Source organism: Coturnix japonica, chromosome 1 (assembly GCF_054131305.1).
Source record: "Coturnix japonica strain WE chromosome 1, WE-NBRP24, whole genome shotgun sequence".
Taxonomy (NCBI): Eukaryota; Metazoa; Chordata; class Aves; order Galliformes; family Phasianidae; genus Coturnix; species Coturnix japonica.
Window position 1 is genome coordinate 107031810 of NC_140663.1, and position 72089 is coordinate 107103898.

A 72089-nucleotide genomic window follows, 5' to 3' on the forward strand; every position below is an offset into this window, starting at 1 on the left:
GAACAAATGTCTGTGTAAAATTCACATGGCATTATGAAGGCCTTCAAAAAATGTTTCAAAATATTAGCTATCAATATAAAGTGGAGAGGCACGATTCCCACTCTGTGCCCCACAGATAGATTTTGCCTCAGGCTGTGCCAGACAGACTATATTCATTCTTGTCTGATGGTGAAAACTGACATTTTGTAAAGACTTAGGTGGTAGACCAGCTGAGAATACCGATACCACAGATGTTAAAAATACAGTATTTATACAGTATTATGCTGCCTGTATCTGATCTGTGTTGCACCTTCCTATCTTATGCTTTCCAGATACTAGCGTTAAGAAGAACAATGCAGCATTTACTAATGACAGAGAAAGGAATGAATAAGGTCAAAAAATAAATGTAAATCATATTTTTTCTGCAGGTTAATGGAGTAAAGCATAATTCAAAAGCATTTCTGTAAAACTGCACACTGTGTTACAAAAATTATTAAAAGCATTTTCTTAGCATTATTTGGATCAAAACATTTTTTCCCTTTAACTTAATACTAAATGAAATGTGAAATTACTCCATTTTAAATTGAAGTAGCTAATGCTTAAAACTAAAACAGAGTTAATTTCAAATCCCAGTCTTTTTTTTTATTGAAGAAAAAATGATGTTTATAAAGAATGTCTGAGTTATATATATAAAAAATTATATCTGTTTCATCTATTATTAAATTATGCAAAACAATTTGTCAATAACACAGAAACAACAAATATAAGTAAGACATCATGCCATATAAATTCTATTTCTTGTTAGGAATTATTCATGAATTTTGGCACTGCAGAAGCAGTAGAGATTTACTTTTTTCACCTAACTGACTTACACAAGAAGAAAAATACTGAGATGCAGAAGCTTTTCAACCAAGATTCCTGAACTTGTTTCTTCCATATAATTTCCACAAAATTAGTGTCATTAGCAGTATTTCTGACCTCCTTTATGGGATATGACTCATGCTTCATCAAGACCCAAATTCATCCTGTGAAGCTACTTATTAGATTTGAAATTAGTCCACCTCTGATTTGAAGTACAATGGGTGGAGAAAGACCTCCTCTTCTGGCTGCAGCTGTGCTGACTGAAGTGGAGCCATGCCATCTCACTCTCAGCTGATTTTCCCCACCTCCCTGGCTGAAGTAATCACCTTTTCTCTTCCAGTGTGTCAGATGAGCGCTCCTTGCTCTATTTCCAACAAAATTATCTGGGGGTTGGTCAAGCACTTTTAATAGTGGAGGAGAGTAGCAGACTTGGGGGTGAAGAGGGCTGTCTCTGCTGCAGGACTGTGACTGCAGTAGCAAGCCACATAGCAGAAATGTGCGGTACTGTCATGTACATTCCACCATGACAGACTAGGCTTGGGAATTACCCCACCCTGCACATAAACTTCTCATCTCACAGTGCCCTTTATCAGCCCTTTGCTGTGGAACTGCTCTGATTTCTGGACTGATAGCCAAATGTCCTCTGAGGATAGTGTGAGTAAAATTTCCTCAAGCTTACACTAGTCTCAAGTTTGCAGCAGGACTTGACTAAAAGCAGTAATCTTTCCCTTTTAGACTCTGCAACACTGTTATGAATACTCAGTCAGCTATCGGATGAGCCAACTAATCTGATGAACTGTGACTTTAAAAACAAATCTCTCTCTCTCTCTCTCTCTCTCTGTTCCACTCTCCCCCCCAACTGTCCTCAGCTCAACAGTTTTGTGGAGCTGATCCTACATGCTGAATGCTACACTGGAGAACATTCACAGACTAAAAACATGTGGCAGGGATGAAAGCAAGCAAGTGTCCCTTTCAATCACAGGCTGATCTTAGATCTGCTTGTACTGACTGTGTTGCTACACTCCAGTTTAGCATTTGAAGGATTATGATTAACCCAGCTCATTTAATGTGGGAATAAAGGTTTTGAAAGCCCTGCTCTCTGAATCACTCCTGCCAAAGCAGTTACCATTAAGATCTAAAAAATGGTCAGCAGGAAGCTTTCTTGCCCATAATAATAAAAAAATGGTTTGATTAGGACCAAGCACAGAAACAGAAATTTCAATAGAGACCTGCTGTGTGAATGAATCAGAAAAGTGAAGCAAAACATTCTCAGACCTTTAACAGATATGTTAGGCAGAGAACTCTAATGTGAAAGGCAGAACAAATTTATATGACAAAGGACAGCCTCCAAACAGAAAGCAAGAGCATCTGCTTTCAGTAGTAAAACCTGTGTAATGATAATGATTATCCTTGCTCAAAATGCCTGAATAAGTATAAGATAAGTGACATTAGAAGTATTTCTCGTTTACATTACAATCAATGGCAGATCTTGTTCAGAGGCATCTTACTCAAATGACTGCAATTATAAAAGTTGTCATACTTGTGGCACACTGATTTGTAGTACTGATATTCATTACTACAGGCCCTAAAAGAATCCAGCTATCAGGTCTCATTATCAATCAGCGTCTAAAACTGCATTTCTGAGTATCAAGAAATTATACTGATAAGTTTTTTGAAAAAATATGGGAAATATATGTTTTGTAAAATACAGATTACTGGTCAGATGAGATATTTCCAGAACACCTGTTTATCCACTGCAGTGTATGAAGCCATCTGGGAATGCTGAAAGGCTGACAAGGGAAGGAAAATGTTTCTTCTAGAGATTTTCGTGTCATGAGTCTGGACCATGGATTCATGTGTATAAAATGGAAGTCTGTATAGTATCTTTGCTTAAAAGAACACTTCAGATAAATGGGAGTTTGAATTTTCAGTATTTTTCCTCAGTGATTCAAATAACAATGCAAGTCTGATATGAATCATGCTGTATCATATCGAGCAACCACGGCTTAAAACTCTTCAAACATGAGAATATTTTGGAGTAAAAATACAATGGGATACCTTCAGTTTTATCCCTTAATTTTTAAGTAATCTGATTATTTTTAGGTTGCAAATCTAATTTTCATATTCACACCTTACAGAAGGTAATTTTTTAACTACCTTGAACAAGTTTTTCCATAAGCCCTGCAAAGCGATATGGAATAACTATCTACATTTGTTTGCTTCGTGCAATCTATTTAGAGTCTATGCATATATTTTATACATATTTATTTCATATACATTTGTACAATCATTTATTACTAGCAACACTGAGAACCTAATGTAACTTTATATTTTACAAGAAGAGATAAAGAATATGGATTTCTAACACTGTTGCAGGAGATATTTTTGTTATTATTACTGGTAATTAGGTTGATGAAAATTGTTATAATGGAGTTTAATTTTTTATATTTCTAAAAGTCAATCTGTTATCTCCTCTGCTTGTTGCCAGAACCAAGCTGGAAGATGTAGCACTATCAGTCCAAGCCCAACATACTAATAAGGTTACATGGGTTATAGAGTAAAACAGAAACGAGCACTTTAGATTAAGTACAAGGCAATCTTCTAGCTAATTTGTGGTAGCTTGCTTCATTAAATCAACTTTCTCCACCTTTCTCCCTTGCCACTCAACCCTGCTCACAAGAGAACTGTTAAATTTAAGTATTGCTGACACTTATCCACAACTCATCACGAGTCACACCACAGAACAGAACTTGATTGCCCAGAATAATCCAGTATCTTTTCTTTGGAAACATGGAGTGAATAATAAAGCTCTATCTACTGAAAGAGATAGAGCTAACCACAACTTGCTGGAAGAACTAAAAATGATCAGACCAACATACTGGATAAGATTAAACTGCTGTTAAAAGCAGAAACATTTATTTACTTACTATCAGTCTGAAAAGATTTCAGCTCTGCTTCCTTTCAGTTTACCTTGAGCAGCTTTTGTATGATCTGTGAGTTCAAGATGTATAAAATATTTCAAGACTATGCAATGAAAAATTGAATGTTTTTTCCAGAGTGACCCAAAGAATGGATGTGAAAATGGGTACCTGAAGCATCAGCAATTCTTCTCTGCATTTATGCTTATAACATACTGTCACTTGTAGGTACATAATTTGTAGACATTAAACTAGATTATCTTAATGATTAATCTACTGATGAAGGGGATTTTCCCAATCAACAAGTATTTGGAAGTGCTATTAATACCATGCACTGTAAATCAGATATCTAAATATCAGATATCTAAAAATACATATTATGACAGTATATATTTTTTTAATTCACTGGGTATATATATATATATATAGTATTGTAAACAAGGAATTTACAGGCAAAATAATATTGGCTTTTCTTATCTCCTCAGAGGTTGATGTCAGAATGATTACAAAACTGGAATATAAATGTCTTTTTTTTTTTTTTTTTTTTTTTTTTAACAATAAAATGTGAACATGGAATATATGTTGTAGGAAAACAAACAAAGAAAGAAAACAAAAAAACAACACACACACCAACAACACCTGGAAATGGGTAAAGTACCACTGACATAAGACCACCACCTTCTCAAAGTGCTACTTCTATCTTCTGTGTCCTCCTCACTTCCAAATTTTCTGTGAAAACTATTGCCATTTTTCTAAGGGTATGTTCTGGTTTAACCCTGGCAGGCAGCACAGCCACTTACTCTCTCACTTTCCCCAGGTGGGAAAAGAATAAGGAAGGTAGAAGTGTGAGAAAGCGTGGATTTGGATAAAGACAGTTTATTAGGTAAAGCAAAAACTGTGTACACATGCAAAGCAGAAGGCATTTGTCCCTTACTTCCCATCAGCAGGTACATGTCCAGACACTTCTAACACAGGTCCCGTTACAAGTTATCAGTTTCTTTGGAATACAAACAACATAATTCCCCTTTCCTCAAACTAGCTTTTCTAGCCAGGCATGATGTCATATAGCATGGGACAGCTCTTCAGTCAGTTGGAGTCAGCTGTCCTGGCTGCGTATCCTCAGTTCTTGTGAGGACTCTTCATTGGCAGGGCAGCACAAGAAGTAACTTTGAGTAGGCACTGCTCTACAACAGCTAAAACCATCACTGTGCTATCACCACATTTTCATCAAGAAATCCAAAACACAGCATCATACAAATCTTTATGAAGAAGATTATCTCAGACAAAACCATGACAGGATGCCGACATTTACACAGTGTCTTTACTTTTATACTACCACATTATACTTTAATGAAAGTTTACTTTTCCATTTTTTTTTTTTTCATAATCTCAGTTGCAAAGCTTAGAGTGAAAGATGTTGTGTCAGCTCTTTGATTTTTAGTACACTTCTTTATAAATGAAATTGTCAGCTTTTCAGGTGATAGCTTCTTGAATCTTAATGTCACCATCAAATTAAAATAAAGAAAAATGGAATGCAGATAAGACAATTTGGAACCATTATGTGCTCAGCAAGTTTGCATCAAACACAGAATAAAGGCTATCATAAAACTAAAGCTGTTATCTTTTGGTAATGAGACCTTGCATTTGACCTGGGTTCCACCTGTCATTAAAAGCTGTGAACAGAATGTTAATAAAGGGAACATAATGGCAACTTTTCTAATAAAATAAATTCTGAAGGAGGCAAGAGTCTGCCTAATGTCATTGGAAGGAACTTACCTGTACTCAGAAATGGTGAACCTTCTGTAAATTAAGAAAGCAAGCAAAACTTGATGCTACTTCAACTTCTATTTCACTGTTCCAAATATTAATGCACAAGATGACTAAGCAAGTGAAACATCTGAAAGCAAAGTGAGTAATTACAGGTCATTCCTCTTATTTTTATTGATTCTCATGATAGTCAATATTTTTATGAAGCTTCATCTGCTCAAAATTAACTTACTGTCTCTGTTTTCATTAAAACTGAAACAAGTAATAAAGTCTCTCTGGTTTTGATCATTAGAATATTTGTAGTAATCATGATGTTAAGGTGTGTAACAGCTAAAAAAACCAAACAATAATGTAAATGGAAATAACAAAATATCATTTTTCCTTTTAAAGTATATGATAAGTAAAGAGAAGTACACCACACACAAGAATAGAGAAAGAAAATGAGGAATATACAAATTATAGTTCTTTCATTTTATTTTTATAGTTGGCAGTGATATATTCTCATGAATACACAGGCAGTCTCTGTTTAAAGAAATAAGTGATACATACAATATACTCTTGCTAAGACTTCATCCTAATTCACTGGCATGAATTCAATGTCTTTTTAAACACTTGAGTTTTTTCACATCAGGATACATTTTCTCCCTGAGAATAAATACATCAGGTCTACCTATGCTTTTTCCTCTCTCCTGTGTTCACCTATTAGTTTCCTTTAATCTAAACTGCATTAGGCAGAAGAATTAAATGTAAGAAATTTCTTACTGCAGCATGTAGGATGAGCCATTATTAATAATGTATTTGCTGACTGATCAACAGCCAAATTTGGCAGCATCTGTATAAAGAATCTTGAAATCTCTATAAAGGTGATGAGATAGGGAAATGCCAGCAATTTTACAATGGCTGTATCTTGGAGAGCTCTCCCATGTGAGGAGGTGTTAGTCATGTAGAAAATGATCCCTGGAACTTGCATAATTCTGTATATCCCAAAGGAGAATATAAAATTATATTTGGTGGTAATTTTGCTTACACAATAGGGGTAAGAGTGAGCCACTGTTGTTCCAAACACATTATGAGCTCTGCTTGTTAATTCAGTTCTTGAAGAAATAGAAGCAGCACTACTCAGCTGCTAATAGCTAAGCATTTGTATGGTTATTTTTTTTATATTCACCCTTTCAAATTTAAATCTGCATTATGAATAAAAGTTCTAGTTGAAATGGTGTAACTCAATGGAAATTTATTTGAAAACATTAAGATTCTCAAAGATATTTCACTTCAAAAATCTATCCAAATTCATAACCAATATCTATATTGTTTTTCAGACCATTACAAACACCTTGATTTTCGTGCTTCCTTCCCTCCTTCCTCCCTCCCACCTTTTCCCCTTCCTCCCTTCTTTTTCCCTCCTTCCTTCCTCAACATCCCTTTATCTCCTCTACACAACACAGCCATGAAAACAAAAAAAATATTATGAAAAATTATACTGCACTTTCTCTTCTCCATTCCAGAAACATAAATACAACTGGACTACTAACTAGTTGCCTTGGAGATAGCAATTGGATTGCCAACACAGTGTGCCACATATTAAGTATACTGAAAGTATAGTAAAAGAATAAAAAATAAAAAAGCAGGACTAGAATAAAAGTTACCCACCTACTTTCTTCAGAGGATTAGGAAAGCAGGGTACATACATAAGATAAAATATATATATATATCAAATTGAAGTTTGTACAGTATGTATATATAATTATCAGAAAATTGAAATTTTGGATGTGAGTATCTACTTCACAGGTAGATTTGGCTGCTGGAAATACTTAATCTCGTATTTACTCACTCTAAAAGTATTTTTTTTAATATTAAATCCAAAAAGTGAGGAAAACCTCACCAGTCCTGAACAAAATTATTGTACATTAGTTACAACTTAACGACAGTGTTATTTTGACCTATAAATAGCAATTTAAATTTTTTTTAGAAAAAGAAGAAATTGTTGTTTCTTCACTCTCTAAAATTTAATTTAGGGGGAAAAAAGAAAAAAAGAAAAAAAGAAAAAAGAAGAAAAAAAAAAGCCAACCATGTGAAATGCTACTACAGCTGATATTCTCACTAAGATTGCATGGAAAAACACTATTTTAAGCTTCTTTACCAGTACTCCATGGCTAGGTGAAGGACCATTGCTCTTACAGGAGCAAACCACAAGGAGAAAAAGACCAGGTGCATACTTTCATTATGGATTTATCACTGGATTATCTTTTCATCTTTTACTTTTTTAATTGTTTGCTTGTTTGCTCATTTTGACTGTGGAATTCTAGCTATAAGCATGTCATAAACCCTAATGTAACTAATATATACTATTTATTTATTTATTTATTTATTTATTTTTAGGTGGGGCAAAGAGAGGGCAGGGTACAGCTATGTGTCTTATGCAAGACATAGGAATACACTTTTTCCAGCATTGTTGGTGAGAAGTCCTACTTTGTCTGTTTGAATCTCTACCAAAACAACGTAAATAAATAATTTATCAGTTTAAAGAAGTAAAATGCTAGGAGGTAGAGTTATTTTAATATAAGACTCTAGTAAAAATAAAACTTTATGGTTATGGTTACTCAAACACACGTATATACATATTTTATGATAAGGAAATGGTAACTCATATTAGTGGAATATCAATCTGGTGCTGCATCCTCATGTAGTCATTCTCACCTCCTACCTTCTGTCATCCTCTTTTAATCTCACATTCAAGGAAAAGATTATATAAAAGAAGTTTATTATAAAATAAGATAGAATGAGTCACCAAAGGATACTTAAAATCATCCTGCCCAAGACAGTGATGATGTATTCCTACTTAATTTGCCTGTTTATGAATTATATGTCTATGTTGCTAAAAGGACAGGCATAATACAGTTTCAGCTTTATGTAAGTGAGCCAATCTGCACTCACACGTGCAGATAACATTGGATGCTCATTACAGGTTTATAGGAGTTTTATAGGATTAAAGCTTAAAAAATAATGGTTTTACAATGACACTGCACTCTAGCAAAGCTGAAATTTTTCTTTGGAGATTACTTAAATATTTCAAGTTAGGAACACTAAACATTATTCTTAGATCAAGGTCTAAGACATTACTTTTCCTTCCCCCCCCCTTTCTCTTTTATAAGTGCAAACTGTGCAATAAAAATAAACGTGAAATACAACACTTGCTTCATACACAGTGTACAAAACTCCGTACAAGCTAGGTGTGGGAAAGGAATGTCAGCTAGGAACCAAATGATGTATAAGAGATCAGGCTTTCTGGGATAAAGGACATAACATGCCTGCCTAGAACCAAGGCAAATACTCTTCACTGGAAAGGGGAAATCATATGCAGTTGACATGCAATTAAAATTTTATAAGCACTAAAATATACTTGCAGTAAGTCAGAGGAACAGCTGATATGACTTTCAGTTACTCCGATAGTTCTCTAACACTTGATTCTTGCTAAATATGATTTTGTTAGGAAAAAAATCACCCTGGCACTATGCTAGTCTAGATTCCAACTTTAGAAAGATTAAATTGTAGCTGCTAATTAAACTGTAAATAATCTTGAGTTAGACATACTGTAGTATGTATACTTGTTATAGGTTTACCCTGTTATTCTTCATAGTCCTTGCTTTTTGATCTACTCTTGTATCAAGTCAAGTAAGAGAATATTGTAAAGGAAGTCACAAATAGCATATTTTTAGAACTTTCCTTCTCTGCGGTGAACAGCTCATATAGGTATTAATATTTAAGTACAGAGACAAACTCTTACCCACAGTGTTACTCTGCTTTGAAAAAGGGTCCGCATCTCAAATATGGATGTTACCAGATCCTGTACAGAAAACATTTAGCCATAGAAAACTGATAAAATGCATAGTCGTTTATATAGGCTGGCATTTATGAAAAATAATATGCATCTGCATGAATTATATTCATGCAAAATTTAAACTGTACTTCTATTATTATTCTAAGCTATTTTCTTTTTCTTCCTCTTAAAAATATCCTCTGTTCTCAGATCCCATGAAAGAAAACAGGCTTCAAGATATCAAAGAACAGCTCTGAATATGTTGGGGGAGCTGTTTTTTCCTTCAGATAACTTTCAGTTACAAGAATAAAGCTACTCCAGACTAATACACTTTGATCTGAATTTCAGGCTGAAAATAAAGCTGGAGCAGAAACACTTCGAAGTTTTCCCTTCTCTTTTGTTTTATTTTGGTCAAACATGGTAGCAGAATCCAAATGTGTGCATTCTACGAAAGAAAACAGCTGCTATAACCAGCAGAGAACTTGTGCCTCTTCATTTTGCCTAGCTCCCCTACAACTTAGGTGATCAAATACCATGATCAAGTGCCATCTGCTGTTTCAGGAAGACACAGACTGTACTCTATTGACTTTACACTCATAAAGGTTTCCTGGGTGCCTTAAGAGTTGTATTTTGATATAGTTACAGAAGTGTTTGGGATAACAATTTTGCACACAAAATCTTTAAGAAATACAAACTAGGTATCTCCCATTTCACCTCAGATCCCAAATTTTACCATACAAATAATAAAATTAGGCTTGAGGCAAAAGCAAACAAGTAAACAGAAACATTAACAGCATTGTACAAACAAAACTACTGTGGTGGATGGAATTCAAACTCTTAATCTTAAATAATAGGAAAATGTTCTACATTGTATTTCCAAGAATTTTATATAACCATTTTCTCAGTCTTATATTGCAATTTTTCCATTTTATATAATAAAATGAGCACTGTTTAGAAGAGATAGAAGAAGAAATCTCATGTACAAATGACTAAGTCTCATTCATTTCTGCTTTAATTGATGAATAGAAGAGTTGATGAATGTGCTTTGAAATAGAGGGAAACATAAAATGGTAAATTTTAATGATAGTTCTTAATAGCACTCCTAAAGACACCTGTATAGTATTATAGTATAATTTAATTCTCAGGAAATAAAGGCACTGCCAAAAAGAGTTTGCAAAATAAGTTTTCTATGTAAGGAATCTGTATGTGTTAAAAATAACCTTCTGGGGAAACTCAAATTTACTGTATGGAAAAAATATCCACAAGTTGGTACTACAATACTTCATTTTCACTGACATGCTTACACCAGTTTACTGTTTACTCAGAGAGAGTACATAAAAGATCAAAATTTACATTTAAATAAAGGTATAACATGTATTATGTGCTCAAGAAGAAAGAATACCAAAATCATTCGAGGCTATAAATTCTTTGAGAAGTAAATAACTTTGTTTAGAATTTAGAAGAAGGACTTTTTATAATTAAAAAATATTTAAGAAATTGAATATTCAGAAACTAAATCTTCCTTTTCATAATTTACAATTGTAATTAAGTAATTCCTTTTTTTGTTTTTCTCCTCTCGCTAAAATACAATCATGGACAGAGACCAATTACTCTGTCTGGCCTTTCAGATACAGCTAGTAGTAAGAAATACTAAAGACAGAGCTAGGTGAAGTTAATAAAAACCAAAATCAAGTTGTACTAACAAACAATTTGTATAGGAAGTTAAAAGATTTTAATATTGAGACACTTCAGTTATAATAAACAAACTGAACATTTTTGTATTAAAATATAAGAAATTGATAAGTAAATATAGTAGGTTTTGATTTTGGTCTGTTAGTTAAAAGGTACGTAGCATCTTAGATCTCACAATCACTGTTGTGAAGCCCAACTTGCTGCTTTCCAAGGAATCTTTCACTTCATATTTTCATTTATATTTTGATTACCTAATCCTGCAAGATCAGATGGGCTTGACTGACAGACCTGGTGCTTCAAGGATGCCAGTCTGGAAAGCATAATTAAGTAAAAGCCATAGTAAATGACAATACAGAGCTGCACCACTTATAAGAATAATAAAAGTAGAATGGTGAGATCATTTTGTGTTCCAGTCAGACTGATTCTTTTTGTTTCTCCCTTTTCTTTCCTTTTCTATTTTCATTTTCCTTTTCATTTCCACTTCCATTTCCATTTCATTTTCATTTACTATCTATTTCTATTTTTATTTCTCCTCATGCTTCAGTTACAACTGTCCTTTTGTTTTTCTTTCTTCTTTTTCTTTTCTGAGTGAGGGACCCTTTCCAAAGAGGCAGAACAAGAAGAAATCAATGTTAAATGGCATCAAGAATATTCAAAGATCCACATTATTTCCTTGAAAAAATACTTGAATCTGAACAAGTGCAAGTAATTATTTCTATCATATCTTTATTAGCATTATCTTAATTGTTTTATATCATAGAGAATTCTTTCCAGAAATACTTTTCCTTTCCTCGATCCAGAAAAAGAGTATTGACCCCAAAAGTTATCAGTGCTTGAGTAGATCCAAAACCAGTTTTGTTGCATGCTTTCAACTCATTTAATAAGTTATTTCAAACCTTCACAGAAAAATAAATCCTAAACATTACTACTATGAAGAGTTAATTATAAATAATCAAAGGTGGTGTATATTCTGAACACTTCTGTAGGAAATATTGCAACTGCATTAGATAGCTAACCATTTGAAAATGAAAATTTCCCATTTTAAGCAAGTGTACCAATAGTGAGACATGAGACGCACTGCTAATAGTGATTACCACATATTAATCAACTGGATCATGGAGGAGGCAAAGAGAGACTCTTTATGTAAAACTTATTAAAACATAGAAATATATGTGATTATAGTTAGTCTAAGAAAGTAATGTGTAAGAAAAGAAAAAAAAAAAAAAAAAAAGGTATAGATAAATACTGAGGGGGAAAGGAAGATGGGAAGGAAATGAGAGAATAAAATTGACCTGAAGTCCTCACTAAGTATCCTGTAAATGCCTCTCCGGGAGACATACTTGCAAGATATGGAAATGTAATTTAAAATAGGGAACTAGGATGGTATAAGGTTCAAGTTCATCTCAATCATGAAATATGTGAGAACAAGAATTTGGAACTGTAATACATTATTAGACATACTCTAGTTAAAGAGTTAGAAAACTTAATCTGTTTACTTCATTTATACTCTCTGTTTTGAATACTGTAAGATGACAAGTATATCTAAGAACAGGAAATAAAAGGAAAAATAAAAAATAAAAAAAAGGAAAAAGGAAAAATAAAGAATATGATAATAATCACATCAGACCATTTACAAAGGAAGTGATTTGACTGAGCTAGTCCAACACATCTGCTAAAGCAGGTTCTCTATAGCAGGTTGCACAGTGAAGCCTCAAGGCAAGTATAAAATATCCCCAGAGGAGAAGACTCCACAACCACTCCACAACCACTCTGGGCAGCCTACACCACTATTCTGTCACCCTCATTTTTTTTTTTTTTTCTCATTTTCATATGGAACTTCTAGTGTCCCCCTCATTCTGTCACTGGGCACCACTGAAAAGAGCCTGGCCCCATCCACTTGACACAGTCGTTTCAGGTATTAATAAGTACTGGTATGATACTGTCTCAGTCTTCTCCAAAGCTAAACAGGTTTCTCATCCTTTCCTCATTTGGGAGATGCTTCACACACCTGATCATCTCTGTAGCTCTCCGCTGGATACTGTCCAGTCAAAATGGAGTGAGCATTGCCACTCTGGACTATGCTCCTCTGATCCTTAAGTATAAAGGCTACCCTTCTAAGTTAGCCTACCTGCTGACAAAGATTGCCTTGCCTCTTCCTGACAGGTGGATTCCATCCCTCCCTAACAGGTTGTAATCTCATCATAAAATGCTCTGGAATTGACCATGTAACCAGGAGTTGATATTCATTATACATCTACTTCTGCATTATACAGCTACTTTGGAGCCAGGAGTTGGACTTGATGACCCTTATGGGTCCCTTCCAACAAAGGATACTCTATGATACTGGCTTCTCTCTTTCCTCCAGCTGGCAAAAATGAGGGGAAGATAACTTGGGAACTGGTGTTCCTCACTTGCTTTCCCCGAGTTTTATAGCCTTCCTTGATACTCTTGTTCTGGCTTCACGTGTCATTCACTCCTACATGAAAGAGCAACAGCAAATATTAGCAGTCTGTGCTCTAGACAGGCTGTGGCACCCTCTTTCTGCGCATTCTTAATCTTGGCTCCCAGGAGACAGCAAAGCTCTCAAGACTCTCTGTCAGGCCTCCGAGCCTTTTAACACAGAGTCTTCCACTACAAGCATGCAGCGTTTCTTTTCACAGTACTCACTGCGGGCTGCTGGTACAGTTTCATCTTTCAGATCTTGGGTATGGGTGTCTATAATTCTTAAGAGCTCCATTTCTCTTTTTGTAGTGAAGCTGGAGGGTGGGTGCTGAAGTGGAACACTGCTTTTGTGGGTCATCAGGGAACAGGGTGCCTCCTTCTCAGTGTTGTCTGCTGCTGGAATATGATTACTGAACAACCTGTCTATCAGTCTCTCAGCACCTCTAATGCTATGCAGCCTTTTAACTGCTTCTTGCAGCTCAGCCACTTGTTGGAAAAGATCATCTGCCTGTGCTCACCCTGCGTAGATACTTACCTTATCACTAGGAGAAGGTTCAGAGCTATCAGTGCAGTCAACTGCCTGAAGTCTCTTTTCTTATTCTGTCTGGGGGTATGCATCAATTATCCCTGGAGATTTCCCTACAGGAGAACTGGTTTTGGCCCTCAGGTGAGTGCCCAGCACCATACTGGAGCAGATCAAAAGTTCTTAGCCTAGTTGTCATCCTTTAAGCAAAGTATGGCACCCTGCCTACACAGACTACTGTGACAGTGTGTTGCAACCAGCAGAGACAAAGTGGGCTGTCTGCCACCCTCCATGTATACCCTCCTGTGCAAATTCCTGCTCCAACTGCCATGCCATGCCCTCACTGCTGTGCCATGCCCTTACTGACTGTAACCAGTACTCTGACTTTAAAAAATCACAGTATCTATTCTGATTTTTATTTTTATTTTATAAATTCCCATCTACACCTGACATGATTGGTTGTAATTAGGTCTTCACTAAGGTGATAGATATGAAGATAGTTTGTTGAGGTGGGTGGTTTTTTTTTTTGTCTTTTCCTGCAACCAAAAGTGTGTGGATACAGCACTCAAATACTGTAGTGTTATGTACATTTAATAATAGAACGAAGCAGAACAAAACCACACTTGTACACTGTAAGCTAATATTTCTTTGCGTATTCTTAGATTTTCCTGTACACAAATGGTAATGCAGATGCCATTCATTTATCCCCGTGCTCTCTTGATTTGATTAGCTTCTTTAGTAAGACTCCATACAGGTTTTCCCTATTTTAACAATTTGCATTAAAAACTATAGAAATAAAAGCTTTTTTTTTTTTTTTCTCTCTCTCTGTTTTCACAGAGAGGTGCTCCTATAAGCTCTGCAGCTCCATTCCATGACAAATGAAGGAAAGAGGAAAACATAAAGATTAGGCAGAAAGCTGTAAGTTGGATATATTAGAAATTATGTGAACAAAAATCATTAGAGTGGTCATTTTTGGAATGCTCAGGCAGAGGAAATGATATATTTTTTCTCTGTGTTCAAGCTAAGGTACCTTTATTCTGCAACAGAAGAGGAGAAAAATAACTGTTGTATGAATTAATATCACTCAGAAAGTTTGTTAGCTGAGGAGAGGATTTGGCAGTGCAAATTATAGTAAACAACAGAATGCAAGAATATTTACAGACTTTTTATATTTGGCTAGGTAGCACAGCTTCTTCTGGAAGCTCCTTTTCAGAGTATAACTGAAGTTATATAGAAAGCCCATACCTCATGTATGAAATAGGAAAGCCTGAAGATGCCTGAGGAAACTGCTATTCACAAGCTGACAAAACCTTTTCTCCAGTTTTAAAGAACCATGATGAAACACGTTCACTAGAGCACTCAAGTAAACAAGTAACAGCAAGAAAGGAAATCTAGCAAGGAATCTGTCTCTTCACTTTTTCATTCTTTGCTCACAAGTATTTTGTTTAACTTGCAAAGTTAAGATATAATGAGTATTTTAAGATGATACTCTGTGTGATTCTGTGATATGTATGCGTTTTGCAACATTGCTTTAGAAGGCATTCTGAAGGGGAGTAGGAAAATTATACTAAATCAGAAAAAAAGCAGAAAAAGAGGAATTGATAAATGCAAACTCTGGCAAAGAATAACATGTTGAAAAGGACAACATAGAGAATGCAGGGATAAATTTGTATCTGTGCAATTTCTATTAGTTTTTCCTAGCCTTTGATAATAAATGTAGTAGGAAAAATAAATAAATAACTAAATAAATAAATAAATAAATAAATAGATGTGAATACTACAAAGGCAGTTTGTCCTTTATGTAATAAATCCTGCAGTTAAAGAATCATCTGAAAAGGCAGCTCAGACCGCCTACAGTACACAAGTTCAATGTTTAATTGCCTGAAACTGAGTTTTTTTTTTGCAAGCACATTTTATCAAGCAGTAATTGGTTAAAAAAACCCCCTCAGTTTTCTCAGATCTGAACTTCTCAGTTGAGTGTTTTGATTTCAAGTGTGTTCTCATTGGGAAAGTACTCTGACAATTTGTTTCAGTAGCCCTTTTATTATCTTTATGTTGTATTTCAACTTTATATTTAATTATTAGTTTGAAACAATTATCAACAGATAACATTTGGGTAATTTCTAACAGCATTTATAGATGTGTTTGACTTTTGAGAAATGTTAAAATTCTGGCTTTCATCCAAACTGTAACAAAATTTATTTTGAAATGAAAAGATTAGGGAGAGTAATAAATAAAAAATATGCCCCCCCACCCCACCCCCCAAACCTTTCTATGTCTTATTCTGAAGCTTCCAAAGGTGTTTATAGAGCCTCAGAGCAGGAGACTGTGACTAAGACTAGAGCATATTAAAGTACAGAAAAAGAAAATAGTTATCTTATGTGCTTCGAGATGAACTAAATTCTAACTTTTCCAGACCCTTCCCAACAAGGGCAAAAATAGTTACTTAAGCCTAAGTCAATAGTCCTATTTGAACAGAATGATTAATTTTACATATTAAACATGCAAATGCTCTTTTGGAAGACAAAGTAGTAGGAAAGTGTGATATTGTATGGAGAAAATAAGTAGGTTCAAGAATGTGTTGAAGTTTTTATGTATTTGTTTGTTTGCTTGTTTGTTTCAATATACTTTGAAAGGTAGGCAGTTAAATGTTCTGTTCTAGCAAAAATACTAATTGATTTACTTATTGTGTTTTATGGGTATCTGTAGTCATTTGGGCTCTAAATCTCTTTATTATCATAACTTAAATAGCTCAGTCACAATGCCTTCAGAGCATAGAAAAAATCATTATCTTTCTTTTCCAGAAGGTTTAATTAACTGAAGTGATTTGTCAAAAACACCTGTGAATTTGCTCTCAGAAATGAGTTTATACTTATAGGAGTACATGATTTTCAGCACATTCAGATTAAGTTTGTTGTTCCCCTCTTTACAAGTTTTCATTTGGATTATTAGGTTTTCTATTCCCTGAAAACCACTAATTCTGACTAGCCATTTTAAAATCTGTTTGTATGCTCACTCAAGATCTAACCTTGTATTCCTTCCTTCCTTGCTGTAGGCAAGTTCACCTACTTAGGTAAATGAACACAAAAGAATAATTGCAATTGATGAGAACATACTGGGCCCAGTAGGTGTATTAAGCTAATTTCAGCTCTGTAGCTACTCTCTGAACCCCATATTGGTTATTAACATCAACCAAAAAATAATTAAAGTGATGAAAAATCTGGCTTTTTTGCAATCTCTAGTGAGAAATTGTCACCACTATTTCCACCTCACATTCAGATTTTTACAGAAATGTGTTAGTAGACTTATGTGTGCAACACTTTTCAGTCAATATTTTTAGTGCAGTTGTATTGTCCTTAAATAATTACTATTCCTTTAAGCTGCAGCACTCGCAACCATCAAATTGTATTTATTTATTGAATTTCTGATTGACTGATGTGTAAATTGCTTTAATTGACTCATCTACATACCTCTGAGGCACTTTCCTGTGATAACTTCATCAAAGTTCTGAAAATGTTACTGGTATATTTTCTATTCAAAATATTTATTTTTACATTTTTAATGTATATATCAGGGTTCCCCATCTTGAATGAAAAATATTCAAGAAAGAAAGGATGAATTAGGAAGAGGCACTAAGGGTAAGTCATGAAAGTTAATTAATTAATTAAGGAAGAAATTAATACATAGCAATGGATTTATTTTTTATGCAGTGGCTAACTATGAAGGAATAACCATGCAATATGTATTATATATAATACACCTACATTAATATAAAGATGTATGTATGAATATGTACAATACAAACTAGAATAAATCTGAGTTAAGGAATCATTTATAACTTTTATTTCCTTTCAGTAGTTTTTAATCCAAAACAGAATAGCAGATAGAGAATCCCCTGCTCACTACATATGGAAGTGTTACACTTCTTTATTATTCTTCTTTCCCTAATCTACTTTGTACCATTGTGTGCAATAAAATGAGCTGCTGATTTTTGTCTAAAAGAAAAGAACACAATAAAAAATAAAAAATTAAAATAAAATAAAATAATAAAAAGAAGCTCAGTAGATCCTTACTTCTGCTAACTCTTAGAAGTGAGTTTTTCTTTACTGTGGAAATGGAAATGTTTTGGCATCTCTTACAGGTCAGTGCAATAAATTACTGTAGAGGGAATGTTACTGTTCTTCATATCATATTAAAGGTATAATCTGTCACATTTCAATAAAATTCTCTAAAAGAACTAGGTGTAATACATGCAAATCTTTAACAGCAGCAGTTCTTTTCATGCTTCTCAACAAGTTTAAGAATGACAAAAGGAATAGCTCTTAAAAAAAAACATAACAAAGAATGTCATTGGATGGTAGTATTTAATTTAATAAAAGTATTTGAAATATGATTTAATTTAATGAAAATTTTACAGACTGAAATTGTAATAAAAGTTGCATGAATACTTGAAAGGAATTACATTGATTTAGAAAGCCTGTTTTACATAGTATTTCTACTGCATGAATAACTTTAAACATCTGCTTTACCTCACTGAAACCTTATGAACTGAAGTGTAATTTTAAGTATGTGTTTAAGAGCTATACTAAATATACATATAAGTATATCTAAATTTATAAGTATTTTCTGAACTTAGGACTGCAATGTGGTGATTTTAGTTATGTTGATTTATAGAAATTCCAGTAAGAGATTGGTCATTATCATTTTAATATCTTGCTAATAACATAAAACAGTGGTCATATCTCAAAAAACATTGTTTTTGCCTGAGCAGCTGGTAAAGTGTTTAGCAACTCCAACTGCTCATCTCACAGTCACATGGCTAGAAATAATGTGTGAAATCAAGAAAATGGATATTTTGAGTGAAATCCAAGTGGAAACTTCAACAGTAAATAATCAAAACTATGCTACATAATAGGGATAAATAGGGTAGAAAATCCATCACTTTGAAGTTCTAAAGTTTGTAGCTTTTATTACATATTTTCAAAGCATTTGACCATATTTTTCTTTTTTATTTCCTATAAAAGTTCTCATCTTTTGAAATTATAGCAGCACTATGAAGCCCTCCTGGTTCTAAATTACAAGAACATAAATAGGACATAAATTCTTTTATAATTCCCACTTCACTTGGAAATGAATATTGTGTTTTTAAAAATACCCATACTTGCTGAAATATTAATATATTTTTCCTCATTAAATGGATGAGAATGAAAGCAGATTACTGTAAAAATGATTATAAGGAAGTATATTAATTATTTAATGAAAATATACTTACAAAGATACTCTTTTTATCTATTTGTTAGATATCTGTATCCCAAAATTTCCCATGAATGGAAAACTAACATCCTGGAGTTTTTTGAGAACTATCCAATATGTTAACTAGAAGATTTTGTTCTGATGTAGAATTTGAAATAATTCACTATTAGAGAAAATAAAACAAAACAAAAATCTAAAACCAAAACCAACCAAACAAATCCATAGAAAATATAGCAGGTTATTATATTTTCAAATGCTCACACAAATAAGTTTTCTTTTGATTTACATTTATGAGACTCTTCCATAACAGCAAACTGCTAATTAAGATACTATATCTGTCACTTTGTAATCTGTTACTAAACCATTACACTTTTGTCTTCCTGTAAACTAGCTTAATCAATCCCAATAGGAGTGCATTAATCCTAGTACTTCTATGCAGAAAACATTATGTTTCCTTAGTCCTAGTTTCAATGCACTTTCTTAAGTAACAGGAAGTGGGTGGAGACAGGCATTGTTCAAACATAACAGTTGTGTGCTTGATCAGTTTAGATACATCAAAATATAGTGAGAAAAAAATAAAAAGGATGTACTGTATTTAGTAAAGCAAGTAGTTTCTCTATAAACAGGATAAGCAAACCTGTATGAATTGATCCTAAACAGGTGTGAGATCTTGAAAAATGCCTTTCGTCATGGGAGATATGTTGATTTATATTAATTAAACTAATTAAATTAAACTAAATAAACTAAATTAAAAGACCATCTTAAGTGTCCTGAAGGTTGCATAGTTCTCGCTGTTTATGTGTTAGCTAATGTATATTTACACACTTGAAATACAGTTTCCTAAAACCTGACCTATCCATACTGAGTCATCTCATTTACTTTGTTTTAGACCTTTGCAAAGGAAACATATTTTACTGTTATTTCTTAAGCAAACAATGGAAAAAGACTTAACTCTTTAGTAGGTTACTCTTATGACGTTTATATGTTGTTTTGAAATCTTTCATCATTTCTGATATATTCAAAACTGTTATATTCTGAATGTTTTCACTAATGTTCTGGATTTGGTAAAGGCAATACCACTATAGAGTGGATGAGGCTAGACTCACAAATTATCAAAATGAAGCCTTTTATAGAATATCAATATTTTGGACATCTTGCTTCATTTTAGGACTCCGTATTCTATAAAGTTTCATTTACAGTTAGGTGTATTTTATAGCGCATTCAAAAGTGCATTGTATTCTGGTAGTTTACTAGTTGTGGCGTGTGGAAATCAGACTCTGTAACTACAAAGTAGTAATAAAGCAGGTATGTTTAATCAGTGGTGAGCATATGCCCTGGTGCAAGCTGGATCACTCCACCTAACTTGCACACTGCAGGGCAAAATCTTGGTACAAATGTAAGCAGAACTAATACATAATCATTGATTTTCCCAGAATTAACATACATATTCACTATACTTTCGAGAATCCATTAGCATACGGACTTTCTCCCTTGTGCATATGTCATGAGCTGTGGTCACTCCTGGTAGTCCTGGGATGAAGGCTCATTGTCTTCCTCACTGTAAACTTTCAACCTTGTGGGAGGGGTAGTCCCCAAAACAGTTGTAACTTGCTCTGTGAACATCTTATCACATCCTCTCCATGTGTCCCCGAGCTGTTCTCAAACCCTTGTCTTTACCTCTCCTGTCCCCCACACTGTCCTAATCCTACCTTGTTACTCTTCCATTCTTCTAGTGGCCCCTACATATTTGCTTCTGTAAATTATCTCTAACTCCCTTCTACCCTCAGTTTTTGTGGACTTTTAATTACCCTCCAATTTCCTAGCTTCTGTGAATCCTTTCTTACTCTTCAGTTGTACTCCATGTATACTTAAGTTTATTTTTGACTTGCTGGAAAAATGGGATGATTTGCTTTTTTGTTCTCAGCCGTCCTCAAATATTCTGACAATTGTCTTACTGGATGCCCAACAGCAAAAAGGGAGGTATCTATCTCAAACACTGTATGATGAACTGAATGTAAATCCCAGGATTCGTGATACCATTTACTTCTAACATATGTCCTCCAGAAAAGTTTAAACCAGTAGTATTGTCATTAAATTCAAATGAAGAGATAAATGCCAGAGGCTTTCATTGTCATTGCCTCAGAAAAACAGAAGAGCTCTTTCTACTGTGAATATTAATTGACCCACTCTTAAAATTAATTCATTTGCATTTCTCTTTTTTTTTTTTTTTTTCACAGCACAGAATACTGTGACTCTTTTGGCTATCTTGTGATCATAAAATTCTACTAGAGTGAGGCTGAGAGTAAAGTTTGGGGTCAAATTAGCATTGCAAATTCAAAAAAGATAAAAGATTATTGTTTTTGCAAAGGATATTGTTAGGCAACTTGACAACTGCCCTCAGGTGTTTCTTTTATGTAAACTATAATATCTACACTGGGATTAAAATAATAATTAAAAAAAAAAAAAAGTGAAGGAAGTGTAGTTGTATCCTGGTTTCAGCTAAGGCAGTGTTAATAGCATATCAATATTTTAGAATCATAGAATGGTTTGGGTTGGAAGTAACATTTAAGATCACCTAGTTCCAACTCCCCTGCAATAGGAAGGGACACCTCCCTCTTGACCAGGTTGCTCAAAGCTCCATCCAGCCTGGTCATGAATGCTTCCAGGGAGAGAACATCCACAACCTCACTGGGTAGCCTGTGCCAGAATTTCTTCCTAATATCTAGTATAAATCTATCCTCTTCCAGCTTAAAATTGTATTTCCCTTCGCCCTGTTGTTTGTCCCTCCCCAGCTTTCCTGTAGGACCATTTCAGATACTGGAATGCCACTGTAAAGGTCCCCCTGGAGCCTTCTTTTCCGTAGCCTGAAAAACCCCAGATGTGTGTGTGTGTTGCTGCTGGAGCATCAGTCAGCAGGTGACTGTATTGGTCACTCAATGTCAGTCACTGGACAGTGAGTAGTTGTGTTGTGGAAATGCATTGTTATGCTGCTGCTAGGCTTAACATCAATAAGCAAGAAGAAAACCTTGAGACCATTCACTTTTTCAATTAAATGTAAGGCAAGGGGCTTTATTTACTTCAATTAACATATTTTTAAATCAACTTTTTATTGTCTTCTGTTGACCATTTAAAAAAAATAGATTTTCTTATGTGTGATTATGTTTACAAGAGATCCTTTTTACAAATTAACCATTCACAGGAGACCAGTGTACTAAAAGAGAAAATAGGGGTCAGCATCAACTGATATCATAAGCAACTAATAACTGTATGGAAGACATTATGCATTCATTATATTAGAAAATCTCTTCTATTAGACTGTCTTTAAATATCATCAATGGTTTTGAATATCTCTCTAAGGTGGACTTCTTTTATTGAAACTCATGATCAATCAACCATACTGAGGATTTTGTTCAAGCTAACTGAATCTTAGAGCTGCTGAATATTTCAGACTTAAGAAAATTAGGTGTTTAAATGATAAAAGAAAAAACACTCATGAGGTACACTTATCCTCTAAAATTGAAAACAGTGCATTACACTTGCTCTACTTGGAAGTTTACAGGCTGATGGGATGAAACTTTTCTTTGTAAAGATACTTACTGAATCTTTTAACAAACCTAAAACACTGTGAAAATATTTTGTAATTTTTGACACATTCCATCTCCTCTGGGTTGTTTTCTGTAGCTGAACTGGGATACTATAGGAAGAAGTTACCTTATCCTCCAAAGGAACTGCCATAATATTTTATGATTAATTGAAGAATCCATCTTAATCATTTAATTAACTTGTTATGCTCACAAACAATACTGAAGTCATTTTCTCATCTAATGCATCCTGATCTATTTCAACCCAGTTAAGATTTCTTTTTATCCCTCTGATTCTTCATCTCACTCTTAGTAAAAATAAGGAACTGCCTTCTAATTCTAATTATGACTGGATTTTAATCCTCTGTTCTTTAGTCATTTTTTAAAAACTTATTTATTTTTTTAATTTTAACTCTGTCACTGGTGTTTGTAGCATGTCTAAGATGTATGACACGCATCTCAGACAGCAGCAGTTCCATGCATTCATCTGATTTGGCAAACAAAATTCCCAGCCAATGCAGCACAAGTTTGAAGAGGAGGCTCACATACACTCACGCATCCACATCCCTTAGTGCAGCCCTGTGCACACACACACAGACACATGTCTAACCCCTTCCTTTAACTCCTAAAGTGTACGCACACACCGGTACCACAATGTCCTTGCGCAACTCGCAACTCCAACACTCTGCACACCCCTGTGCACACACATATATGTGCATGCTCGTCCTTGCACACATACTCACTGACCTACACACACCTGAGCAACCCCACTGGTTTGGGCAAAGGACGTCTGAAAATCAAGACAGTAGTTTCGGTCTCTGAGTTTGCACTTAGAGAAGTCTAATCTGGGTCAATGCAAGTCAGTGAATATTGGGCCAAATCCTTCTGTACTTAATTTTCTTCATCATCATTGTGAAGACGAATAAAACAATAGCATGTTTTCTTATTGTTTTTAACGTTCTTTTATATATACTGTACAATAACATTTACATATAAATATATTCAATATAAATTTATTTTTCCTATGAAACATCTAGACATTTTATAGTTTGAATATGAACCATGTCTGCTTTGTGTTTCTTTCCCATTTACAAAACTCAGTGCTTTTAGGTTTATGCAAAATTGTGGAGGATGAGATCACATTAATCTGCTTGGTTCATGCAATCTAACTTGGATACATATGACCTAGGAACGTGGTCATCCAAGAAATTCTCAGGAATCAATGGAAGTAAGATTTAGGGTGATTGGGCCCTGGAACAGCCTCCCCAGATTAAGTAGTCACAGCACTGAGCTTGCCAGATTTCAAGAAGTATTTTGGACAGTGCTCTCAGACATAGGGTCTGATTTTTGGGTAGTCCTGTGTGGATCTGTTACACGGTGCTGTGCGTCCTGTTCGTGCCCGGGTATTCGCGGCTGGACCAGATGCCAACACAACAAGGGAGTGCGTGGCAAAAGGCATTTTATTAAAACAAACAGACAGGAAGGCTGTATCTCTTAGCAAGGGAGAACCCGACGTGAGCATTCCGCAGCCCTGAGCCGGACCCAGCGGTGCGATACGGCTCCCCCCCAGGCCCAGGCATCGCACGGCTCCCCCCGGTGCCTCCCCAGGCCTCATCCTCCACTGCCCCCATGGCTGCTGGCCCACAGCGCAGCGCAGCACCCGGCCCGGCCTCCCCCGCCCTTGCCCAATCGGTGAATGTGGATGGGCCCCGTCGAGTAGGGCCAGCCCCTTTTCCCGGATCGGCAGACAAGGCGAGCTCGCTGATCGCCTGTGTGGGCGGGTCCAAACTAACTGGTAACATTACAAAACCACGCCCCTGCTCTGGCTCCGGGGCCGCTTGTCCGAGTAATAAGGCGGGTCGGTGATACACCCCCCCCGCGCTTCCCCCCAGGCACCCCGCGCTTCCCCCCAGGTTCTTTTCAATGTCCCCGCCTCCCCCACCGGCGTCTTGTAGGGAAGGATATAGGGTATGGGCTGGATAAGGGGGTGGAGGGTGGTTAACAGTCCGGGACAGAAGTGGCGGTGAAGGCTGGTCCTGCACGAGGGGTCGAGCAACTTCTGTGGACGTGCCGCTTCTCGAAGTAGAGGGCGGAGCCGATGGAGTCGACGCCGTCCCCTCCACAGTTGAGCCTGCAGAGAGAACAGAGCCGCCCCCCCCGGGCCCCGATCCCAAGGAACTGCCCCCCCCGGGCCCCGACCCCAAGGAACTGCCCTCCCCCGGATCAATCCCCAAAAGATCCCTAGGCCGCTAGTTAGCCAGTTTTTCATCGCGGGCAGCCCCCAGCGCCCCCAGCACCAACCCCCAAGCCCCAAATCCCGAGGCTCCCCGGGTAGCGAGGACCCGGTGGGACAGCGCCGAGGTAATGCCCTCCCAGCTATCCCGCTCATAAATATCGGAGGGTGTCGCCAGCAACCCCTCCCTCTCCAATAAAACAAGAAGGGAAGTAAGCTCCTTCTTAGAAGGGGCATGTTTAGGGAAGAGAGAAGGACAGAAGGAAAAGAGTACCTTTATCACAGCTTTCATTGCACCACCGACTCAGTCGGCACCCGGCGATATAGTCCCAACGGAGGGGAATGGCCACTTCCCCCCCCGACCCGGGCTTCTGCCACTCCGGGACGAAAAGGGAAAGGGGGTGTCGCACCGCAGCAGGAACAAGCTGGCGGGGCAGCCGCACCCGGGACGTCGAGGGTCACCACTTGTTACACGGTGCCGTGCGTCCTGTTCGTGCCCGGGTATCCGCGGCTGGACCAAATGCCAACACAACAAGGGAGTGCGTGGCAAAAGGCATTTTATTAAAACAAACAGACCCTTATATAACTTTTGGTATAGAACATGCTAGAAAGTGGGCGGGGCTAATCCCACCCATCATGAATATTAACTAAGGAGGAGGGACCTGTCCCGTCACATCCCGTGACCCCGCCTACCGCCTAATACACTACATGGATCCAGGAGTTGTACTTGATGATCTTTTTTGGTTCCTTCCAAACTGGGATATTCTATGGTTCTATGATGCTAAAAGTATGTTTAGTCAACAATGCAAACCATCTCTCATACTCTAATAACAGAGCATAAGATGATTCTGTCTGTATTAGGTGGGATGAACTCAGGATATATTCTGAAGTAGGAGAAGTGTTTGGTCATATGTATATTTCACTTGGAAAATCTGGTAAGACCATACACGCCCTTCCAAAATGTGGGAACTTGTAGTGTTACTTTTGTCGTGTTATTTGCACTGGAAAACAATTGGTGACACCCACATTCTGAACAGCGTGCTTACAAATACAAATAAGCCCAACAATTTTTCTTGAAAGAAACACTCTGCTCTTTCAACCTTCAAGCAGCAACACTGAAGACTGTCAGCAGGATGACGATAATTCTGCTGCTGTTCTTTGTAACTGAACACTGGAAAATTTCTGTTCTAAGTGTTTCTTCTTCCAACACCCCATCCCATTGATTGACCATGAGCATGCCTTTAGTCACTCGGAAAAAGGAGGATGTGAGAGGTCCATGGGAAAGACGGGACTCATCCTCTGTTGTTGAGGAGAGAGTGGCTCGGAGCTCATGCTGCTGTCGGGAGCCTGGGACTGGAGGCCTGACTCCAAGTCCCCCTCCAAGAGGCTCAGCTTCTCCTCAGTGACAGTGACTTCGTCCTGCTTGTAGGTGCCACTGTCGGGGCACTCGGGTTGTGTTTGGGCTGGCCTGCACTGCAAAGGTACCTGGCCACAGTCCAAGTTGGTGACTGTGGTTTCTGTCAGGCTCAGATCAGCCCCTTCAGCAGAGCTGGGAGAAATGAGTTCCTGAACAACGATGACCTCCTTCTCTCTGTCACTGCTGTCACAGGGCAGGCTGTCATTTGAATTGCAGCGACTTGTGCTTCCCATGAGCTCTCCGTTGAGTGAGAGCTCTCCGCTCTCACTCTCTGAGCCATCAGCACTTGACCTGGCTCTTCTGGGTTCACAAGGGCTCGATTCACCTAGGAAGGAGTGGGTACACAGGGGTTAGCGTCCAACTTTCTCTGCCCGTGAAGGCAAAGGCTTGGTGCTGCCTGTCAAGTAGGCTTCAAACAGCTTGAAAGACTCCTTTGGGAAAACAGGGGTCAGCTGAAGATGTCAGTCACGGGCCTGAATGCCAGAAGGAGGTACAAGCCCACTGAAAGCATGCATTCTACCTGTGCTGCTGACAAGCAGTGTTTTGAAAGCTGGATTTGCACCCTTACCTGCCAGGACCACGAGTTCTGCTTCGGAAGGCTCCCTGGAGCCTTTGGCCACAGGGGATGGTCTGCGCAGGCAGAGGCAGGAACAACAACTGCCAGATGGTGATTCCTTCCTCTTTCTGGGAGAACTTGGTCTGGAGAGAAAACAGAGCATGCTGTCAGTCGTGGTGCAGTGTGAAGGAAGAGTTGCACTGAGCCCTTGCCAATAGTTGCCCGTTCCTGGCACTGCCTGGTTTCTGCTGAAACACGGCTTAGAAACGCACTCTGTTTCAAACAGCAGAGGACGCTTCCATTCCTACAGCTCAGCCCTGAAGTCCTGCTGGCTACATTCCTCTCAACGATGCAAGATGCAGAGCATGTGAGCAAAGGCTCCGTAGCCGGACAGGACAGGAGCTGGCAGGCATAACTGCTTTCCTTGAGGAACTGTGCAGCCATAAGGGAGGCTCAAAAGCATCTCTGACTCTTATGCTAACACCACTTTGGGCTCAGCTCACTGCCATCTTTAATTTCTAGTGCCAGCAAGTCCGACCAACAGCTCTGCTTAGAGGATAACCAGAACTGGTTTCAGGCATGTGGCCCTGAAATCTGGAAAACCCCAACGTTTCCAGGTACAGCCAGCACAGGCCAATATAGACGTCAGCGTGGCTTTCTGCATCCCGTGACTGCCTGCCCAACCAGGAAGGAAAGGAACCCTTGTGTGGCTCCACTGAGCCCGTCGGGCAACTGTATGTTAGTTGAATCCTTGGAGATATAATGGACAAAAAGTAAACCAATAAAGCCCACCTGACCAATGATGATAGGGGCTGGGTAGGGAAGTCTTCTTTACCTTTCAGAAGGAAAATCAATGATTGTGTGGAATCTCCCTGGTACAGCTGCAGGGCCTTCCTCTACTTCAATCTCACTGCTTCGTGTCACAGCAGGAGAGCAGCTCTGGCCTCTTTGCAGAGCCTGTGCCTCCTGCAGGGTGAGCAGCTTTCTGGCAGGAGGAGACTCGCACACAGACTTGGGCCCAGGTAGACAACTGTGCCCTGCAAGGGAAAACCACAGGTAAGAGGGAGGATCAGAAAGCAGCAGTACAGCCATCCCAGTTCTGCATTTTTCTCAGATTTGCTTATCCAAGCCACTGGAAGAAGAGGAGCTCAAAGTAACCGGTTGCTCAGAGGTATGCTTGTGGCAAAGGACACAGTCATAATTAAGAGCTGCTCACTGTATCAAAATTGGCATTAAAAAAAAAAACAATAAAAAAACCTAGAAAATGGGTCTGGGAACTCAGAAAGCTTTGCTGCCACACTTCAATCATGCTTCACCCCCATTCAAAACATCATAAAGGCAGGGATGGTTTTCTCCATGTAAAGTCTGGCCTCGGACATTCTCAGGATCCAGCAACAGGGTGCCATATTCTCATCTAAGCCCAGAAGCCTTCTGTCCCATTGAGAGTCAAAGCGTATTTGAAAGATCTTGGAGAAGACCTGGATTGGATCAAGATCAAGCTAATGGAGGAAAACGCTCACCTGCTCCCTCTCCCATGGATGACGTGGATTTGGAGACAAAGAGGCCGTCTGTGTGGCTAATAAGGAATTCCACCATAGCTGTCTGCGTCTGCACTTCCAAGCAGGCAGCTCCTCCGTTGGTGCAGGCAGACAGGCTCTGCTGGGATCTGAAGAAAAGGCAGATTTTACAAGTCATTCCTCCAAGACTGTTTCCCCAGGTCTGAATTTTTGCAGCCCAAAGCAGTCAAACTGGGCTCTGGAGACTTCCGCAGTGGGCAATCAGCAATGCCACTGACGAAATTCTCCTGGATGATCAAGGACACAGCAGTCCCAGCTAAACAAGAGAGCAGAAACTGTCATCTAGAAATTGTGCCCCTGGGGTTGGGGGAGAGCAGTTCAGGCTCCTCCTCTGCTGCCAGCCACTTCTGACAGCTTTTACAGGAGAAGAGCACATTAGATGAAGAAGAAGGGAGGATTGCTTTCTTTCTGGAGAGCAGAACTAAGCGTTGTGCTTAAACAGAAAAAGAAGTTTACCTTAAGAGGTTTGGAGCCCACACTATTGCTAAATTCTGAGCGTCCATGTTGGTGACCGAGCTGTTCCCAGCGAGAGATGCCAAATGACGCATCAGGTACTCCAGCGTCCTGGAAAACAAGAGGGGCAGATGTTCAGCACCAAAAAGCAAGCCGTGCTGCAGTGCACAAAACAAACCTCACTTCATGCTAGTTGATGCCATTGCTACCGTCCCTGAATATGAAGTAGATAAAACGTTCCCAGTGCCACCACGCTGCAGCACCAAGCCCTGCAAATCACAGCCGCAGTCATCGGCTGCATGAAACGTGCCCCCGTGCCTAGCCACTGACCCAATCAATTGACCCGATGCAGCCTTCAGCCGCTTCAGCGTGCAGACACATGATGTTGCAGGTGTGAGGCAACACCTGGAATCGCCTTATCACCCTCTGAAAGACAGCAGGGCTGAGCTCAGCAGACCGAGCGCAGCACTGACCTGTAGTGAGGAGCGGGCAGCTGCTGGATGGCGTCCTTCATTCTCAGCAACCGCTCCTCCTCTGTAGCAGCTCCGGCAGCGTCCTGGAAAAAAGCAGGAAGGGAGTCAGACACCAGTCAGCCTAGATAGCTGCCACAGGTTTGTGAACCATGAGGACAGCACGCTGGTGGTCAGCACCGAGGCAGACTTGATGCCTTCCATGAGCATCAAGGGAACACCGTGGCACGCAGCCTGTGTCATCAAGGCCAAGCAGTGCAAGCTCTGGGTGGCTTTACTGCCTGACTGAGCAGCGCAGCAGGCATTCATCTCTAAGTCCTCTTTGCTATTAGCCCCATTTTACCAATAGTTGGGGAACAGCAAAGGAAAGGGAATTCTCGCAAGCATGGTGAATAACTTAAATAAGCACCTCCTTGCACCACCAAAAGCGGCATCAGTGAGAGGTAGGATGTGGCAAAAACATGCCCCACGGGGCTAACAGAAATAAGACCTCAGAGCTGGGGCACTGCTGCAACCATCAGCCAGGACGCCCAGGGAAGAGGTACATATCTTTTGCAAGACACTGTGCTTACCAAGAACTTGGCATACAGCTGGTCAGTCAGGAGAGGGTTCGGGAGCTCCCTGAAGTACATCTTACACAGGGAGCTCACACTGTGAATGTCACGAACGCTAAGCTCGGGAAGCTGCTCTGAATCAAATTCATGGCTGCAGAGATAGACACAGAATTGGGCAGAGGGCTTTGAGAAAGACAAAAACAAGTCCAAAGCCACACAAAATACAGTCAAGAAAAGGAAGGGGTTCCTCTGAATGCCCGCAGCATGGCACACGCCCCTACTGACAGCTGTGTCAGTCGCAGCACTCTTACCGTAGTCGCTGGATCTTGGACGTGACACCAGACAAGCGGTATATCCCCCGCACCACGCCATGCTGCTCGATGAATTCAGAGCAGCTCTGGAGGACCTGGGGGACTACAGAACAAGAGCCAGCGGTTAGCTGAGCTTCTTACTCAAGTCCTGGTTCAGGCCGTGCTCTTCCCACATCCCACCCACTAAGCCCAGCAGGGCTACCGCTTGCTTCCTCCTTAGAGGAGAAAGCTGGCAGAGACAGCTGTGAGGAAACTGCACAGAGATGTGTTCTTGGCTTTCCAGAAATGCCACGACCTATCAACAGCCTGAAGAAAATAATTCTGGCATAGCCACAGACACTGCAAGTCCCATCATATCTCCCTCGGGAATGGACGAATCCAATCTCATGACCAGAAAGAGCTAGGAAAAGGATGCAGGATGCTCTCTGTGGCCAGAAGGCTTCCTATGTTTTCAGGATGAAACAATTGCTGGATATGATCTCCCTTTCATCTTTAGATGCCCAACAGAGGAAGATCTCAGGAATGGGCTGTTCCGTTTCTTACCATCACGGCCAGAGCGGAGAAGGTGCTCCCCCAGGTCACACCCAAACACCCCTTCCTTCTCCGGCTCCGGCTGCTTCGTTCTCTGGGGGCGGGCCTTCACCAAGGAGCGAAGGAAGGGGAGGAGCTTGCCCCCTTTCTTTGGCACTGCACAACAAAACAAAGAAGCCAGTTCATTTCAGGCTTGGATCGGTTGGACGAGGCCAAGTGTAATGCATTCAACAGAGCATGGAACAATGGGAAGAACATTCCCAACAAGGACACCCAAGAACGGATTTTCCCCATTCCTACAAGTGCCCAAGGACAGGTCGGAAGGGGCCCTGGACAGCCTGCTCTCGTCTCCTGCTAAATGCGCAGGCTGGCAACCCAGACTGAGGCAGGGGCCTTGGAGCCTGAGAATCATTTAGGCCCCTTCCAATCCCAAGCCATTCAAGGAGGATTCTGTGACTTCCTCAAGCCCAGTAATAAACACAGTGGGATTGGGCCAGATCTCTGCGTGTTCCGATGGAGCTTAATGCAGTCCTCTTGCTAATCTTGCTCAACTCGGGCATTAACGAAACCCCTGAAAGCCACGCTCTGACCCCATTTTACTAACCCACATTATCAAATGTAACATGTGTACCTGGCTTTTGCAATGAATTGACCAGGAACTCAGGAACTTTTCCGCTAATGAGTTCCACGCACTCACTAGGGAAAGATCCAGCCTGTAACAAGAACAAAAAGACAGGTGGGCATTAGCCCGAGCCCAGAGGCAAAGGGGAGGTCCTCTGACACTGACACAGGGCAACCGTTTGCATCCAGATGCCCTCCTGTGCAGGCAGAGCAGCTCCAATCTGAGATTCCTGACTGTACTGAAGTTGCGCTCTCTAGTTGGAAGCATGTGCATACCTGAAAGCCACGCTTGCCTCTCCACCAGGGGCTCAGCTCCTTTGGTGGCATATCAGTAATGCACACCACGTTTCCCACCTGCAAGAGATTGAAACGTCAACCCCAGATTCAGCACAGCTGTGAGGAAAACACTGCTAAAGCTTGACAGCAATTGCACCAATGCAACCCCCAAGGCATTTTCCCTTCTTAAACTGAACTTGGAGGTACAGGAGTTACACAACATACACAATACAGCTGTGCAGTTGGAAACGGGTCTCAAAAGCAGCAGGCTCTCTGCCAAAGGCTATGGAAGAGCTCTAGTTTAACCACAGGCATCAGTTAGCAGGGCTTTCTGAACACATCTGCACACTTCACACCCGGTCTGCTCTTGCTCAGAGACCAGGCTCCCATACTGGGCGGGATCTGCTTGATCAAAAGGTTCAAATGCCCAATCCAACCATACTGGAGAGATGGCTGAACTCCTCCCAACTCAGCACAAGTCTAAGCTGGTACCAAACCCTCGAAGCTTCACCTCACGAGACATTCTGAAGGTGTCTGAGACTATTCCTGAGGCATTCACACCCTGTACTCTCCCGTGCATGACAACAAGGAATGCCTGTAACTGCTTACCTCCAGGGAGACTTCATCCGGTGCCTGGGCGACGTAGCTCTTAATAACATGGGCCGCCGCAATCGCTGGAACGTTGAGAGATGACTCTGCACGCACCAGCTGCGGCTTCCAAATGTTATCAGCCTGAAAAACAGAGCACAGGCCGTGGTCAGGAGATGAGGACAAACAAGGAGGATTTCAAGGTGAAAAGCACATCTGCAGAGAAAGCTGCAGGAAATGCATCTCTCACTACACAGACTAATCAGCAATGGCACTGGTGCAGACAGGTGGCCTGGCCCCCTTTGGCCCACTCTTTCCTGCAGGAGAGTACATCTGCGGCTCCCTCTGCTGGCTCAACACAGGGAACAAAGACAAGCCAGAGCTTCATACTGTACCTCCGTCGCCGCCACGTCAGGCCCACGGCTGATCTCGCTGCACGCGACGCCCATCACAGCAGGTGTGACCAGCTGGAACAGAACAAAATCACACTTCTGTTTTCTCTATTCACGCAGCAAAGTATGGAGAGACTTCTTCAGAACTACCCTTGCATACCCTGTGGCATAGGCAGGTGTTCAAGAAACTACCCCTTGCTTCAGTCTACTTCAACGTGACAGTCTATTAGGCAGTGTTATACCATGTTGCTATCCCTCTGCCAGAAGATGGGGACTCTGGCACAGAGCAGCAGATGCATTCGCCCAGAGCGCTCTGACAGTGTGATAGCAGGGCATTAGACAGCACCCTTCTGAGGGCTGAGCTGGAGGGCAGTGAAGAAACCCATGCCATGCAAAACGATGTGGGGGGACAAAACATGGCACGTACCTGGCAATGAGATCACCTCAAGCTATCTGCAGCAGTTCCTTGTCACTTTGCTCAGATGTTCTGAGAGCAAAAGCTGCACCGAGGCAGTGGGCGGGGGGTGGGCAGAGGAAAGAGAAAGAGCAGGTCAGTGAGCAGGGCTAAGACAGCCATGGAATAATGCATACAGCACAACCGTCCAACCCACATGATGAGTCTCAGGCTACGTGATGCCTGTCTGCCCAGCAACTTTACGATGCTTTCACAATTGAGCAAAGAAGATGACAGAAGAAGCATGGGACGGGTGCCACCTTTACAGACACCCTCTTTGCAACGTGTGTACCGGGGGAAAACTACGTCTGGTGGTCAAGAGTAAGCAATACGGTGCTGTGAGCCCCGACAGCCACCAGTTCTCAATACCTCACTGCCCACCCGTCCATCCCATGCTGGTTCAGCTTACCTACAAGCTGCTGCGCAAAAACTTCTGAAGAAAAGGCACTAAACGCACAAGAAGAACAAGCCAACCAACCACTCCGAACTCCTGCTCACCCACAAAGGAACACGGAACGCACCGCTCCTCCCCTCATTCCAGCCGCTTATGACATCACCAACAGTCACCAGCCTGGTCCACCATGACCCCCCACAAGGGGGGGAGGCAAGACCACATGGTCACATCTGATTCCAACATGGCACCACAACATTCCAGAACTCAGTGTGGGCTTGGAATTCTATCCTGGTGTGGGAGCGCAATGGGAGATGTTTGGGCACAGCTGAATAAGTGACAGACACCGCAGGACTCCAAAGGAGGGTGCCAGATTAACTCTCAGCATTCTTTTGCAGTTTTGTCATTTCTAGAAAGTCCAGCTGACAAATGCTCACTTTGTCTGGGTAACGCCTCTATGCATCATGAATGAAAAAGAAAATAAAATGGGCACGTGACCCTATGATACTTATCTCTCTGCTCTTGTTGTCAGCCAGGCACCTAAGATGAGCACTACGTGTCCCTGCTCCTGCCTGAAGATTCCCCCAAGTCTGTGTTCCACTCTGCTCCACCTCAGGGTCTAAAAGAAACACAGACAGAGATAATGAGAAGATCTTTTGTGCAGACGAAAGCGCAGGCTGCACGCGTATTCTCTTTAGCAAGAAATACTACTTGAGAATCCACAGATAGTTTTTTGAGAGGTAGTATGAAAGGTGAACAGAAAGTAAATTGATTCATTAAAATTACCTAGTTAATCCTCTCCCCGTGAAAAAGGAAGCCACCTGGGCACTGTATGCAGCAGTTCTGAGAACACCTTGCACCACAAATTGCGGCACATACATTTTTTTTCCCACAGGCCCCTCTCTTCTGTCATTTGTGACAGATTCACTCAGGTTAAAATACGTGGATCAGAACTGCCATTCCGATCTGCTGAGGCAGGATCCCACCGCCAGGACGCCCCCCAGTCCCATTCCGTGTTTTTCCCAGCAAGTGATATCACCTACCCAGACTTCTGCAGGGCCTTCCATACGGTCTCCCATCACAGGGAGAAGCAGGAGAGCTCTCAGGGCTGGAGAAATCAAGGCTGCCTCTAAGATGGTGCTTTCAAACAGCACGAGTACCTGGATGTAGGACTTGAATCACAAGGGTAACATGAAAAAGCCGCCAGTCCCCACAGATGTGGCTGTTCACAGAGATAACCACTGCGTGTTTTCCCACAGTGTGATGCTCACCCATCAAAGTGCTCAGCCATCAAATGCGTCCAGCGTCTGAGCACCCATTTCGAGATGGTTATCTTAACATCCAAGCTGAATCTCCCTTGGTACAACCTGAGGCCGTTCCCTCCAGTCCTGTCACTAGTTACATGGGAGAAGAGCAGGAAAACCCCCACCCCCACATAACCTCTCTTCAGGTAATCGTAGAGAATGATAAGGTCTTCCCTGAGCCTCCTCTTAGCCAGACTAAATAATCCCAGTTCCATAAGAAGCTCCCCATAAGACTAGTGCTCTAGACACCTCACAGCTTCAATGGTCTTCTCTGGACACATCTCAGGATTTCATTGTCCTTCTTGCAGTGAGGGGCCCAGAACAGAGCAAAGAACTCAAGGTGAGGGCTCACCAGTTCCGAGTACGGGGGAATGATCGATTCCCTGTTCCTGCTGGCTCAAGTCTTCTGCATTCCAATTCCAATCTAAACCATTCCTGCTGTGGTAGTACCTGAATCCTTATTTGGGACTGGAGCTCAAGAAGTCAGCGCATCAGAAATAACACAACGTGCAACTGGAAGACGTGTCTCAAAGCCCAGAAAATCCAACTCTCTAACCTTGGCGCAACTCACCAACCAAGAGCCAGGCCTTGACAACTTGGCTGATCTGAGCATGCAGGTGGGGGCCAGACAGTGGACCACAAGTGTTCATTTCCACTGCAGGTCCATGTAGAGAACAGCCTCAATCAGCAGGTGTGAATGAATTCATTCACAAGCTGCACAATAAGCCTGTTCTTTATGTGAAAAAACAAACAAACAAACAAAAAACCCACAAAAACAACAACAAAAAAAACCAAAACAAACAAAAAAAAAACAACATAAAAAACAACAAAAACCACACATAGATTTTTGACCAAAAAAGGTGAGAGTTAATAATGACCAAATAGGTTCCCGTTCCTAGGCCTAATCCTCGCACCCCAACTCCTGGGTGATGCCCACAGGCTTCAAGTCAGGTCTCAAATCCATTGGACTCCCGTCGCAGAACTCTATCAAAAAGGATGTCACACATGTGACACTTGCATACATTTTGCACCAGAAACAGTGATGCCAGCAGGAGCGGAGAGGTGATTGTCCCCCTGTACTCAGCACTGTTGAGGCCACAACTCGAGTTCTGTTTCCAGTTTTGGACCCCTCAGTGCAAGGAAGACACTGAGGCTTTGGAACATGTTCAAAGACAGGCAAGAAAGCTGGCGAGGGGTCTGGAGCACAATTGTGCAATATGAGGAGAGGCTGCAGCACCTGGGAATGCTCAGCCTGGAGAAGAGCTGGCTCAGAGGAGACCTTCTTGCTCTCTATAACTTCCTGAAGGGAGGTTGTAGTGAGCTGGGGGTTAGCCTCTTCTCTCGTGTCATCATTGATAGGACCAGAGGGAATGGTTTCAAGCTGCAGCAGGGGCGATTCTGGCTGGATGTTAGGAAATATTACTTTTCAGAAAGGGGTGGCTAGTCACTGGAATGGACTGCCCAGGAGGTGGTGGAGTCACTGATCCTGGGGGTGTTCAAGGAATGACTGGATGTTGTGTTGAGGGACATGATTTAGTGGAAGCTGTTGGTAACAGGAGAACGGTTGGACTGGATGATCTTTTAGGTCTTTTCCAACCCTGGTGATTCTATGATTCTATGATTCATATGCTAAGAAGCAAGCAGAGGCGCTTTTGTTAAATATTTCAATGGAGAGAAGAGTTGATATCCGCTTCTCCCGACAACAGAAACATGGTACCAGCTTTCCAAGCCCACCCGCCATACAGTAGGCAGACAAAGCACACATAAAGGAGCATGCACATCCCCTCCGGCATAACTTGAGCCCACAACCCACCTTCAGATTTCTGTGGATTTCTAGCGTTTTATACTGATGCAGCCTCGCTACAGCTCCATGGGTGTCACACAAGGACTGCAAGACCTCTTTCTCCGCAAACCCCACCTGCAGGCCTTGGTCAAAGAGGATTGCCACCTGCCCTCCTGAGCAAAAACACTAAGAACGAGAGCAAAGCACACTGGATTTGCCTTGGCCTGGCCTAAGCCCCAGTCCTACCAGACAGACCCTGGGATGAAAATTGCTCCACAAACTGCGGATGGACACCAGCAACCAAGAAGTTGACCGGATCCAGTCCCAAACAATCACCTAGCCTCCCCAGGAAGCTCTTTGCCATCAGCTCCATCATTGCCTTTCCTTCTCACCTCAATCCCAAAGTGGTTTCCACATCTGCCAGCACGTCTTACCTGACACCTCATCACACGGTGCTTCAACAGCACCAAATTTGCTTCCGGGGCCCTCCTTCAACTCACTGTGCTAACACTCATGATTCAAATTACACAGAAATCCTAGCAGAAGTTCTCGGTGAGAACTGCACCTAACATTCCTCCTTCTACAAGCAAACAGGGCCAACACGTGGTCGTAAAAATGCATTCATCAAAGAGAAGCAGAGATGGCACGGCAGGACAGACATACTCGGTGTGCACGTTTGAAGTCATTTGAGAACCTAGTCGTTCTTGCTGCAGGACGCCTGACTTCTGTTAAAAGCTGAACGGTCCCCAGAACACCTGTTTCCATCAGCTGCCACAATCCAAAACAGCCAGCCTTCTTGAGGTCACCTGGCCCAGACATCCCTTTTGCTCTACACTTGATTTCTGCAAGAGAGACAGGAGCTCGGCATGCACACCATCCTTCCAACACCCCATTCCAGCAGCGAGGGATCACAGCACTGGCACAGCTGAAACAAAATGGGTGTGCGAGTTTCCTGTTAGCACTCAGTGTGAACAAATCTACCACTGAGCAACACCGTGAGCCCCCACTCACCTCAGCACAGGTCAACCTGTAACCCCAGCCTTCCCCTATCCATGTGCACACGTACACCCATGCGCCACCCTGCCTGTTTTGCACACCCCCATGCACACACTGCATCTTATGCCCTCCTTTGCATTCACAGACGTGTGCAAACCATCCCTGGGAACATGTATGTGCCTACACCTACCACAAACATCCCTTTGTGTGCACCTGTATGCAACCCAACTCCTCAGCACACCCCTGTGCAAGCACACATTTTTGCCACTGCGTCCACGCACTATCCATGTGCTCACACACACTCACGTGTCTGCTTCCCTTAGAGCAGCCCTGTGTGCACACACACAGACACATGTGTAAAACCTTCCTTTCACTCCCAAAGTGCACGCACACACTGGTACCACAGTGTCCTTGCGCAACTCCAACACTCTGCAAACCCCTGTGCATGCACATATATGTGAATGCTCATCCTTGCACACATACCCACTGACCTGCACACACCTGAGCAAACCCACTGGTTTGGACAAAGGACATCTGAAAATCAAGACAGTAGTTTCAGTCTCCGAGTTTACGCTTAGAGAAGTCTAATCTGGGACAACACAAGTCAGCGCTTAATTTTCTTCATCATCATTGTGAAGATAAATAAAACAATAGCACGTTTTCTCATTGTTTTTAATATTCTTTTATTTCTACTGTACAATAAAATGTACGTATAAATATATTCAATATAAATTTCTTTTTCTCATGAAACATCTAGACATTTTATGGTTTGAGTAAGAACGGTGTCTGCTTTGTGTTTCTTTCCCATTTACAAAACACATTGCTTTTAGGTTTATGTCAAATTGTTGTGGATGAAATCACATTTATCTGCTTGGTTCATGTAATCTAACTTGGATACATATGACCTAGGAACATGGTCATCCAAGAATGTCTCAGGAATCAATGGGTGTAAGATTTAGCGTGATTGGGCCCTAGAACAGCCTCCCCAGAATTAGCAGTCACAGCACTGGGCTTGCCAAATTTCAGGAAGTATTTTGGACAGTGCTCTCAGACATAGAGTCTGATTTTGGGGTAGTCCTGTGTGGATCCAGGAGATGTACATGATGATCTCCTTCGTTTCCTTCCAAACTGGGATATTCTATGGTTTTATGATGCTACAAGTATGTATAGTCAACAGTGCAAACCATCTCACATACTCCAATAACAGAGCGTAAGATGATTCTGTCTGTAATAAGCGGGATGAACTTAGGATATATATTCTAAAGTAGGAGCAGTGTTTGGTCATAAGTTATTTCACTTAGAAAATCTGGTAAGACCATACATGCCCCTCCAAAATGTGGGAACTTGCAGTGTTACTTTTGCCATGTTATTTTCAGAGGAAAACAAATGGTGACACCCACATTCTGAACCGCTTGCTTACAAATACAAATAAGCCCAACAATTTTTCTTGAAAGAAACACTCTGCTCTTTCAACCTTCAAACAGCAACACCGAAGACTGGCAGCAGGATGATGATAATTCTGCTGCTGTTCTTTGTAAATGAACACTGGAAATTTTCACTTCTAAGCATTTCTTCTTCCAAAACCCCATCCTGTTGATTGAGAATGAGTGTGCCTTTAGTCACTCGGAGAAAGGAGGACAGGAGAGGTCCATGGGAACGATGGAACTCATCCTCTGTTGTTGAGGAGAGGGTGGCTTGGAGCTCGTGCTGCTGCCTGGTGCCTGGGACTGGAGGTCTGACTCCAAGTCCCCCTGCAAGAGGCTTGGCTCCTCCTCAGTGACACAGACTTGGTCCTGCTCAGAGGTGCTGCTGTCAGGGCAGTCTGGCTGTGTTTGGGCTGGGCTGCACTGCGAAGGCATCAGGTCACAGTCCAGGCTGGTGTCTGTGGTTTCTGGCAGGCTCAGGGCATCCCCTTCTGCAGAGCTGGGAGAAATGATTGTTTGAACAATGATGACCTCCTTCTCGCTGTCAAGGCACTCTGGCTGTGATTGAACTGGGCTGCACTGTGAAGGCATCGGGTCACAGTCCAGGCTGGTGTCTGTGGTTTCTGGCAGGCTCAGATCATCTCCTTCTGCAGAGGTGGGAGAAATGATTGCCTGAACAATGATGACCTCCTTCTCGCTGTCAAGGCACTCTGGCTGTGATTGAACTGGGCTGCACTGTGAAGGCATCGGGTCACAGTCCAGGCTGGTGTCTGTGGTTTCTGGCAGGCTCAGATCATCTCCTTCTGCAGAGCTGGGAGAAATGATTGCCTGAACAATGATGACCTCCTTCTCGCTGTCAAGGCACTCTGGCTGTGATTGAACTGGGCTGCACTGCGAAGGCATCGGGTCACAGTCCAGGCTGGTGACTGTGGTTTCTGGCAGGCTCAGGGCACCCCCTTCAGCAGAGCTGGGAGAAATGACTGCCTGAACAATGATGACCTCCTTCTCTCCGTCGCTGATGTCACACGGAAGGCTGTCATTTGAATTACAGCGAATTGTGATTCCCATGAGCTCTCCATTTATGGAAACACTCCCTGAGCAATCAGCACTTGGCCTGGCTCTTGTGGGTTCACAAGGGCTGGATTCACCTAGGAAGGAGGGGAGACACAGGGGTTAGCGTCCAACTTTCTCTGCCCATGGACAAAAAGGCTTGGTGCTGCCTGTCAAGTAGGCTTCAAACAGCTTGAGAGCCTCCTTTGAAAAAACAGGGGTCAGCTGAAGATGTCAGGCACGGGCTTGAATGCCAGAAAAAGGTACAAGCCCACGAAAAGCATGAATTCTACCTGTGTTGCTGACAAGCAGTGTTTTGAAAGCTGGATTTGCACCCTTACCTGCCAGCACCACGAGTTCTTCTTCGGAAGGCTCCCTGTCACTGCTCTGCAGTTGGTGTTTTGCCGCAGGGGATGGTCTGCGCAGACATAGGCAGGAACACCAACTGCCAGCTGGTGATTCTTTCTTCTTTCTGGAAGAGCGTGGTCTGGAGAGAAAATAGAGCATGCTGTCAGTTGTGGTGCAGGGTGAGGGAAGAGTTGCACCGAGCCCTTGCCAATAACTGCCCCTTCCTGGCACTGCCTTGTTTCTGCTGAAACACAGCTTAGAAACACGCTCTGTTTCAAACAGCAGAGGATGCTTCCATTCCTACAGCTCAGCCCTGAAGTCCTGCTGGCTACATTCCTATCATCGATGTCAAGCAAGAAGCAGAGTATGTGAGCGAAGGCTCCACAGCTGGACAGGACAGGAGCTGGCAGGCGTAACTGCTTTCTGAGCAACTGTGCGTCCTTAAGGGAGGCTCGAAAGAATCTCTGAGTCATATGCTAACACCTCCTTGGACTCTGCACATTGCCATCTTTAATTTCTAGTGCCAGCAAGTCTGACCAACAGCTTTGCTTAGAGGAGAACTGGAACTGGTTTCAGGCATGTGGCCCTGAAATCTGGAAACCCCAATGTTTCCAGGTACAGCCAGCACAGACCAGGATACACGTCATCGTGGCTTCCTGTATCTCATGACTGCCTGCCCTACGAGGAAGTAAAGGCACCCTTGTGTGGCTCCACTGAGCCCGTCGGGCAACTGTGTGTTAGTTGAATCCTTGGAGATATAATGGACAAAAAGTAAAGCAATAAAGCCCACCTGACCAATAATGATAGAAGCTGGAAAGGGAAGTCCTCTTTACCTTTCAGATGGAAAATCAATAATTGAGTGGAATCTCCCTGGAAATTCTGTGGGATCTTCCTCCACTTCAATCTCACTGCTTCGTTTCACTGCAGGAGAGCTGCTCTGGCCTCTTCTCAGAGCTTGTGCCTCTTGCAGGGTGAGCAGCTTTGCGCAAGGAGGAGACTCCCACACAGACCTGGACCCAGGTACAGAACTCGGCCCTGCAAGGGAAAACCACAGGTAAGAGGGAGGATCAGAAAGTGGCAGCACAGCCATCCCCGTTCTGCATTTTCCTCAGATTTGCTTATCCGAGCCACTGGAAGAAGAGGAGCTCAAAGTAACCGGGTTCTCAGAGATATGCTCGTGGCAAAGGACACAGTCATAATTTAGAGCTGCTCACTGTATCGAAACAGACATTAAAAAAACCAAACCTAGAAAACAGGTCTGGGAACTCAGAAAGCTTTGCTGCCACACTTCAATCATGCTTCACCCCCATTCAAAACATCATAAAGGCAGGGATGGTTTTCTCCATGTAAAGTCTGGCCTCGGACATTCTCAGGATTCGGCAACAGGGTGCCATACTCTCATCTAAGCCCTGAAGCCTCCTGTCCCATTGAAAGTCAAAGCGTATTTGAAAGATCTCAGAGAAGGCCTGGATTGGATCAAGATCAATCTAATGAAGGAAGACACTCACCTGCTCCCTCTCCCATGGCTGACGTGGATTTGGAGCCGAAGAGGCCGTCTGTGTGGCCAATAAGGAATTCCACTACAGCTGTCTGTGTCTGAACTTCCAAGCTGGCAGCTCCTCCACTGGCGCAGGCTGACTGGCTCTGCTGGGATCTGAAGAAAAGGCAGATTTTACAAGTCATTCCTCCAAGACTGTTTCCCCAGGTCTGAATTTATGCAGCCCAAAGCAGTCCAGCTGGGCTCTATAGAGTTCAACAGTGGGCAATCAGCAATGCCACCTACGAAATTCTCCTGGATGAACAAGGACAAAGTAGTACCAGCTAAACAAGAGAGCAGTAACTGTCACCTAGAAATTGTGTCCCTGGGGTTGGGGGAGAGCAGTCCAGGCTCCTCCTCTGCTGCCAGAAACTTCTGACAGCTTTTATAGGAGAAGAGCACATTAGATGAAGAAGAAGGGAAGATTGCTTTCTTTCTGGAGAACAGAACTAAGCGTTGTGCTTAAACAGAAAAAGAAGTTTACCTTAAGAGGTTTGGAGCCCACACTATTGCTAAATTATGAGCGTCCATGTTGGTGACTGAGGAGTTCCCAGCAAGAGACGCCAAATGCCTCATCAGGTACTCAAGTGTCCTGGAAAACAAGAGGGGCAGATGTTCAGAACCAAAAAGCCAATCAATTGACCTGATGCAGCCTTCAGCCGCTTCAGTGTGCAGACGCATGATGTTGCAGGTGTGAGGCAACACCTGGATAGCATCATCGCCCTCTGAAAGGCAGGAGGGCTGAGCTCAGCAGACCGAGCACAGCACTGACCTGTAGTGAGGAGCAGGCAGCTGCTGGATGGCGCCCTTCATTCTCACCATCCTCTCCTCCTCGGTAGCAGCACCGGCAGCGTCCTGGAAAAAGGCAGGAAGGGATTCAGACACCAGTCAGCCTAATTAGCTGCTACAGGTTTGGGAACCGTGGGGACAGCGTGCTGGTGGTCAGCACCGAGGCAGACTTGACGCCTTCCAAGAGGCATCAGGGGAAGACCGCAGCACATAGACTGCGTCATCAAGGCCAAGCAGTGCAAGCTCAGGGGGGCTTTACTGCCTGATTGCGCAGTGCAGCTCCTCGCAGCAGGCATTCGTCTCCAACTCCACTTTGCTATTAACCCCATTCTACCAATAGTTGGGGAACAGCAAAGGAAAGGGAATTCTCGCAAGCATGGTGAATAACTTAAATAAGCACCTCCTGGCACCACCAAAAGCGGCATCAGTGAGAGGTAGGATGTGGCAAAGACATGCCTCATGGGGCTAACAGAAATAAGACCTCCGAGCTGGGGCACTGCTGCAACCATCAGCCAGGACGCCCAGGGAAAAGGTACATATCTTTTCCAAGACATTGCCCTGTGCTTACCGTGAACTTGTCATACAGCTGGGTGGTCAGGAGAGGGTTCGGGAGCTCCCTGAAGTACATCTTACATACGGAGCTCACGCTGTGAATGTCACGGACGCTAAGCTCGGGAAGCTGCTCTGAATCAAATTCATGGCTGCAGAGAAGGACACAGAATTGGGCAGGGGGCATTGAGAAAGACGAAAACAAGTCCAAAGCCACACAAAATACAGTCAAGAAAAGGAAGGGGTTCCTCGGAGTGCCTGAAGCATGGCACGTGCCCCTACTGACAGCTGTGTCAGTCGCAGCACTCTTACCGTAGTCGCTGGATCTTGGACGTAACGCCGGACAGGCGGTATATCCCCTGCACTACGCCATTCTGCTCGATGAATTCAGAGCAGCTCTGGAGGACCTGGGGGACTACAGAACAAGAGCCAGTGGTTAGCTGAGCTTCTTACTCAAGTCCTGGTTCAGGCCGTGCTCTTCTCACATCCCATCCACTAAGCCCAGCCAGGCTACTGCTTGCTTCCTCCTTAGAGGAGAAAGCTGGCAGAGACAACTGTTAGGAGACTGCACAGAGATGTGTTCTTGGCTTTCCAGAAATGCCACGACCTATCAACAGCGTGCAGAAAGTAATTCTGGCAAAGCCACAGACACTGCAAGTCCCATCACAGCTCTCCTGGGAATCTAAAGACCAGAATAGCTAGGAAAAGGATGCAGGATGCTCTCTGTTGCCAGAAGGCTTCCTACACTTTCAGGCCAAAACAATTGCTGGATATGATCTCCTTTTCATCTATAGATGCCCAACGGAGGAAGATCTCAGGAATGGGCTGTTCCTTACCATCACGGCCAGAGCGGAGAAGGTGCTCCCCCAGGTCACACCCAAACACCCCTTCCTTCTCTGGCTCCGGCTGCCTCGCTCTCTGGGGCCGGGCCTTCACCAGGGATCGAAGGAAGGGGAGGAACTTGCCCCGTTTCTTCAGCACTGCGCAACAAAACAAAGAAATCAGTTCATTTCAGGCTTGGATTGGTTGGATGAACTTAACACATTCGATAGAGCACAGAACAATGGGAAGAACATTCCCAACAAGGACACTCAATAACAGATTTTCCCCATCCCTGCAAGTGCCCAAGGCCAGGTTGGAAGGGGCCCTGGACAGCCTGCTCTCGTTTCCTACTAAATGTGCAGGCTGGCGACCCAGACTGCGGCAGGGGCTTTGGAGCCTGAGTATCCTTTAGGCCCCTTCCAGTCCCAAGCCATTCGAGGAGGATTCTGTGACTTCCCCAAGCCCAAAAACATACACAGTGGGATTGGGCCAGATGTCTGCATGTTGTGATGGAGCTTAATGCAGTCTTCTTGCTAATCTTGCTCAACTCGGGCATTAACGAAACCCCTGAATGCCACGTTCTGACCCCATTTTACTAACTCGCATTATCAAATGTAACATGTGTACCTGGCTTTCGCAATGAATTGACCAGGGACTCAGGAACTGTTCCGCTAATGAGTTCCACGCACTCACTAGGGAAAGATCCAACCTGTAACAAGAACAAAAAGACAGGTGGGCATTAGCCCAAGCCCAGAGCCAAAGGGAAGGTCCTCTGACACCGACACAGGGCAACCATTTGTGTCCAGAAGCCCTCCTGTGCAGGCAGAGCAACTCCAATCTGAGATTCCTGACTCTACTGAAATTGCGCTCTCTTGATGGAAGCATGTGCATACCTGAAAGCCACGCTTGCCTCTCCACCAGGGGCTCAGCCCCTTTGGTGGCATATCAGTGATGCACACCACGTCTCCCACCTGCAAGAGATTGAAACGTCAACCCCAGCTTCAGCACAGCTGTGAGAAAAATGCAGCTCAAATAACTGCCTTCTTTTTCACCGCAGAATATCCTAAAGCTTGACAGCAATTGCACCAATGCAGCCCCCAAGGCATTTTCCCTTCTAAAACTGAACTTGGAGGTACAAGAGTTACACAACATACACAATAGAGCTGTGCAGTAGGAAATGGGTCTCAAAAGCAGCAGGCTCTCTGCTGAAGGCTATGGAAGAGCTGCACTTTAATCATGGGCATCAATTAGCAGAGCTTTCTGAACACATCTGCACACTTCACACCGGGTCTGCTCTTGCTCAGAGACCAGGCTCCCACACTGGGCAGGATCTGCTTGATCAGAAGGTTCAATGCCCAATCCAACCATATTGGAGAGATGGCTGAACTCCTCCCAACCCAGCACAAGTCTAAGCTGGAACCAAACCCTCGAAGCTTAACCTCACAAGACATTCTGATGGTGCCTGAGACTATTCCTGAGGCATTCACAACCTGTACTCTCCAGTGCATGACAACAAGGAAAGCCTGTAACTGCTTACCTCCAGGGAGACTTCATCCGGCGCCTAGGCGACGTAGCTCTTAATAACATGGGCCGCCGCAATTGCTGGTACGTTGAGAGATGATACAGCACGCTCCAGCTGCGGCTTCCACATGTTATAGGCCTGCAAACAGAGCAAAGTCCATGGTCAGGAGCTGAGGGCAAACGAGGAGGATTTCAAGATGAGGAGCACATCTGCAGAGAAAGCTGCAGGAAAGGCGCTCCGTCCTTATCAGGAGCACTTCAGAAGGAGCTGCACGTCTCATGACAGTAGTTTCTCTTCCTGCTGTGCAGCGGGTTCGGCAGGCCATGCAAAGATGCATCTCTCTCTACACAGACTAATCTGCAATGGCACTGGCACGGGCAGGTGGCCTGTCCGCCTTTGGCCCACTCTATCCAGAAGGAGAGTACACCTGCGGCTCCCTCTGCTGGCTCAACACAAGAAACAAAGACAAGCCAGAGCTTCATACTGTACCTCCGTCACCCCAACCTCAGGCCCATCGCTGATCTTGCTGCACGCAACGCCCATCACCACAGGTGTGACCAGCTGGAACAGAGCAAAAACACGCTTCTGTTTTCTCTATTCACACAGCACAGTATGGAGAGACTTCTTCAGAACTACCCTTGCATACCCTGCGGCATAGGCAAGTGTTGGAGAAACTACCCCTTGCTTCAGTCTATTCCAACGTGACAGCCTATTAGGCAGTGTTGTACAAGTTGCTATCGCTCTGCCAGCAAATGGGGACTCTGGCACAGAGCAGCAGATGCATTCGCCCAGAGCGCTCTGACAGTGCGATAGCAGGGCATTAGACAGCACCCTTCTGAGGGCTAAGCTGGAGGACAGTGAAGAAACCCACGGCATGCAAAACGATGTGGGGGGACAAAACATGGCACGTACCTGGCAACAAGATCACCTCAAACTATCTGCAGCAGTTCCTTGTCACTTTGCTCAGATGTTCTGAGAGCAAAAGCTGCACCGAGGGAGTGGGCGGAGGGTGGGCAGAGAAGAGAGATAGAGCAGGTCAGTGAGCAGGGCTAAGACAGCCATGGAATAACACACACAGCACAACCGTCCCATCCACTTGCTGCAAGACATGCTGAGTCTCAGGCTACGTGATGCCTGTCTGCCCAGCAACTTTATGATGCTTCCACAATTGAGCAAAGAAGACAACGGAAGAAGCATGGGACGGGTGCCACCTTTACAGACACCCTCTTTGCAACGTGTGTACCAGGGGAAAACTACGTCTGGTGGTCAAGAGTAAGCAATACGGTGCTGTGAGCCCCGACAGCCACCAGTTCTCAATACCTCACTGCCCACCCGTCCATCCCATGCTGGTTCAGCTTACCTACAAGCTGCTGCGCAAAAACTTCTGAAGAAAAGGCACTAAACGCACAAGAAGAACAAGCCAACCAACCACTCCGAACTCCTGCTCACCCACAAAGGAACACGGAACGCACCGCTCCTCCCCTCATTCCAGCCGCTTATGACATCACCAAGGGCCAGCAGCCTGGTCCACCATGACCCCCACAAGGGGGGGAGGCAAGACCACATGGTCACATCTGATTCCAACATGGCACCACAACATTCCAGAACTCAGTGTGGGCTTGCAATTCTATCCTGGTGTGGCAGCGCAATGGGAGGTGTTTGGGCACAGCTGAATAAGTGACAGACACCGCAGGACTCCAAAGGAGGGTGCCAGATTAACTCTCAGCATTCTTTTGCAGGGCTCTTTGAGGTGCTTCGAACCAATTTCAATGCCTAGGTCAATTCTAGAAAGTCCAGCTGACAAATGCTCACTTTGTCTGGGTAACGCCTCTATGCATCATGAATGAAAAAGAAAATAAAATGGGCACGTGACCCTATGATACTTATCTCTCTGCTCTTGTTGTCAGCCAGGCACCTAAGATGAGCACTACGTGTCCCTGCTCCTGCCTGAAGATTCCCCCAAGTCTGTGTTCCACTCTGCTCCACCTCAGGGTCTAAAAGAAACACAGACAGAGATAATGAGAAGATCTTTTGTGCAGACGAAAGCGCAGGCTGCACGCGTATTCTCTTTAGCAAGAAATACTACTTGAGAATCCACAGATAGTTTTTTGAGAGGTAGTATGAAAGGTGAACAGAAAGTAAATTGATTCATTAAAATTACCTAGTTAATCCTCTCCCCGTGAAAAAGGAAGCCACCTGGGCACTGTATGCAGCAGTTCTGAGAACACCTTGCACCACAAATTGCGGCACATACATTTTTTTTCCCACAGGCCCCTCTCTTCTGTCATTTGTGTCAGATTCACTCAGGTTAAAATACGTGGATCAGAACTGCCATTCCGATCTGCTGAGGCAGGATCCCACCGCCAGGACGTTCCCCAGTCCCATTCCGTGTTTTTCCCAGCAAGTGATATCACCTACCCAGACTTCTGCAGGGCCTTCCATACGGTCTCCCATCACAGGGAGAAGCAGGAGAGCTCTCAGGGCTGGAGAAATCAAGGCTGCCTCTAAGATGGTGCTTTCAAACAGCACGAGTACCTGGATGTAGGACTTGAATCACAAGGGTAACATGAAAAAGCCGCCAGTCCCCACAGATGTGGCTGTTCACAGAGATAACCACTGCGTGTTTTCCCACAGTGTGATGCTCACCCATCAAAGTGCTCAGCCATCCAAATGCGTCCAGCGTCTGAGCACCCATTTCGAGATGGTTTTCTTAGCATCCAAGCTGAATCTCCCTTGGTACAACCTGAGGCCGTTCCCTCCAGTCCTGTCACTAGTTACATGGGAGAAGAGCAGGAAAACCCCCACCCCCACATAACCTCTCTTCAGGTAATCGTAGAGAATGATAAGGTCTTCCCTGAGCCTCCTCTTAGCCAGACTAAATAATCCCAGTTCCATAAGAAGCTCCCCATAAGACTAGTGCTCTAGACACCTCACAGCTTCAATGGTCTTCTCTGGACACATCTCAGGATTTCATTGTCCTTCTTGCAGTGAGGGGCCCAGAACAGAGCAAAGAACTCAAGGTGAGGGCTCACCAGTTCCGAGTACGGGGGAATGATCGATTCCCTGTTCCTGCTGGCTCAAGTCTTCTGCATTCCAATTCCAATCTAAACCATTCCTGCTGTGGTAGTACCTGAATCCTTATTTGGGACTGGAGCTCAAGAAGTCAGCGCATCAGAAATAACACAACGTGCAACTGGAAGACGTGTCTCAAAGCCCAGAAAATCCAACTCTCTAACCTTGGCGCAACTCACCAACCAAGAGCCAGGCCTTGACAACTTGGCTGATCTGAGCATGCAGGTGGGGGCCAGACAGTGGACCACAAGTGTTCATTTCCACTGCAGGTCCATGTAGAGAACAGCCTCAATCAGCAGGTGTGAATGAATTCATTCACAAGCTGCACAATAAACCTGTTCTTTATGTGAAAAAACAAACAAACAAACAAACAAACAAAAAACCCACAAAAACAACAACAAAAAAAACCAAAACAAACAAACAAAAAAAACAACATAAAAAACAACAAAAACCACACATAGATTTTTGACCAAAAAAGGTGAGAGTTAATAATGACCAAATAGGTTCCTGTTCCTAGGCCTAATCCTCTCACCCCAACTCCTGGGTGATGCCCACAGGCTTCAAGTCAGGTCTCAAATCCATTGGACTCCCGTCGCAGAACTCTATCAAAAAGGATGTCACACATGTGACACTTGCATACATTTTGCACCAGAAACAGTGATGCCAGCAGGAGCGGAGAGGTGATTGTCCCCCTGTACTCAGCACTGTTGAGGCCACAACTCGAGTTCTGTTTCCAGTTTTGGACCCCTCAGTGCAAGGAAGACACTGAGGCTTTGGAACATGTTCAAAGACAGGCAAGAAAGCTGGCGAGGGGTCTGGAGCACAATTGTGCAATATGAGGAGAGGCTGCAGCACCTGGGAATGCTCAGCCTGGAGAAGAGCTGGCTCAGAGGAGACCTTCTTGCTCTCTATAACTTCCTGAAGGGAGGTTGTAGTGAGCTGGGGGTTAGCCTCTTCTCTCGTGTCATTATTGATAGGACCAGAGGGAATGGTTTCAAGCTGCAGCAGGGGCGATTCTGGCTGGATGTTAGGAAATATTACTTTTCAGAAAGGGGTGGCTAGTCACTGGAATGGACTGCCCAGGAGGTGGTGGAGTCACTGATCCTGGGGGTGTTCAAGGAATGACTGGATGTTGTGTTGAGGGACATGATTTAGTGGAAGCTGTTGGTAACAGGAGAACGGTTGGACTGGATGATCTTTTAGGTCTTTTCCAACCCTGGTGATTCTATGATTCTATGATTCATATGCTAAGAAGCAAGCAGAGGCGCTTTTGTTAAATATTTCAATGGAGAGAAGAGTAGATATCCGCTTCTCCCGACAACAGAAACATGGTACCAGCTTTCCAAGCCCACCCGCCATACAGTAGGCAGACAAAGCACACATAAAGGAGCATGCACACCCCTCCGGCATAACTTGAGCCCACAACCCACCTTCAGATTTCTGTGGATTTCTAGCGTTTTATACTGATGCAGCCTCGCTACAGCTCCATGGGTGTCACACAAGGACTGCAAGACCTCTTTCTCCGCAAACCCCACCTGCAGGCCTTGGTCAAAGAGGATTGCCACCTGCCCTCCTGAGCAAAAACACTAAGAACGAGAGCAAAGCACACTGGATTTGCCTTGGCCTGGCCTAAGCCCCAGTCCTACCAGACAGACCCTGGGATGAAAATTGCTCCACAAACTGCGGATGGACACCAGCAACCAAGAAGTTGACTGGATCCAGTCCCAAACAATCACCTAGCCTCCCCAGGAAGCTCTTTGCCATCAGCTCCATCATTGCCTTTCCTTCTCACCTCAATCCCAAAGTGGTTTCCACATCTGCCAGCACGTCTTACCTGACACCTCATCACACGGTGCTTCAACAGCACCAAATTTGCTTCCGGGGTCCTCCTTCAACTCACTGTGCTAACACTCATGATTCAAATTACACAGAAATCCTAGCAGAAGTTCTCGGTGAGAACTGCACCTAACATTCCTCCTTCTACAAGCAAACAGGGCCAACACGTGGTCGTAAAAATGCATTCATCAAAGAGAAGCAGAGATGGCACGGCAGGACAGACATACTCGGTGTGCACGTTTGAAGTCATTTGAGAACCCAGTCGTTCTTGCTGCAGGACGCCTGACTTCTGTTAAAAGCTGAACGGTACCCAGAACACCTGTTTCCATCAGCTGCCACCATCCAAAACAGCCAGCCTTCTTGAGGTCACCTGGCCCAGACATCCCTTTTGCTCTACACTTGATTTCTGCAAGAGAGACAGGAGCTCGGCATGCACACCATCCTTCCAACACCCCATTCCAGCAGCGAGGGATCACAGCACTGGCACAGCTGAAACAAAATGGGTGTGCGAGTTTCCTGTTAGCACTCAGTGTGAACAAATCTACCACTGAGCAACACCGTGAGCCCCCACTCACCTCAGCACAGGTCAACCTGTAACCCCAGCCTTCCCCTATCCATGTGCACACGTACACCCATGCGCCACCCTGCCTGTTTTGCACACCCCCATGCACACACTGCATCTTATGCCCTCCTTTGCATTCACAGACGTGTGCAAACCATCCCTGGGAACATGTATGTGCCTACACCTACCACAAACATCCCTTTGTGTGCACCTGTATGCAACCCAACTCCTCAGCACACCCCTGTGCAAGCACACATTTTTGCCACTGCGTCCACGCACTATCCATGTGCTCACACACACTCACGTGTCTGCTTCCCTTAGAGCAGCCCTGTGTGCACACACACAGACACATGTGTAAAACCTTCCTTTCACTCCCAAAGTGCACGCACACACTGGTACCACAGTGTCCTTGCGCAACTCCAACACTCTGCAAACCCCTGTGCATGCACATATATGTGAATGCTCATCCTTGCACACATACCCACTGACCTGCACACACCTGAGCAAACCCACTGGTTTGGACAAAGGACATCTGAAAATCAAGACAGTAGTTCCAGTCTCCGAGTTTACGCTTAGAGAAGTCTAATCTGGGACAACACAAGTCAGCGCTTAATTTTCTTCATCATCATTGTGAAGATAAATAAAACAATAGCACGTTTTCTCATTGTTTTTAATGTTCTTTTATTTCTACTGTACAATAAAATGTACGTATAAATATATTCAATATAAATTTCTTTTTCTCATGAAACATCTAGACATTTTATGGTTTGAGTAAGAACGGTGTCTGCTTTGTGTTTCTTTCCCATTTACAAAACACATTGCTTTTAGGTTTATGTCAAATTGTTGTGGATGAAATCACATTTATCTGCTTGGTTCATGTAATCTAACTTGGATACATATGACCTAGGAACATGGTCATCCAAGAATGTCTCAGGAATCAATGGGTGTAAGATTTAGCGTGATTGGGCCCTAGAACAGCCTCCCCAGAATTAGCAGTCACAGCACTGGGCTTGCCAAATTTCAGGAAGTATTTTGGACAGTGCTCTCAGACATAGAGTCTGATTTTGGGGTAGTCCTGTGTGGATCCAGGAGATGTACATGATGATCTCCTTCGTTTCCTTCCAAACTGGGATATTCTATGGTTTTATGATGCTACAAGTATGTATAGTCAACAGTGCAAACCATCTCACATACTCCAATAACAGAGCGTAAGATGATTCTGTCTGTAATAAGCGGGATGAACTTAGGATATATATTCTAAAGTAGGAGCAGTGTTTGGTCATAAGTTATTTCACTTAGAAAATCTGGTAAGACCATACATGCCCCTCCAAAATGTGGGAACTTGCAGTGTTACTTTTGCCATGTTATTTTCACAGGAAAACAAATGGTGACACCCACATTCTGAACCGCTTGCTTACAAATACAAATAAGCCCAACAATTTTTCTTGAAAGAAACACTCTGCTCTTTCAACCTTCAAACAGCAACACCGAAGACTGGCAGCAGGATGATGATAATTCTGCTGCTGTTCTTTGTAAATGAACACTGGAAATTTTCACTTCTAGGCATTTCTTCTTCCAAAACCCCATCCTGTTGATTGAGAATGAGTGTGCTTTTAGTCACTCAGAGAAAGGAGGACAGGAGAGGTCCATGGGAACGATGGGACTCATCCTCTGTTGTTGAGGAGAGGGTGGCTTGGAGCTCGTGCTGCTGCCTGGTGCCTGGGACTGGAGGTCTGACTCCAAGTCCCCCTGCAAGAGGCTTGGCTCCTCCTCAGTGACACAGACTTGGTCCTGCTCAGAGGTGCTGCTGTCAGGGCAGTCTGGCTGTGTTTGGGCTGGGCAGTACTGCGAAGGCATCAGGTCACAGTCCAGGCTGGTGTCTGTGGTTTCTGGCAGGCTCAGGGCATCCCCTTCTGCAGAGCTGGGAGAAATGATTGTTTGAACAATGATGACCTCCTTCTCGCTGTCAAGGCACTCTGGCTGTGATTGAACTGGGCTGCACTGTGAAGGCATCGGGTCACAGTCCAGGCTGGTGTCTGTGGTTTCTGGCAGGCTCAGATCATCTCCTTCTGCAGAGGTGGGAGAAATGATTGCCTGAACAATGATGACCTCCTTCTCGCTGTCAAGGCACTCTGGCTGTGATTGAACTGGGCTGCACTGTGAAGGCATCGGGTCACAGTCCAGGCTGGTGTCTGTGGTTTCTGGCAGGCTCAGATCATCTCCTTCTGCAGAGCTGGGAGAAATGATTGCCTGAACAATGATGACCTCCTTCTCGCTGTCAAGGCACTCTGGCTGTGATTGAACTGGGCTGCACTGCGAAGGCATCGGGTCACAGTCCAGGCTGGTGACTGTGGTTTCTGGCAGGCTCAGGGCACCCCCTTCAGCAGAGCTGGGAGAAATGACTGCCTGAACAATGATGACCTCCTTCTCTCCGTCGCTGATGTCACACGGAAGGCTGTCATTTGAATTACAGCGAATTGTGATTCCCATGAGCTCTCCATTTATGGAAACACTCCCTGAGCAATCAGCACTTGGCCTGGCTCTTGTGGGTTCACAAGGGCTGGATTCACCTAGGAAGGAGGGGAGACACAGGGGTTAGCGTCCAACTTTCTCTGCCCATGGACAAAAAGGCTTGGTGCTGCCTGTCAAGTAGGCTTCAAACAGCTTGAGAGCCTCCTTTGAAAAAACAGGGGTCAGCTGAAGATGTCAGGCACGGGCTTGAATGCCAGAAAAAGGTACAAGCCCACGAAAAGCATGAATTCTACCTGTGTTGCTGACAAGCAGTGTTTTGAAAGCTGGATTTGCACCCTTACCTGCCAGCACCACGAGTTCTTCTTCGGAAGGCTCCCTGTCACTGCTCTGCAGTTGGTGTTTTGCCGCAGGGGATGGTCTGCGCAGACATAGGCAGGAACACCAACTGCCAGCTGGTGATTCTTTCTTCTTTCTGGAAGAGCGTGGTCTGGAGAGAAAATAGAGCATGCTGTCAGTTGTGGTGCAGGGTGAGGGAAGAGTTGCACCGAGCCCTTGCCAATAACTGCCCCTTCCTGGCACTGCCTTGTTTCTGCTGAAACACAGCTTAGAAACACGCTCTGTTTCAAACAGCAGAGGATGCTTCCATTCCTACAGCTCAGCCCTGAAGTCCTGCTGGCTACATTCCTATCATCGATGTCAAGCAAGAAGCAGAGTATGTGAGCGAAGGCTCCACAGCTGGACAGGACAGGAGCTGGCAGGCGTAACTGCTTTCTGAGCAACTGTGCGTCCTTAAGGGAGGCTCGAAAGAATCTCTGAGTCATATGCTAACACCTCCTTGGACTCTGCACATTGCCATCTTTAATTTCTAGTGCCAGCAAGTCTGACCAACAGCTTTGCTTAGAGGAGAACTGGAACTGGTTTCAGGCATGTGGCCCTGAAATCTGGAAACCCCAATGTTTCCAGGTACAGCCAGCACAGACCAGGATACACGTCATCGTGGCTTCCTGTATCTCATGACTGCCTGCCCTACGAGGAAGTAAAGGCACCCTTGTGTGGCTCCACTGAGCCCGTCGGGCAACTGTGTGTTAGTTGAATCCTTGGAGATATAATGGACAAAAAGTAAAGCAATAAAGCCCACCTGACCAATAATGATAGAAGCTGGAAAGGGAAGTCCTCTTTACCTTTCAGATGGAAAATCAATAATTGAGTGGAATCTCCCTGGAAATTCTGTGGGATCTTCCTCCACTTCAATCTCACTGCTTCGTTTCACTGCAGGAGAGCTGCTCTGGCCTCTTCTCAGAGCTTGTGCCTCTTGCAGGGTGAGCAGCTTTGCGCAAGGAGGAGACTCCCACACAGACCTGGACCCAGGTACAGAACTCGGCCCTGCAAGGGAAAACCACAGGTAAGAGGGAGGATCAGAAAGTGGCAGCACAGCCATCCCCGTTCTGCATTTTCCTCAGATTTGCTTATCCGAGCCACTGGAAGAAGAGGAGCTCAAAGTAACCGGGTTCTCAGAGATATGCTCGTGGCAAAGGACACAGTCATAATTTAGAGCTGCTCACTGTATCGAAACAGACATTAAAAAAACCAAACCTAGAAAACAGGTCTGGGAACTCAGAAAGCTTTGCTGCCACACTTCAATCATGCTTCACCCCCATTCAAAACATCATAAAGGCAGGGATGGTTTTCTCCATGTAAAGTCTGGCCTCGGACATTCTCAGGATTCGGCAACAGGGTGCCATACTCTCATCTAAGCCCTGAAGCCTCCTGTCCCATTGAAAGTCAAAGCGTATTTGAAAGATCTCAGAGAAGGCCTGGATTGGATCAAGATCAATCTAATGAAGGAAGACACTCACCTGCTCCCTCTCCCATGGCTGACGTGGATTTGGAGCCGAAGAGGCCGTCTGTGTGGCCAATAAGGAATTCCACTACAGCTGTCTGTGTCTGAACTTCCAAGCTGGCAGCTCCTCCACTGGCGCAGGCTGACTGGCTCTGCTGGGATCTGAAGAAAAGGCAGATTTTACAAGTCATTCCTCCAAGACTGTTTCCCCAGGTCTGAATTTATGCAGCCCAAAGCAGTCCAGCTGGGCTCTATAGAGTTCAACAGTGGGCAATCAGCAATGCCACCTACGAAATTCTCCTGGATGAACAAGGACAAAGTAGTACCAGCTAAACAAGAGAGCAGTAACTGTCACCTAGAAATTGTGTCCCTGGGGTTGGGGGAGAGCAGTCCAGGCTCCTCCTCTGCTGCCAGAAACTTCTGACAGCTTTTATAGGAGAAGAGCACATTAGATGAAGAAGAAGGGAAGATTGCTTTCTTTCTGGAGAACAGAACTAAGCGTTGTGCTTAAACAGAAAAAGAAGTTTACCTTAAGAGGTTTGGAGCCCACACTATTGCTAAATTATGAGCGTCCATGTTGGTGACTGAGGAGTTCCCAGCAAGAGACGCCAAATGCCTCATCAGGTACTCAAGTGTCCTGGAAAACAAGAGGGGCAGATGTTCAGAACCAAAAAGCCAATCAATTGACCTGATGCAGCCTTCAGCCGCTTCAGTGTGCAGACGCATGATGTTGCAGGTGTGAGGCAACACCTGGATAGCATCATCGCCCTCTGAAAGGCAGGAGGGCTGAGCTCAGCAGACCGAGCACAGCACTGACCTGTAGTGAGGAGCAGGCAGCTGCTGGATGGCGCCCTTCATTCTCACCATCCTCTCCTCCTCGGTAGCAGCACCGGCAGCGTCCTGGAAAAAGGCAGGAAGGGATTCAGACACCAGTCAGCCTAATTAGCTGCTACAGGTTTGGGAACCGTGGGGACAGCGTGCTGGTGGTCAGCACCGAGGCAGACTTGACGCCTTCCAAGAGGCATCAGGGGAAGACCGCAGCACATAGACTGCGTCATCAAGGCCAAGCAGTGCAAGCTCAGGGGGGCTTTACTGCCTGATTGCGCAGTGCAGCTCCTCGCAGCAGGCATTCGTCTCCAACTCCACTTTGCTATTAACCCCATTCTACCAATAGTTGGGGAACAGCAAAGGAAAGGGAATTCTCGCAAGCATGGTGAATAACTTAAATAAGCACCTCCTGGCACCACCAAAAGCGGCATCAGTGAGAGGTAGGATGTGGCAAAGACATGCCTCATGGGGCTAACAGAAATAAGACCTCCGAGCTGGGGCACTGCTGCAACCATCAGCCAGGACGCCCAGGGAAAAGGTACATATCTTTTCCAAGACATTGCCCTGTGCTTACCGTGAACTTGTCATACAGCTGGGTGGTCAGGAGAGGGTTCGGGAGCTCCCTGAAGTACATCTTACATACGGAGCTCACGCTGTGAATGTCACGGACGCTAAGCTCGGGAAGCTGCTCTGAATCAAATTCATGGCTGCAGAGAAGGACACAGAATTGGGCAGGGGGCATTGAGAAAGACGAAAACAAGTCCAAAGCCACACAAAATACAGTCAAGAAAAGGAAGGGGTTCCTCGGAGTGCCTGAAGCATGGCACGTGCCCCTACTGACAGCTGTGTCAGTCGCAGCACTCTTACCGTAGTCGCTGGATCTTGGACGTAACGCCGGACAGGCGGTATATCCCCTGCACTACGCCATTCTGCTCGATGAATTCAGAGCAGCTCTGGAGGACCTGGGGGACTACAGAACAAGAGCCAGTGGTTAGCTGAGCTTCTTACTCAAGTCCTGGTTCAGGCCGTGCTCTTCTCACATCCCATCCACTAAGCCCAGCCAGGCTACTGCTTGCTTCCTCCTTAGAGGAGAAAGCTGGCAGAGACAACTGTTAGGAGACTGCACAGAGATGTGTTCTTGGCTTTCCAGAAATGCCACGACCTATCAACAGCCTGCAGAAAGTAATTCTGGCAAAGCCACAGACACTGCAAGTCCCATCACAGCTCTCCTGGGAATCTAAAGACCAGAATAGCTAGGAAAAGGATGCAGGATGCTCTCTGTTGCCAGAAGGCTTCCTACACTTTCAGGCCAAAACAATTGCTGGATATGATCTCCTTTTCATCTATAGATGCCCAACGGAGGAAGATCTCAGGAATGGGCTGTTCCTTACCATCACGGCCAGAGCGGAGAAGGTGCTCCCCCAGGTCACACCCAAACACCCCTTCCTTCTCTGGCTCCGGCTGCCTCGCTCTCTGGGGCCGGGCCTTCACCAGGGATCGAAGGAAGGGGAGGAACTTGCCCCGTTTCTTCAGCACTGCGCAACAAAACAAAGAAATCAGTTCATTTCAGGCTTGGATTGGTTGGATGAACTTAACACATTTGATAGAGCACAGAACAATGGGAAGAACATTCCCAACAAGGACACTCAATAACAGATTTTCCCCATCCCTGCAAGTGCCCAAGGCCAGGTTGGAAGGGGCCCTGGACAGCCTGCTCTCGTTTCCTACTAAATGTGCAGGCTGGCGACCCAGACTGCGGCTGGGTCTTTGGAGCCTGAGTATCCTGAGTATCCTTTAGGCCCCTTCCAGTCCCAAGCCATTCGAGGAGGATTCTTCCCCAAGCCCAATAACATACACAGTGGGATTGGGCCAGATGTCTGCATGTTGTGATGGAGCTTAATGCAGTCTTCTTGCTAATCTTGCTCAACTCGGGCATTAACGAAACCCCTGAATGCCACGTTCTGACCCCATTTTACTAACTCGCATTATCAAATGTAACATGTGTACCTGGCTTTCGCAATGAATTGACCAGGGACTCAGGAACTGTTCCGCTAATGAGTTCCACGCACTCACTAGGGAAAGATCCAACCTGTAACAAGAACAAAAAGACAGGTGGGCATTAGCCCAAGCCCAGAGCCAAAGGAAAGGTCCTCTGACACCGACACAGGGCAACCATTTGTGTCCAGAAGCCCTCCTGTGCAGGCAGAGCAACTCCAATCTGAGATTCCTGACTCTACTGAAGTTGCGCTCTCTTGATGGAAGCATGTGCATACCTGAAAGCCACGCTTGCCTCTCCACCAGGGGCTCAGCTCCTTTGGTGGCATATCAGTGATGCACACCACGTCTCCCACCTGCAAGAGATTGAAACGTCAACCCCAGCTTCAGCACAGCTGTGAGAAAAATGCAGCTCAAATAACTGCCTTCTTTTTCACCGCAGAATATCCTAAAGCTTGACAGCAATTGCACCAATGCAGCCCCCAAGGCATTTTCCCTTCTAAAACTGAACTTGGAGGTACAAGAGTTACACAACATACACAATAGAGCTGTGCAGTAGGAAATGGGTCTCAAAAGCAGCAGGCTCTCTGCCGAAGGCTATGGAAGAGCTGCACTTTAATCATGGGCATCAATTAGCAGAGCTTTCTGAACACATCTGCACACTTCACACCGGGTCTGCTCTTGCTCAGAGACCAGGCTCCCACACTGGGCAGGATCTGCTTGATCAGAAGGTTCAATGCCCAATCCAACCATATTGGAGAGATGGCTGAACTCCTCCCAACCCAGCACAAGTCTAAGCTGGAACCAAACCCTCGAAGCTTAACCTCACAAGACATTCTGATGGTGCCTGAGACTATTCCTGAGGCATTCACAACCTGTACTCTCCAGTGCATGACAACAAGGAAAGCCTGTAACTGCTTACCTCCAGGGAGACTTCATCCGGCGCCTGGGCGACGTAGCTCTTAATAACATGGGCCGCCGCAATTGCTGGTACGTTGAGAGATGATACAGCACGCTCCAGCTGCGGCTTCCACATGTTATAGGCCTGCAAACAGAGCAAAGTCCATGGTCAGGAGCTGAGGGCAAACGAGGAGGATTTCAAGATGAGGAGCACATCTGCAGAGAAAGCTGCAGGAAAGGCGCTCCGTCCTTATCAGGAGCACTTCAGAAGGAGCTGCACGTCTCATGACAGTAGTTTCTCTTCCTGCTGTGCAGCGGGTTCGGCAGGCCATGCAAAGATGCATCTCTCTCTACACAGACTAATCTGCAATGGCACTGGCACGGGCAGGTGGCCTGTCCGCCTTTGGCCCACTCTATCCAGAAGGAGAGTACACCTGCGGCTCCCTCTGCTGGCTCAACACAAGAAACAAAGACAAGCCAGAGCTTCATACTGTACCTCCGTCACCCCAACCTCAGGCCCATCGCTGATCTTGCTGCACGCAACGCCCATCACCACAGGTGTGACCAGCTGGAACAGAGCAAAAACACGCTTCTGTTTTCTCTATTCACACAGCACAGTATGGAGAGACTTCTTCAGAACTACCCTGGCATACCCTGCGGCATAGGCAAGTGTTGGAGAAACTACCCCTTGCTTCAGTCTATTCCAACGTGACAGCCTATTAGGCAGTGTTGTACAAGTTGCTATCGCTCTGCCAGCAAATGGGGACTCTGGCACAGAGCAGCAGATGCATTCGCCCAGAGCGCTCTGACAGTGCGATAGCAGGGCATTAGACAGCACCCTTCTGAGGGCTAAGCTGGAGGACAGTGAAGAAACCCACGGCATGCAAAACGATGTGGGGGGACAAAACATGGCACGTACCTGGCAACAAGATCACCTCAAACTATCTGCAGCAGTTCCTTGTCACTTTGCTCAGATGTTCTGAGAGCAAAAGCTGCACCGAGGGAGTGGGCGGAGGGTGGGCAGAGAAGAGAGATAGAGCAGGTCAGTGAGCAGGGCTAAGACAGCCATGGAATAACACACACAGCACAACCGTCCCATCCACTTGCTGCAAGACATGCTGAGTCTCAGGCTACGTGATGCCTGTCTGCCCAGCAACTTTATGATGCTTCCACAATTGAGCAAAGAAGACAACGGAAGAAGCATGGGACGGGTGCCACCTTTACAGACACCCTCTTTGCAACGTGTGTACCGGGGGAAAACTACGTCTGGTGGTCAAGAGTAAGCAATACGGTGCTGTGAGCCCCGACAGCCACCAGTTCTCAATACCTCACTGCCCACCCGTCCATCCCATGCTGGTTCAGCTTACCTACAAGCTGCTGCGCAAAAACTTCTGAAGAAAAGGCACTAAACGCACAAGAAGAACAAGCCAACCAACCACTCCGAACTCCTGCTCACCCACAAAGGAACACGGAACGCACCGCTCCTCCCCTCATTCCAGCCGCTTATGACATCACCAAGGGCCACCAGCCTGGTCCACCATGACCCCCACAAGGGGGGGAGGCAAGACCACATGGTCACATCTGATTCCAACATGGCACCACAACATTCCAGAACTCAGTGTGGGCTTGCAATTCTATCCTGGTGTGGCAGCGCAATGGGAGGTGTTTGGGCACAGCTGAATAAGTGACAGACACCGCAGGACTCCAAAGGAGGGTGCCAGATTAACTCTCAGCATTCTTTTGCAGTTTTGTCATTTCTAGAAAGTCCAGCTGACAAATGCTCACTTTGTCTGGGTAATGCCTCTATGCATCATGAATGAAAAAGAAAATAAAATGGGCACGTGACCCTATTATACTTATCTCTCTGCTCTTGTTGTCAGCCAGGCACCTAAGATGAGCACTACGTGTCCCTGCTCCTGACTGAAGATTCCCCCAAGTCTGTGTTCCACTCTGCTCCACCTCAGGGTCTAAAAGAAACACAGACAGAGATAATGAGAAGATCTTTTGTGCAGACGAAAGCGCAGGCTGCACGCGTATTCTCTTTAGCAAGAAATACTACTTGAGAATCCACAGATAGTTTTTTGAGAGGTAGTATGAAAGGTGAACAGAAAGTAAATTGATTCATTAAAATTACCTAGTTAATCCTCTCCCCGTGAAAAAGGAAGCCACCTGGGCACTGTATGCAGCAGTTCTGAGAACACCTTGCACCACAAATTGCGGCACATACATTTTTTTTCCCACAGGCCCCTCTCTTCTGTCATTTGTGTCAGATTCACTCAGGTTAAAATACGTGGATCAGAACTGCCATTCCGATCTGCTGAGGCAGGATCCCACCGCCAGGACGTTCCCCAGTCCCATTCCGTGTTTTTCCCAGCAAGTGATATCACCTACCCAGACTTCTGCAGGGCCTTCCATACGGTCTCCCATCACAGGGAGAAGCAGGAGAGCTCTCAGGGCTGGAGAAATCAAGGCTGCCTCTAAGATGGTGCTTTCAAACAGCACGAGTACCTGGATGTAGGACTTGAATCACAAGGGTAACATGAAAAAGCCACCAGTCCCCACAGATGTGGCTGTTCACAGAGATAACCACTGCGTGTTTTCCCACAGTGTGATGCTCACCCATCAAAGTGCTCAGCCATCCAAATGCGTCCAGCGTCTGAGCACCCATTTCGAGATGGTTTTCTTAGCATCCAAGCTGAATCTCCCTTGGTACAACCTGAGGCCGTTCCCTCCAGTCCTGTCACTAGTTACATGGGAGAAGAGCAGGAAAACCCCCACCCCCACATAACCTCTCTTCAGGTAATCGTAGAGAATGATAAGGTCTTCCCTGAGCCTCCTCTTAGCCAGACTAAATAATCCCAGTTCCATAAGAAGCTCCCCATAAGACTAGTGCTCTAGACACCTCACAGCTTCAATGGTCTTCTCTGGACACATCTCAGGATTTCATTGTCCTTCTTGCAGTGAGGGGCCCAGAACAGAGCAAAGAACTCAAGGTGAGGGCTCACCAGTTCCGAGTACGGGGGAATGATCGATTCCCTGTTCCTGCTGGCTCAAGTCTTCTGCATTCCAATTCCAATCTAAACCATTCCTGCTGTGGTAGTACCTGAATCCTTATTTGAAACTGGAGCTCAAGAAGTCAGCGCATCAGAAATAACACAACGTGCAACTGGAAGACGTGTCTCAAAGCCCAGAAAATCCAACTCTCTAACCTTGGCGCAACTCACCAACCAAGAGCCAGGCCTTGACAACTTGGCTGATCTGAGCATGCAGGTGGGGGCCAGACAGTGGACCACAAGTGTTCATTTCCACTGCAGGTCCATGTAGAGAACAGCCTCAATCAGCAGGTGTGAATGAATTCATTCACAAGCTGCACAATAAGCCTGTTCTTTATGTGAAAAAAACAAACAAACAAACAAAAAACCCACAAAAACAACAACAAAAAAAACCAAAACAAACAAACAAAAAAAAAACAACATAAAAAACAACAAAAACCACACATAGATTTTTGACCAAAAAAGGTGAGAGTTAATAATGACCAAATAGGTTCCTGTTCCTAGGCCTAATCCTCTCACCCCAACTCCTGGGTGATGCCCACAGGCTTCAAGTCAGGTCTCAAATCCATTGGACTCCCGTCGCAGAACTCTATCAAAAAGGATGTCACACATGTGACACTTGCATACATTTTGCACCAGAAACAGTGATGCCAGCAGGAGCGGAGAGGTGATTGTCCCCCTGTACTCAGCACTGTTGAGGCCACAACTCGAGTTCTGTTTCCAGTTTTGGACCCCTCAGTGCAAGGAAGACACTGAGGCTTTGGAACATGTTCAAAGACAGGCAAGAAAGCTGGCGAGGGGTCTGGAGCACAATTGTGCAATATGAGGAGAGGCTGCAGCACCTGGGAATGCTCAGCCTGGAGAAGAGCTGGCTCAGAGGAGACCTTCTTGCTCTCTATAACTTCCTGAAGGGAGGTTGTAGTGAGCTGGGGGTTAGCCTCTTCTCTCGTGTCATTATTGATAGGACCAGAGGGAATGGTTTCAAGCTGCAGCAGGGGCGATTCTGGCTGGATGTTAGGAAATATTACTTTTCAGAAAGGGGTGGCTAGTCACTGGAATGGACTGCCCAGGAGGTGGTGGAGTCACTGATCCTGGGGGTGTTCAAGGAATGACTGGATGTTGTGTTGAGGGACATGATTTAGTGGAAGCTGTTGGTAACAGGAGAATGGTTGGACTGGATGATCTTTTAGGTCTTTTCCAACCCTGGTGATTCTATGATTCTATGATTCATATGCTAAGAAGCAAGCAGAGGCGCTTTTGTTAAATATTTCAATGGAGAGAAGAGTTGATATCCGCTTCTCCCGACAACAGAAACATGGTACCAGCTTTCCAAGCCCACCCGCCATACAGTAGGCAGACAAAGCACACATAAAGGAGCATGCACATCCCCTCCGGCATAACTTGAGCCCACAACCCACCTTCAGATTTCTGTGGATTTCTAGCGTTTTATACTGATGCAGCCTCGCTACAGCTCCATGGGTGTCACACAAGGACTGCAAGACCTCTTTGTCCGCAAACCCCACCTGCAGGCCTTGGTCAAAGAGGATTGCCACCTGCCCTCCTGAGCAAAAACACTAAGAACGAGAGCAAAGCACACTGGATTTGCCTTGGCCTGGCCTAAGCCCCAGTCCTACCAGACAGACCATGGGATGAAAATTGCTCCACAAACTGCGGATGGACACCAGCAACCAAGAAGTTGACCGGATCCAGTCCCAAACAATCACCTAGCCTCCCCAGGAAGCTCTTTGCCATCAGCTCCATCATTGCCTTTCCTTCTCACCTCAATCCCAAAGTGGTTTCCACATCTGCCAGCACGTCTTACCTGACACCTCATCACACGGTGCTTCAACAGCACCAAATTTGCTTCCGGGGCCCTCCTTCAACTCACTGTGCTAACACTCATGATTCAAATTACACAGAAATCCTAGCAGAAGTTCTCGGTGAGAACTGCACCTAACATTCCTCCTTCTACAAGCAAACAGGGCCAACACGTGGTCATAAAAATGCATTCATCAAAGAGAAGCAGAGATGGCACGGCAGGACAGACATACTCGGTGTGCACGTTTGAAGTCATTTGAGAACCTAGTCGTTCTTGCTGCAGGACGCCTGACTTCTGTTAAAAGCTGAACGGTCCCCAGAACACCTGTTTCCATCAGCTGCCACCATCCAAAACAGCCAGCCTTCTTGAGGTCACCTGGCCCAGACATCCCTTTTGCTCTACACTTGATTTCTGCAAGTGTCATGGTTTTGTAATTTTATAATTTTGCTATCAGTATTCCACATCATAACATCATGTCAAGTATGGATACTTCTGTTGAATGTGCAGTCCACAGAAGAAGACTACATATCCCAGAGAACAACAGGAGTAACAATAAGTCACGGGACCAGGACTCTATATAATCTCGTTCCCAGGCTGGAGTGCCCTCCTTCTTCTCTCGAACTTCTCGGAGAGTGGGAAGCGTTCCAGCCGTGTCGCCTTGAGTTCACAGTAGGCCTCTCGGTTTTCGGAGACTCTCTCTCTCTGTTTCGTTCGATTTTGTTAGCCTTAATTATATTATATTGTGTTATCTTGTATTTCGATATCATATTTAGTAAAATAAGTTTTTCCTCCTTAGATTGTCGCTGTTTTATCCCACTCCCCTTTTCCCCCTCCTTTCCCTGTCACGGGCATAGTTAAATCTAAGTAACCCGTGACAGATTTTTTGGTGGAGGATGCGGGCATAGAGCTTTTTAGCTTTTAGAACAATTCTCTCTTTGCTCTTAAAGAGCTTCGTTACGGGAGTGTTGGGAGTGTTATCTTTCCGTAGCTGCTCACGGAGAACGTGACCTTGAAATACCAGACAAATTGTCAACATTAAGGGCTGCTGCACATTCTCAGCATTGCTATCTAACTTTTGTGTAGAAAACAAAGGGATTTCTTTCTCCCTTAGAGCAAAGCTAGCTAGCTCTGACTTTTACAGAGCCTGCCAGCTATGAATCCACTCTTCATCCCAGTTGCTCTGTTTAAGGGATGGAAAGGAATTATGATCTTCTTAAAGTATTGGTCAACTATTAACACCATAATTTGGTGTTGTGGAATTGTGCAGATATATAGCCTAATAAGGTGGATACTGATGGAGACACCTGCCTGGTACTTTTACGAGATGTGGTATGGTCAGAATTTTGGCATCTACACCTCAGATGAATTTGTGAATCTTACAAACACTTGCATCCCAGATGGAACAGGCAATTTTACAAATACTTGCATCCCAGATGGAACAGGCAATTTTACAAACACCACCATGTTTAATTCATTGTACAGGCTAAAAAAACCCTTTTTATTTAGGTTGTACTCTCAGATTTCCACACGCTTTTCAATAACTGAGATAGGGTTCATACTTGCATTCATGTTATCACTATCAATGCATGCGTATATGTTCCTATGCATTCGTTCTATGCGGAAGTCTCCTCCAGAACCAGAGAATGATGACTGGCAGGGAATATGGAAAGGTTTAGGAAAAGTCTTAGAAGCATGGGGACCCGCAGTGTCATGGGATTTCACTCTTGAACACCTAAGGGACCCTAAGAAATTAAGTGAGTATTTGGGTCAGAGATCTAAGGAGGTAAACCTTATGTGGGGTTTGGCTTATGCATACCGTGCTTTGTATCATACTATTCTGGAGAGAGAGAGTTTCCGATCTGAGATTCAAGCCCAAGTTAATTCTGATCAGTCACAGGAGGCATCAGTAGCAATATCAGTTGCCCCTGTGGAAGGCAAGAAATGGAAACGGGTGTCCATGCGTCTAGAACGAAAAGAAGGAGAAGCACAGGGGGGGGCAGCAGAAGATCCAGGTGCCGGGCATGGAGCAGTACCGAAAAAAGCAAAGGCAAAAACCAAGAGACATGAAGAAGAGACTGATGATGAGGAGGAAATCACCTATTGTCGACCTCTGAAGCTGACTGAAATCCAAGGCTCAAGAAAGGAGTTCACACGGCGTCAAGATGAAGGTATCCTTGCTTGGTTGCTTCGCTGCTGGGACAACGGGGCCAACAGCTTGTCTCTAGATGGTAATGAAGCTCGCCAACTAGGAAGCATTGCCCAAGATGCAGGTATCGACAGAGGGATTAGCAGATGTTCGGATGGAGCTGCCACTCTCTGGTTGCGGCTGTTAGAAGCCGTGAGAGAAAGGTACCCCTATAAGGATGCTTTGAAGCCTAAATTTGATAGTTGGAATACCGTCCAAAAAGGTATTCAGCGCCTGAGGGAATTGGCCATGGCGAAAATGTTGTACAGCCCTGATCCAAGCGAACTTGACCCTGAGAGAGTGAGGGCCGATCCTGACATGTGGCAGAAAATCACAAGTACAGCACCAGAGAGAATTGCACAGTCATTGGTATCAGGATCTAAAGGATTCGTGGACAGATGGCCCCGAGTTGTTGAGCTGATTATAATGCTTCAAACCATCGATCAGCAGCTCCCCCAACTGCATGCCGCAGTTTCTGCCATCTCACGGCTAGAAAACCGAGTAGATGAAATGTGCAAGAAATTGTTTCCATCAACTAATTGTAATGATCCTGTAATAGTATCAGAAACAACTGATGAAGGTCAATCCTCGTACGGGCCACCAGGTCTAATGAAGGATCTGATCAAACTAGTCCAGTCCTACTCCCCACCTGCATCATCAAAAGTCTCAGCTGTTAAACGCACACGCTTCCCAGCTCGAGCAAAGAACAACAGTACGATTGCACCGCGTGTTTCCATGTGGCGCTACCTACGTGACCGTGGAGAAGACATGAGGAAGTGGCATGATCAGCCTACTTCTGCACTACGAGCACGGGTGAAAGAACTGCTAGACATACCAACCACCAGTGGAGTTGCTCCAGTCATCACATGTAACCAATAGAGGGGCCCTGCCCTCAGTCAGGGGAGGGAAAGGGATAATAGAGTTTATTGGACTGTGTGGATTCGATGGCCTGGCACATCAGAACCACAGGAATATAAGGCGCTGGTGGATACCGGTGCACAGTGCACCCTAATGCCCTCCAGTCATGAAGGGACAGAATCAATCCATATTTCTGGAGTGACTGGGGGCTCTCAAGAATTGACTGTGCTGGAGGCTGAAATAAGCCTCACTGGCAAAGACTGGCAAAAACATCCTATTGTGACTGGCCCAGGGGCTCCATGTATACTGGGTATTGATTACCTCAGAAGGGGGCATTTCAAGGATCCTAAGGGGTATCGATGGGCCTTTGGGATAGCTGCTGTAGACATGGACAACATTAAGCAGCTGTCTGTTTTGCCTGGCCTGTCAGAGGACCCGTCTGTTGTGGGGCTGCTACGAGTAAAAGAGCAGCAGGTACCGATTGCTACAAAGACAGTGCACAGACGGCAGTATCGCACCAACAGGGATTCCTTGCTCCCCATTCATGATTTGATTCGCCAGTTGGAGAATCAGGGAGTGATCAGTAAAACTCACTCACCTTTTAACAGTCCCATATGGCCAGTGCGTAAAGCCAGTGGAGAATGGAGGCTGACAGTAGACTACCGTGGCCTGAATGAGGTCACACCCCCATTGAGCGCTGCTGTGCCGGACATGTTGGAACTCCAGTATGAGCTGGAGTCAAAAGCAGCCAAATGGTATGCCACCATTGACATTGCCAATGCCTTCTTTTCTATTCCTTTGGCCGCAGAATGCAAGCCACAGTTTGCCTTCACCTGGAGGGGCATTCAGTATACTTGGAACCGTTTGCCCCAGGGGTGGAAACACAGCCCAACCATTTGCCATGGGTTGGTCCAAACTGTACTGGAACAGGGTGGTGCTCCTGAACACCTGCAGTACATTGATGACATTGTTGTGTGGGGCGATACAGCAGAAGAAGTTTTCACAAAAGGAGAGCAGATAATCCAGATTCTTCTACAAGCTGGCTTTGCTATTAAGCGAAGCAAAGTAAAAGGACCTGCCCAGGAAATTCAGTTCTTAGGTATAAAGTGGCAGGATGGACGTCGTCACATCCCAGCAGATGTGATCAACAAAATCACTGCCATGTCTCCACCAACTAGCAAGAAAGAGACACAATCTTTCCTGGGTGCAGTAGGCTTTTGGAGGATGCACATTCCAAACTACAGCCTCATTGTAAGCCCCCTTTATCAGGTAACGCGGAAGAAGAATGATTTTGCATGGGGCCCTGAGCAGCAGCAGGCTTTTGAACAGATTAAACAAGAGATAGCCCGTGCTGTAGCCCTGGGGCCAGTACGGACTGGACAGGATGTAAAGAACATCCTCTACACTGCTGCTGGAGAGAAAGGCCCCACTTGGAGTTTGTGGCAAAGAGCCTCAGGAGAGACCCGAGGCCGACCCCTGGGATTCTGGAGTCGATCATATAAGGGGTCTGAAGAGTGCTACACTCCAACTGAGAAGGAGATCTTAGCCACGTATGAGGGGGTTCGGGCTGCTTCCGAAGTAGTCGGGACTGAAACACAGCTCCTTTTGGCACCTCGACTGCCAGTGCTGAACTGGATGTTCAAAGGACAGGTTCCCTCCACCCATCATGCTACCGATGTCACCTGGAGCAAGTGGATTACGCTGATTACACAGCGAGCGCGAATGGGAAACCTCAATCGTCCAGGAATCCTAGAGGTAATCATGGACTGGCCTGAAGATAAAAAGTTTGGAACATCACCAGCAGAAGAGGTATCACGTGCTAAAGAGGCCCCACCATACAACGAATTACCAGAAAATGAAAAGAAATATGCCCTATTCACTGACGGATCATGTCGCATTGTAGGGAAGCATCGCAAATGGAAAGCTGCTGTGTGGAGCCCCACACGACAGGTTGCAGAGGCCACTGAAGGTAAGGGAGAATCAAGTCAGTTTGCAGAGGTAAAAGCTGTCCAGCTGGCCTTAGATGTTGCTGAACGGGAGAGGTGGCCAATGCTGTATCTTTATACTGACTCATGGATGGTGGCAAATGCCTTATGGGGGTGGTTACAGCGGTGGGAACAAAATAACTGGCAACGGAGGGGAAAATCTGTTTGGGCCGCTGAACTATGGAAGGACATTGCTTCCCGAACAAAGAATATGGTTGTAAAGGTGCATCATGTGGATGCACATGTGCCCAAAAGTCGGGCTACTGAAGAACAACAAAACAACCATCAGGTAGATAAAGCTGCTAGAATTGAGGTGGCTCAAATCGACTTGGATTGGCAGAATAAGGGAGAATTATTTCTAGCTCGATGGGCTCATGAGACCTCAGGCCATCAAGGAAGAGACGCAACATATAAGTGGGCCAGAGACCGAGGGGTGGACTTAACCATGGACGCTATTGCGCAGGTTATTCATGATTGTGAAACATGTGTCATAATTAAACAAGCCAGAAGGATGAAACCTCTCTGGGAGGAAGGGCGATGGCAAAAGTATAAATATGGGGAGGCGTGGCAGGTTGATTATATCACCTTGCCACGATCTCGCAGTGGTAAGTGTTATGTACTCACTATGGTAGAGGCAACCACTGGGTGGCTTGAAACATACGCAGTACCCCATGCAACTGCTCGAAACACCATATTAGGTCTTGAGAAACAAGTCCTGTGGCGACATGGCACCCCAGAAAGAATTGAATCTGATAATGGGACACATTTCAAAAATTCTCTTATAAATACTTGGGCCAAAGATCATGGCATTGAGTGGATTTATCATATTCCCTACCATGCACCAGCTTCTGGTAAAATTGAACGATATAATGGGTTGTTGAAAACTATGTAGAAAGCAATGGGTGGTGGAACATTTAAGCACTGGGAGAAGAATCTGGCAGAAGCCACTTGGCTGGTCAATACTAGAGGATCTGTCAATCGTGATGGTCCTAGTCAATCTAGCCCCCTACACACTGTAGAAGGAGATAAGGTCCCTGTTATACATGTAAAGAACATGTTGGGAAAAGCTGTTTGGGTCCTTCCAGCTTCTGGAAAGGGCAAACCTATCCGTGGAACTGTCTTTGCCCAGGGACCTGGGTGCACTTGGTGGGTAATGCAGAAGGATGGGGATGTTCAATGTGTGCCACAAGGGAATTTGATGCTGGGGGAGTGCAGTCAATAATTTTATGTATCTATATATATATATAAATATGTTTGCATGTGTAGTGTATTTTAGTTATTATAGTTGTACACTTAGTTATGTTACATGCAATTCTACTATTTAGCTATCACAATTTTACATATGTGTATATATATGTGTATATATGTATATATTAACCATGATGTAATAATGTAGAATAAGGGGTGGAATGTCATGGTTTTGTAATTTTATAATTTTGCTATCAGTATTCCACATCATAACATCATGTCAAGTATGGATACTTCTGTTGAATGTGCAGTCCACAGAAGAAGACTACATATCCCAGAGAACAACAGGAGTAACAATAAGTCACGGGACCAGGACTCTATATAATCTCGTTCCCAGGCTGGAGTGCCCTCCTTCTTCTCTCGAACTTCTCGGAGAGTGGGAAGCGTTCCAGCCGTGTCGCCTAGAGTTCACAGTAGGCCTCTCGGTTTTCGGAGACTCTCTCTCTCTGTTTCGTTCGATTTTGTTAGCCTTAATTATATTATATTGTGTTATCTTGTATTTCGATATCATATTTAGTAAAATAAGTTTTTCCTCCTTAGATTGTCGCTGTTTTATCCCACTCCCCTTTTCCCCCTCCTTTCCAGGCCCCGGGGGGGGGGCGTGGGGTGGCTTCCCCTGTCACGGGCATAGGTAAATCTAAGTAACCCGTGACAGCAAGAGAGACAGGAGCTCGGCATGCACACCATCCTTCCAACACCCCATTCCAGCAGCGAGGGATCACAGCACTGGCACAGCTGAAACAAAATGGGTGTGCGAGTTTCCTGTTAGCACTCAGTGTGAACAAATCTACCACTGAGCAACACCGTGAGCCCCCACTCACCTCAGCACAGGTCAACCTGTAACCCCAGCCTTCCCCTATCCATGTGCACACGTACACCCATGCGCCACCCTGCCTGTTTTGCACACCCCCATGCACACACTGCATCTTATGCCCTCCTTTGCATTCACAGACGTGTGCAAACCATCCCTGGGAACATGTATGTGCCTACACCTACCACAAACATCCCTTTGTGTGCACCTGTATGCAACCCAACTCCTCAGCACACCCCTGTGCAAGCACACATTTTTGCCACTGCGTCCACGCACTATCCATGTGCTCACACACACTCACGTGTCTGCTTCCCTTAGAGCAGCCCTGTGTGCACACACACAGACACATGTGTAAAAGCTTCCTTTCACTCCCAAAGTGCACGCACACACTGGTACCACAGTGTCCTTGCGCAACTCCAACACTCTGCAAACCCCTGTGCATGCACATATATGTGAATGCTCATCCTTGCACACATACCCACTGACCTGCACACACCTGAGCAAACCCACTGGTTTGGACAAAGGACATCTGAAAATCAAGACAGTAGTTTCAGTCTCCGAGTTTACGCTTAGAGAAGTCTAATCTGGGACAACACAAGTCAGCGCTTAATTTTCTTCATCATCATTGTGAAGATAAATAAAACAATAGCACGTTTTCTCATTGTTTTTAATGTTCTTTTATTTCTACTGTACAATAAAATGTACGTATAAATATATTCAATATAAATTTCTTTTTCTCATGAAACATCTAGACATTTTATGGTTTGAGTAAGAACGGTGTCTGCTTTGTGTTTCTTTCCCATTTACAAAACACATTGCTTTTAGGTTTATGTCAAATTGTTGT

The 72089-nt window shown here is 44.5% G+C and overlaps 1 protein-coding gene across 1 annotated transcript; it reads right to left on the bottom strand.

Moving 5' to 3' along the window:
- Positions 1-24746: 24746 nt before the first annotated feature.
- LOC107324830 (rho GTPase-activating protein 32-like) lies at positions 24747-29166 on the bottom strand. Its single transcript, XM_085536801.1, has 5 exons — positions 29073-29166; positions 28560-28705; positions 27875-28076; positions 27052-27182; positions 24747-26808 (listed from the first exon to the last, which is right to left on the bottom strand). The coding sequence occupies exons 1-5, from the start codon at positions 29162-29164 to the stop codon at positions 26312-26314; spliced, it is 1068 nt and encodes a 355-aa protein (XP_085392927.1). The 5' UTR covers positions 29165-29166; the 3' UTR covers positions 24747-26311.
- Between the last annotated feature and the right edge of the window lie 42923 nt (positions 29167-72089).

What these genes read in the sequence shown, in the direction of transcription:
- LOC107324830 (XM_085536801.1), bottom strand. Translation starts at nt 29,164, where the DNA reads ATGCGTCATTTGGCATCTCTCGCTGGGAACAGCTCGGTCACCAACATG. An exon ending in TGGGCTCCAAACCTCTTAAG is followed by an intron (nt 28,706 to 29,072) that starts GTAAACTTCTTT and finishes CCTTTTCTTCAG; the next exon opens with ATCCCAGCAGAGCCTGTCTG. An exon ending in ATTGATTTTCCTTCTGAAAG is followed by an intron (nt 27,183 to 27,874) that starts GTAAAGAAGACT and finishes TTTTCTCTCCAG; the next exon opens with ACCAAGTTCTCCCAGAAAGA.